Source organism: Quercus suber, unplaced genomic scaffold (genome assembly GCF_002906115.3).
Source record: "Quercus suber isolate HL8 unplaced genomic scaffold, Cork oak 2.0 scaffold_39, whole genome shotgun sequence".
NCBI lineage: Eukaryota > Viridiplantae > Streptophyta > Magnoliopsida > Fagales > Fagaceae > Quercus > Quercus suber.
The window spans coordinates 1,446,173-1,518,261 of NW_027069504.1; the positions used below are offsets into that span (position 1 = coordinate 1,446,173).

At 33.6% G+C, this 72,089-nt stretch overlaps 6 protein-coding genes and 1 pseudogene across 7 annotated transcripts in view; 2 read left to right on the plus strand and 5 right to left on the minus strand.

Annotated features, from left to right (window-relative positions):
- Positions 1 to 4,261: 4,261 nt before the first annotated feature.
- On the minus strand, positions 4,262 to 5,326 carry LOC112024689 (germin-like protein subfamily 1 member 14). The gene is made up of 2 exons (XM_024057309.2): positions 5,129 to 5,326; positions 4,262 to 4,966 (listed from the first exon to the last, which is right to left on the minus strand). Exons 1-2 carry the CDS (start codon positions 5,256 to 5,258, stop codon positions 4,416 to 4,418), a joined length of 681 nt encoding a protein of 226 aa, XP_023913077.1. The 5' UTR covers positions 5,259 to 5,326; the 3' UTR covers positions 4,262 to 4,415.
- Positions 5,327 to 13,336: 8,010 nt separating this feature from the next.
- Positions 13,337 to 23,162, minus strand: LOC112024687 (germin-like protein subfamily 1 member 14). 2 transcript variants are annotated; one of them, XM_065771099.1, is made up of 2 exons: positions 22,982 to 23,162; positions 13,337 to 14,025 (listed from the first exon to the last, which is right to left on the minus strand). In XM_065771099.1, the coding sequence occupies exons 1-2, from the start codon at positions 23,109 to 23,111 to the stop codon at positions 13,475 to 13,477; spliced, it is 681 nt and encodes a 226-aa protein (XP_065627171.1). In that variant the 5' UTR covers positions 23,112 to 23,162; the 3' UTR covers positions 13,337 to 13,474. The 2 variants fall into 2 exon arrangements, with proteins under 2 accessions (XP_065627171.1, XP_023913075.1); XM_024057307.2 differs by lacking the exon at positions 22,982 to 23,162 and adding an exon at positions 14,204 to 14,405.
- A 10,912-nt stretch (positions 23,163 to 34,074) lies between these two features.
- LOC112024690 (germin-like protein subfamily 1 member 14) lies at positions 34,075 to 35,239 on the minus strand. The gene is made up of 2 exons (XM_024057311.2): positions 35,054 to 35,239; positions 34,075 to 34,874 (listed from the first exon to the last, which is right to left on the minus strand). The coding sequence occupies exons 1-2, from the start codon at positions 35,184 to 35,186 to the stop codon at positions 34,327 to 34,329; spliced, it is 681 nt and encodes a 226-aa protein (XP_023913079.1). The 5' UTR covers positions 35,187 to 35,239; the 3' UTR covers positions 34,075 to 34,326.
- Positions 35,240 to 43,358: 8,119 nt separating this feature from the next.
- On the minus strand, positions 43,359 to 44,450 carry LOC112024693 (germin-like protein subfamily 1 member 14). The gene is made up of 2 exons (XM_024057317.2): positions 44,245 to 44,450; positions 43,359 to 44,060 (listed from the first exon to the last, which is right to left on the minus strand). The coding sequence occupies exons 1-2, from the start codon at positions 44,372 to 44,374 to the stop codon at positions 43,513 to 43,515; spliced, it is 678 nt and encodes a 225-aa protein (XP_023913085.1). The 5' UTR covers positions 44,375 to 44,450; the 3' UTR covers positions 43,359 to 43,512.
- A 5,666-nt stretch (positions 44,451 to 50,116) lies between these two features.
- LOC112024680 (large ribosomal subunit protein uL6) lies at positions 50,117 to 52,367 on the minus strand. Its single transcript, XM_024057300.2, has 3 exons — positions 51,913 to 52,367; positions 50,438 to 50,560; positions 50,117 to 50,329 (listed from the first exon to the last, which is right to left on the minus strand). The coding sequence occupies exons 1-3, from the start codon at positions 52,285 to 52,287 to the stop codon at positions 50,243 to 50,245; spliced, it is 585 nt and encodes a 194-aa protein (XP_023913068.1). The 5' UTR covers positions 52,288 to 52,367; the 3' UTR covers positions 50,117 to 50,242.
- A 7,110-nt stretch (positions 52,368 to 59,477) lies between these two features.
- On the plus strand, positions 59,478 to 60,838 carry LOC112024684 (WAT1-related protein At5g64700-like; annotated as a pseudogene).
- Positions 60,839 to 70,313: 9,475 nt separating this feature from the next.
- The window catches only part of LOC112024697 (WAT1-related protein At1g44800), a 3,991-nt gene continuing 2,215 nt past the window's right edge, over positions 70,314 to 72,089 (plus strand). Inside the window, exons 1-2 of the mRNA XM_024057320.2 lie at positions 70,314 to 70,523; positions 70,629 to 70,691. Coding sequence (XP_023913088.1) covers positions 70,324 to 70,523; positions 70,629 to 70,691 — 263 coding nt within the window. The 5' untranslated portion in view covers positions 70,314 to 70,323. The remainder of the gene's footprint in view (positions 70,524 to 70,628; positions 70,692 to 72,089) is intronic.

Here is a 72,089-nt window from a genome sequence, read left to right on the forward strand (position 1 = left end):
AAAATAAATTGGAATGACTGAAACTCTGTATCTTTTTGAATCAGACTCAATGAATACGGGTAAAATCTATGATTAACAAAAAGGCTCTTTTCATTTTAAAAAAATAAAAATAAATGAATTATTTGTTTATTTATCAAGTCTGTTTAAGTAAACCGTAAGGGACCATTGCTAGGATGGACCACACAATACTATATCACAGATGGCAACTCTGGAAAATGATTTTACAAAAGGTGAAAAACTCACCAATGATAAGGGTTTTTTTTTTGGCTTGCAAGAACTAAACTATTCCAAGCGATTAACGGTTTAAATAATTAAAAACACCAAATTTGAGCACATCAGCCTTTTGACTCATTGCTGATTCGAATTGTTTTGAATCAATACCCAGACAGCACAGAACCAAAATCCCCCAACACTGAACTAACACCAAGAAAGACACTACGCCAAGCAATGGCCATTTTACACAATTTGGTGATTTATCATTTTTGATTGTAACAACAAACATACCTCTATGTGTGCGTGAGTATCACTAATGCCACCATTATGAAAACTTTGTAAATGACTTGTCTAGCAAGCAACCAGATTGTTTCGGAACGAGTTACAGTTTTTGAGCTGGCGAGTTAATGGGGTTGGCCTCACCACAGACAAATTTCAGTCACATTACAGAAACAGGGGAAGCAGAAAACCAATTTACCAATGGCACAATGAGATCAACTTAAGAAAAGTGAGTCATATATATCACACCAAAAACAGTGTCAGACATTCAAAAAAAAGAATTTGGCTTATAAAAAAAAAAAAAAAAACGCACTTTGATGTAGTGATATAACATGTCAGACATTCAATTCTGGTTTTCTTTTTTCAAAGAAAAAAAAAGGTGGTGGTTAAGCTTGGTACGAATGTGATTATTGTGACTACGTTTCAAAAATATGCCTGGATTTCAATTTTCAAAAGTTTATCCTAACTTTAGAGTGTAATCCATTGAGTTTTGGTTTTGGATAACATGAAGTTGACAACATACTACATACCAACGTAAAGGAGCCGCAAGCTCTCCAGTCTTCACCTGCATCATGGAAAATAGACTTCAGTTCAGCTTGAGCTTATGGTCAGCTTTGTTTAATGCTTTAATTCATTTTATGCCAAAAAGGATAGAAGAAAAAAAAAAAAAAAAAAGATAAAGAAAGTGATAGATTTGGTTGGTTTTCCTAGCTTATTATTCATGGAAAAAACTTAAGTACAGTTTTTCAACGTGCTTAAATTGAAACACATGTCAGTAATCTATATTGACCATTACAGTATAAAATGTACTTTTTTTTAAGAAAAATTAAATTAAATTCACTTATATATTTGAATTTAATTAAGAAAATGTATTGCATCTAACTAAGAAATTATATCTAAGTTTTATTGATTATTTATTTTTTAAAGGCTTTTTTTTTTCTTTTTCTTAATATTCTTTAACCACTTCTATCTTTACTACTTTTCAACTCACATGATGACCAAGACAAATGTGGATTAGGCGACCTCATCACCGAAACTCAAACAAGGCACCTGTACTATACATAAGCTATCCTTAATGTAAAAGCCACGCTAAATTTTATTACAACAAGTTAACAAATTGACATAACAAGTTAACAAATTGACATAACAATCAATGTAATTGACGGATTTCAATAACATAATAAACAATAACATTTTTTTTTTTGTTGTTTTGTGAGACAAGAATTTATAAAGGTTATATAGTAAAATTTGTATTATCCTTACTCTCTCTAGCATTACTTGCTTTGAAAAAATTCATAGATTTCTTTTTTTAACAATAAAGAAACAGTTAAAACTTTCAAGTTCAAAACTTCTATATTCTAAAACGGGCTACACACTCCAATTTATGCCAATAATTAAATCTCTTGAACTTGATTTAATTAATAATTTTAAAAAAATATGTGCAGTAAGAACCATGTCATTTTCAGGATCAAATATTTAGTTTACAATTTGGTATTCAAGACGGAAATCAGGTTATATATAAAGATATTTAATGCTGCTCTATGTGTTGTACGACAGCATGGAAAATTGAAGCACATGACAAAGATTAGGCTAATTACTTGTTATGGTGTACAAGAGAGTTCCAACCCCTTGGGCGCGCAGACAATTTTATTCTTCTTCTCACGATGAAAACACATAGGATCCGTTTGGATTGAACTTATTGTTGCTGAAACTGAAAACTGAAAACTGAAAATACTGTAGCAAAATAATTTTTAAATGTGTAAATAGTACCGTGGGACCCATTTTTAATATTTTTTTAGTGCGTGAACAGTGCTAAACAGTGCTAAACAGTGTTTTTTGTCTTCTCTACAGTAAAATCATGTGATTTTACTGTTCATTTTCCGGGAAAAAAAAAAAAAGAAAAACTCAAAACGCAAAACGTGGACTCAGCTTTCAGCTTTCAGCTGAGTCCAAACGCCCTCATAATATCTCATAATAAATTTCTTGAGCACAATTTCCACGTATTTCTTCTAATCCAGGAACAACAAATTCTAATCTCATTTTCTATAAGTATCGTACGATACACGACACGTATCATATCATGTGTAAAAAGTTTTGTATCGTATCAACGTATCGTAAGTGTTCATGAATCGTACAATACAATGTGTATATCGTATGAATTGTATCGTATCATAAAATTATATGTATCGTACGATACATAGACAAATGCTTTAAAATGAGATTTTTTTTTTGTTAAATTTGTACTTTTATTTAAATCTAACAAGTTGTTAGACTTGTTTAAATATAAAATTATTAGGTTATTTAATTTAATCTAATAAAATAACATATTTGTAAGTTTTTTTTTCCCTCTCTTTCTTCTACAAAATTTGGACTACACAATACATGTACACTTACAATTTACTTTAATATTTACAAATTTATTTTCTATACTATGAATAAGATATTAATTGAATTTTTTTTTTCATTATTGTTGTAAGTCCAAGAAACTAGAATGCCAAGAATTTTTTTTCTTTTAAGTTATTAAAATAAAAAGAACAAGAAGAGATAGTAAATGTTCATGAAGACAAAGAAAATTTCAATGAAGAAATAAATTTGCAAAATGATAAACATGATGATAGCATTGACTTAAATGGGGTTGATTAGCCAATATGATGAAAATAAATTAATTTTTGGGTCATTTGTAATACATTATCACTTTTGAATTTAAGCAATTTGAATGTGCATGTTATAAACACGTGCTAGTTTGATTTATTTAGTTTACTTGTTAAATATTATTACATAAGTGATGAATAAATTGGTTATTAGCAGAATATATTCAAAATTTATAATGAATAAACCCTTTATATATGTATATCTATAATTTTTTTTTATGAATTTTATTAAGTGTTTGTATTTCTTATGATACACGATACGATACGATACGATATGATACATGATGCAAAAAAATCAAAAATCAATTCATGATTTGATGCACATTTTGACAACTATAATAGAGACTTTTATCACCAAGAAAAAAATTGTTAAACTCGTGTCTTTATCTTCAAACTTGAATTCCAAGAAATTATGACTTAGTCTTCTTGATATGTTTTTATCCATGTATAATCTTTCTATTCACGTAAACAAGACCCAGTAAAAATTGTTGATTAACAAGGCATTACAAGCCAAGGGCCAACACAACACATGTAACAGATTTTAAAGTAAGTTTTGTCACAGAGAGGGTCGATATTAGTTCCGTCAAAATGTGAACATGCAAACGGATGGGAAAAGGTTTTGGTGCATACATATATGCAGCAATTAGGTGCTGCTGCTGTAAAGGAATTATCTGTTAATTTGTTTTATGTGTTTGAGTGTATGATAGCCTGTAGATTTTATGTCTTACTTTGAATGGATGAAGTTTTCAGTTTTAAATTTGTAGATTTATTTTGTTAACTTCTGTAACTACTGTGGCTGTCGATCCAAGCTAGACCAGGTTCATGCTCATCTACAATTTAATTATAATAGCGTTGCTCACAAATTACGTGAGTCAGCTAGGGATGACCAAAGCTAGCTTGGGATACAGCATGTTAGCTGAAAATGGATATATTCAATTTATGTAACTGTGCCTATTTTTTTTGGTAGGTTTTTTTCATTTAACTGTAGTTGAGCTTCAGCCTACCTTAAATAAACTGTAACTTAATACATTAAGCAAAATTTCCCCCTTTTTTAAATTTAGCAAATAGTGGTTTTACTGCATAAATTAATAGACAAATTGACAAATGAGGAAGAGGTATTAAAGCCAACATTATTTTTATATCCCAAATCCTCCAAATTAAAAAAGAGTTACATATATAAGAAATCGTTTTATTTTATTCTAGTTATGATTGCAAGGGGATAAACATAGCAAAATGACTAGTGCTTCAAGGCACTTACAAACATTTTTTTTTCTAATAATTGTGATCTCCAAATTCTTTCTGAAGCTCTTCAACCACATTTTTGTCAAGTTGGAAGGCCTTGGTGAGAACATCAGGATTAATGGGAGGATTGGATCCAAAGACAGCATCTGCTATTGTGATTACGCCTGCATTTTGGCTGCTTAAACCAGAAATGGCAATTGCATTAGTTTTTCCCACGTTTAATTGGAAGTGAATGAGACCAACTGGAAAGACAAACACATCCCCCTTATTTAGAGTTTTGGTGAAGAGGCGATTCTCCGGGTTGGATGTTACAAAACCAACGAAGAGAGTACCCTCCACAACTACTAGAATTTCAGTGCCACGAGGGTGAGTATGGGGAGGATTTTCTCCATATGGTGCAAAGTCAATTCGAACCAAGGATATGCCAAGAGTATTGAGGCCTGGTAATGTGTCTACGTTCACGGTAGTGACGTTTGACCCAACTTTATTATCTGTATTTCCAGCAATGTTCAATCCCTCGAAGAAGAAATCTTCAGGTGTGACAAGCTTTGGATCCTTGCAAAACTTTCCATTAACGAATACTGCATAAAGGAATTTCTGTTATGGACGCTTTATAAAGAATGCTGAAGAATTCAATGCAGAAAATAGTAAGGCCAGGTAGCTAACAATATTCCGGTTAGTGTAGATTCTTCACATGACAAAAATAATGCAAAAACTTGAAAAAGAAAAAGAAAGGTATGTACCGGCTGATTTGGAGTCCGAGTAGTCCTTAAGTGCAACACAAAAGTCCTGCAGGGGATCGGGGTCAGAGGCAGAGACAAGAGAGAATGCCAAAGCGAAGAGGGCAACAGTTACAATGTAAGCTTTCCTCATATTTCAGGCTTACTCTATCTTCTGTTCTATATATTTTTGCTTCGGGTGAGGGATGAGAAATGTTGCATGGAAAGCATGTCTATTTATAGATAAGACACACTGAATAGGTCTATGGTTTTCCATAAGTGAATGATGTATAGACTTGTTCAGTCTTCCATTATTACCAATTTTCTTTTTGATTGCCAAATTATTCTTTAACTACTTCCCCATGCCTTAAATTTTCAACAAATAAGACCAGTTCAATGAGATAATATTACAATTCTATGTTACTACGGCACAACCAATCTTAACAACTGTGTACTAAACCCCTGTTTTTTGTTCTTACAATGTACTTCATCGCTCATCTTTTTCCACAATTGATCTAGCTCTGAACTAATTGAACACACCATGTCTCGTATTCGATGTGTCTGTATTTCAAGGGGTTGTTAATAACTTAATACTTTGGTGGAAGTTTCTGTGTGACTTTTGTTTGCCTAAATTAAATAGAATGGTTGATAATTACAATTGTAGGACCAATAATTAGATGGATTCAAAGCTTCTAGTGTATTAGCCTATTAGGTAACTGCTATCAACGTCCATATGCAAATAGACTTTGTCAATGGGAAGCACCTTAACCTTTCAAATGTGTTAGGTCCATATTTTTATGTTGGAAAAACATGAACAACAGTAACAACTTAGAACCCAGTTTTTCTAGTTTAGTGTATAAAGATTGGTATTGCAACAAAAAGACAACTAAACTTTTTATGTTGTTGCAACTATACCTCTTCTTTGCAAATCATTAATGATTGGAGCAAAAAGAGGTACATTGCAGATGGAGTTATGGGGGTCATGCTAGTACAGTGTCAAAGTCTATTTACAAAATTGGCAAAGAAAAAAAATAAGGGGTACTATTTGCTACATTAGCAGAGTTTATGTTCTAAAATAAAAACACAAGGGAATAAGGGCATTTAACAAAAAATGTTGCTACATTAGCAGAGTTTATGTTCTAAAATAAAAGCGCAAGGGCATAAGGGCATTTAACAAAAAATGTTTAGTGATTTATCATTACTGATCGTTAAGACAAACATATATATATATATATAAATGTTATTCTTTTATAAATCTAAATATGCATATATAAAAACTTATAAAGGTTCAAAATCCAAGTTCTCTGCGGAACTTGTTTCACTAGTGGCGCCATTATGAAAATTTTGTAAATGACTTAACAGCACTTGCTTGCGACCAGATTGTTTAGGAACGAGTTACAGTGGTTGAGCTGAGAAGTCAAAGCTTTAATGGGCTAGGCCTCACCACAGAAAAATTAATCATCAATCAATCAATCCATATCAATCATCAATCAATCAATCAATATATATATATATATAAAAGTAGAGACGTTATGTGAGAAAACATTAGGTTCTGTCAAGTGGTGTATTCTATGCAAAAAAAAAAATTGAAACATTTTCAAGTGTCACATCAGAGATAAGAACAAATTAAATATTGATTTTTTTTATTTCATTTGGTTCATAAGTGTCACATTAGAGATAAGAACAAATTAAATATTGATTTTTTTTTTTATTTCATTTGGTTCATTGTTTTAAGACTTTTCTAATTAAAAATTAAATATTTTTTGTATCATTTGGTTCAATGTTTCAAAACTTTTCATTTCTCACACATACAAACAAAACTCTTTGCATTTTAATGCATCATTTTCACCTCTTGCACTTCTACCCCTTTATATATATCTACTCATATCTCTTCATGCATGCCATATCATGTCAAATACACACAGACAAAAAACGATGTCATTTACCTTCAATATTTCGACGACACCTACCTAATTTTAACATTGTTGTTTCATCTAATCCTAACCCGTATGAATTGGCAACAACCAAGGAAGGGGGGCTTGCATTTTATATTAAGTGACAACACTGAGTATGATTTTGATGTTAAGGTCAAAAGTTGTGGATTTGCGGGCTTTGTAAATGATGTAGATGTGATTGATTGTGGATGTTTGAAATGTGTATTTTGTTTTAAAATTAAGGAGAAAGAGAAAGACACCTTCTATATCAACTTTTATTTTATAATATTCCTCCAAAGTTTTTTTTCCCCCCTCCTTACTTCAATTGAATAATTATAATGGATATGTGTGTGCAATTTACAATTGTTGCTTTTTATGATGAACTCATTACTAATAAAGTTCTATAACAATTATGCTATAATACATATGCAACAGTTTTTAAAATCATCTTACATAAAATATTACAACATTATTCGTGCATTGCAGAGGTAACTTACTAGTTATAGTCAAATAAAAGAACCAGGGGGAACAAAAAACAATTTACCAATTGCACAATCAAATTCTCCCTAAGGCACATTGAAATCAACTTAAGAAAAGTGAGTCATTTCACCCCAAAAATGGAGCCACTCCCTGCTAGGGAGAATCCAATTGAGAGGGCAAAAAAAAAAAAAAAAAAAAAAAAGCCAAATATCTACAAACATAAAAGAATACAAACATAAGCCAAGTATCTTGGGTATGTTTGCGGAATTCCATCCACTGAATGCCCTTCATGCATCACACATGGGCCTTGCTTAGGCTAAGATTCATACATTACTGTACCATTGCTCGTGTAAATCGACAAAAGTCTTGAGCAGAAAACCTTTGTCCACTGAAGCACAGCATAACCATTCAAAACAAAAAATATTGTCCAACTATCAGGCTCAAAAAATACTAAGGACAAGTTAACAACAAAACCTACATAATTCAAACCTAGGGTTTTAAAGATAACTTTGACAACAACAGTTCTTTTATGAATATAATGGAAGAAGCAAAACGGTGGGGGGCAGGGCAGTGGGAGAGATGTTAGATGTAGATGTAGTTATTGAATTTGGATAGAAATAGGAAATAGTAGAGAGACATGCATGTTGTAGTTATTGACACTAGTCACAGACCCACATTATGCGTGGGAATAAATAATTATTTTGTATTGTAATATAATTTATAGTTTTTTCTCTAAAATTTTTGAAGATAATTTGTTCTTCCTAAAAATGAAACAATTTTTATTCGATCTGATTAGATCCACTTTGGTCCAATTTGCTCCACTTGGTCAATTTCGGTCCCCCTTCAGTCCATTTTAGACTAATTGGGCCTTAAATTGATTCTTTTTGTAGGTTTTCTTTACAATTTTAGCTCGAAATTTCTTTTTTTTTTTTTTCTTGCCTTTTGGGTTGAAAAGTATGAATCTTTATTATATTTGGGCTAATTTTTTTAGTTTTGAGTTAAAAAATACAATAAAATACTAAAATAGACATTAGAAATTAGAAATATGAGCCCTAAAAATGCAATAAAAATGATAAATATTCAAAAGTCTTATACGGTCCACATTGTTTCTATTTGGTCCAATCAGTACTCTTCGGTCCAATTTAGTCCTATTGGGTCCTATTTAGTCCATTCTGTCCACTATTGTTATATTCGGTCCAATTCGGTCTATTCGGTCTTATTCAGTCCATGTCAGTTAGTTCAGTCCACATTGGCTCTATTCGGTCCACTCTATTCTGTCCACTTTGGTCCTATACGCTCCATGCTGTTCACTTTAGTTCTGTTTGGTCCATTCTGCCTTCTTTGGTTCTATTTGGTCCTATTAAGTCCACATTGGTCCTATTCGGTCTATTCTATCCACTTTGATCCACTTCAGTCCTATTTAGGCTATTCGGTCCACTTTGGTCATATTCAGTTCATTTTGTCCACTTTGGTTCTATTCTGTCCATCATGTCCACTTCGGTCCTTTCAGACTACATTAGTCCTATATAGTCCACTTTCGTCTGATTTAGTCTAGTTCAGTCCATTATGTCCACTTTAGTCCTATTTGGTCCATCTTGTTCCTATTCGGTCCATTTGATTCTATTAAGTCCATTTGGTCCACTTTGTTCCATTTGCTCAAATTTGGTCTATTTTGTTCATTTTGGTTCACTTCGATCTATTTTTGTGCACTTACATAATGGGAAAAGACATATTTAGGTTGAAAGCATTTAATCTAAATCCAAATTTATTAAAAATATATATAATCTCAAACTCGTATTATCTAAAATCTTAAACATAGCATTTAATATTGTTGCTACACTTTTGTTGATCCACTTTAATGTATCATTTCCGTCCACTTCGGTATGGCTAAATTTAAGTGAAAGTCTTTCTAAACATAAAGGTTATGAATATACAAATATAATCTTTAGAGCAATTATTCATTTGTTTTAAAGTCGTTACTTTTAAATGAAATGCATAAGGTTGATTATATATTTAAGCAATATATATAATTTTTATTTAAATAAATTATTTAAATTATATATTCATTCTCTTAAAAGAGATTATCATGATAATCAAAACTCATATCAAGCTTATACTAAATATATATAATTTATATATGCAAATATGATTGTAGAGAGGAAAGATTACTTGTGATTGGGAACTAAAAAATACAACACCAAAACGTATGAACCCAAAATAGAGTTTCAAAAATCACAATGATTTATCAATATAAAATAGAGTTGCAAGAAAGAATAAAAAATCAAGAGAAATAAAATAACCACTTTTCAAGAGAGAATGTGAAAGAGAATAATAAGAAATTTATAGAAAATAATATGAGAATAAAAATAGTAAAAATAAAAAAATATAGTAATAGATATCAAATTATCCAAGTCATGTTATGTAATAAAATAACATTATATTCTTATATACTGTCTTTCTAATGCAATATGATAACATCTATGAAATCAAAGAAAATAAAAAAGATAACAACTTAAAAACACAAAACTTAATCACATCAACCCAAAGTAGAGTTTCAAATAATACAAAAATTCATCCAACCTAAAGTAGAGATGCAATAAAAATATTTTAAAAAATCCGCCAAAATGGAAAAAAGAGAGAGAGAAAGATAGAGAAATAACCTTTTGTGTGTGGGAAAATTATGTATAAGATGTGAAAGCAAATTATAAATTTATAAGAAAGAAAGAGAGTTAAAAATAAGAGAGAGAATGTTGAAAATGGGTGAATGATATGGCCATTGAAATTGCTCGATAGGAATATAGTAACAATAAATACTATGTTTCAGTTTATATATATATATATATATATATAGATTGACATCATCTTATGTTATTCTAATCATATTATGTATTTGTAGGTTCTAGTTAGTTCAACTGAAAAAAACCTAGTTAAATAAGAGATATGGGGGTTTAATCCCTACCTACACAAAAAACCGATTGGTGTCTTGGTCTGATAATAAAGAGTTTTTATCAAGAGAGGACACTATAGGTTGAAACTCTCTCTCAAAAAAAAAAATTGTATTTAAGCTGATGAATTTTCCTGTGCATTACACGGGTTAACAACTAGTTGTAAAAATTTTCCTATACATCAAACGGTTTAACGACTAGTTGTAACAATATAATTGACATTAAGATTTTCTATCATAATATTTAGCTAGAAGGCTGTCCAAATAATTTATCACAATTTTAGTTTTTACCAATTATTTTCAAGGAAAGTGCCGAAGTAAAATGGATTCTAAAGTGAAAACAAACGGACGCCATTTTGAACCACAAAAAGTTATCGTCCTCCTATTCACAACTTTTTTTGCAACCATTGGGAAAAACATAATTAAAAAGAATACTTTATTTATTTATTTTGATAATACAAGAATTTGGTTTATCAAATAAAAGAATGCACTTTGTTGTAGTGATATAACATGTTAGACATTCAATTTTTGGTTTTCTATTTTTAAAGGAAAAAAAAAGGGTGGTGTTTAAGCTTGGTACGAATGTGTTGTGACTGCATTTCAACTTTCTAGAATATGCTGGGACGTATATGCCTGGGTTTCAAAATTCAAATGTTTATCTAAACTTCAGAGTGTAATCCATTGAGTTTTGGATAAGATCAATCAACATGAAGTTGACAACATCAAGCTCTCCAGTCTTCACCTGCACCATGGAAAATAGGTTTCAATAGACTTCAGTTCAGCCTGAGCTTATGGTCAGCTTTGTTTATATTGCAAATCTGATTTAATAAAATTAAATCTGATTGTTAATGCGTTGATTACTCTCAACTTACACTAGTTTTAATTCATTTTATGCCAAAAAGGATAGAAGAAAAAAAAAAGATAATGAAAGTGATAGATTTGGTTGGTCTTCCTAGCTTATTATTTATGGACAAAACTTAAATACAGTTTTTCAATGTGCCTAAATTGAAACACATGTCAATAATCTATATTGACCATTATAGTATAAAATGTATGATATTTTTTAAGATAAATTAAATTAAATTCACTTATATAATTGAATTTAATTAAGAAAATGTATTGCATCTAACTAAGAAATTATATCTAAGTTTTATCGATTATTTTTTTTTAACGACTTTTTTTTCTTTCTTCTTCCTAATATTCTTTAACCAATTCTAACTTTACTACTTTTCAACTCACATGATGACCAAGACAAATTTGGGGTACGCGATCTCATCACTGAAACTCAAACAAGGCGCCTACCGCATGCATTATACGTAAGCTATCCTTAATGCTAAAGTCACTCTAAATTTTATTACAACAAGTTAACAAATTGACATAACAATCAATGTAATTGATGGATTTGAATAACATAATAAACAATATCTTTTTTTTTTCTTTGTGAGGCATGAATTTATAAAAGTTATATAGTAAAATTTGTATTATTCCTATTCTCTAGCATTACTCGCTTCAAAAAAATCCATTGATTTCCATTTTCTTTTTCTTTTTTCGTTTTTTTAGCAATAAAGAAATAGTTAAAACTTTCAAGTTCAAAACTCCTAAATTCTCAAAGGGGCTACACTCTCCAATTTATGCCAATAATTAAAATCACTTGAACTTGATTTATTTTATAATTAAAAAAAAAATGTGCAGTATGAACCATGTCATTTTTAGGATCGAATATTTAGTTTACAATTTGGTATTCAAAATGGAAATTAGGTCATATATAAAGAAATTTAATGCGACACTATGTGTCGTACGACAGCATGGAAAATTCAAGCACATGACAAAGATTAGGCTAATGATGAGAGTTCCAACCCCTTGGACATGCAGCCAATTTCATTCTTCTTCTCATGATGAAAACACATAATATCTCATAATAAATTTCTTGAGCACAATTTCCGCGTATTTATTCTAATCCAAGAACAACAAATTCTAATCTCATTTCTATTTTAGAGACTTTTATCACCAAGACAAAAGTTGTTAAACTCGTGTCTTTATCTTCAAACTTGAATTCCAAGAAATTATGACTTAGTCTTATTGATATGTTTTTATCCATGTATAATCTTTCTAATCACGTAAACATGACCCAGTAAAAATTGTTGATTAAAGAGGCATTATAAGCCAAGGGCCAACACAACATGTGTAACAGATTTTAAAGTAAGTTTTATCACAGAGAGGGCTGGTGTTAGTTCCATCAAAAAGTGAACAAGCAAATGAATGGAAAAGGTTTTGCTGCATACTTGTATGCAACAATTAGGTGCTGCCGCTGTAGAGTAATTATCTGTTAATTTGTTTTATGTGTCTGAGTGTATGATAGCCTGTAGATTTTATGTCTTACTTTGAATGGATTAAGTCTTCAGTTTTAAATTTGAAGATTTATTTTGTTAATTTCTGAAACTACTGTGGCTGTCGATCCAGGCTAGACCAGGTTCATGTACATGCACCTGGTCTACAATTTAATTATTATACAACATTATTATAATTAAATTGTACATGAACAGGTTCATCTACAATTTAATTATAATAGTGTTGCTCACAAATTACGTGAGTCAGCTAGGGATGGCCAAAGCTATCTTGGGATACAGCAAGTGAGTTGAAAATGGATATATTCAATTTATGTAACTATGCCTATTTTCTGGTAGACTTTTTTCATTTAACTGTATAAGTTGAGCTTTAGTCTACCTTAAATAAAATGTATCTTAAAATATTATGCATATTTTTTCTTTTTTCTTTTTTCTTTTTTCTTTTTTTAAATTTAGTAAATAATAGTTTTACTGCATATATAAATTAATAGACAAATTGACAAATGAGGAAGAGGTACTAAACCCAACATTATTTTTATATCCCAAATCCTCCAAATTAAAAAAGAATTACATATATAAGCAATCGTTTTATTTTATTCTAGTTATGATTGCAAGGGGATAAACATAGCAAAATGACTTCAAGGCACTAACAAACTTTTATTTTTTTTTAATAATTGTGATCTCCAAATTCTTTCTGAAGCTCTTCAACCACATTTTTGTCAAGTTGGAAGGCCTTGGTGAGAACATCAGGATTAATGGGAGGATTGGATCCAAAGACAGCATCTGCTATTGTGATTACGCCTGCATTTTGGCTGCTTAAACCAGAAATGGCAATTGCTTTAGTTTTTCCCACGTTTAATTGGAAGTGAATGAGACCAACTGGAAAGACAAACACATCTCCCTTATTTAGAGTTTTGGTGAAGAGGCGATTCTCTGGGTTGGATGTTACAAGACCAACAAAGAGAGTACCCTCCACAACTACTAGAATTTCAGTGCCACGAGGGTGAGTATGGGGAGGATTTTCTCCATATGGTGCAAAGTCAATTCGAGCCAGGGATATGCCAAGAGTATTGAGGCCTGGTAATGTGTCTACGTTCACGGTAGTGACGTTTGACCCAACTTTGTTATCTGTGTTCCCAGCAATGTCCAATCCCTTGAAGAAGAAATCTTCAGGTTTGACAAGCTTTGGATCCTTGCAAAACTTTCCATTAACGAATACTGCAAAAATGAATTTTTGTTATGGAAACTTTAAAAAGAATGCTGAAGACTTCGATGCAGAAAATAGTAAGGCCAGGTAGCTAATAATATTTCTTCCATTAATATTCTGGTTAGTGTAGATTCTTCACATGAGAAAAATAACGCAGAAACTTGAAAAAATAAAAAGAAAAGTTTGTACCAGCTGATTTGGAGTAGTCCGAGTAGTCCTTAAGTGCAACACAGAAGTCCTGCAGGGGATCGGGGTCAGAGGCAGAGGCAAGAGAGAATGCCAAAGCGAAGAGGGCAACAGTTACAATGTAAGCTTTCCTCATATTTCAGGCTTACTCTATCTTCTGTTCTATATATTTTTGTTTCGGATGAGGGATGAGAAATGTTGCATGGAAGGCATGTCTATTTATAGATAAGACACATTGAATAGGTCTATGGTTTTCCATAAGTGAATGACATATAGACTTGTTCAGTCTTCGATTATTACCAATTTTCTTTTTGATTGCCAAATTATTCTTTAACTTCTACCCTGTGCCTTAAAAGTTTCAACAAATAAGACCAGTTCAATGAGAAAGTATTACAATTCTATGTGACTACGGCACAACCAATAGATTGAATTAGTATGTGTACTAAACCTGTACTTTGTTCTTACAATGTACTTCATCGCTCATCTCTGTTCACAATTGACCAAGCTCTGAACTAATTGAACACACCATGTCTTGTATACAACTGATTGGATGTGTTGATATTTCAAGGAGTTGCTAATGACTTAATACTTTGGTGGAAAGTTTCTGTGTGGCTTTTGTTTGCCAAAATTAAATAGAATGGTTGATAATTACTATTGTAGAACCAATAATTAGATGGATTCAAAGCTTCTAGTATATTAGGTAACTGCTACAATCAACGTCCATATGAAGATAGTCTTTGTCCATGGGAAGAAACTTGACCTTTCAAATGTGTTAGGTCAATATTTTTAGGTTGGAAAAATATGAACAACAGTAACAAATTAGAACCCAGTTTTTCTAGTTTAGTGTATAAAGATTGGTATTGTAACAATAAGACAACTAAATTTTTTATGTTGTTGCAACCTATGTTGCACGGACACGGACACAGACACGGGAATACGACAATTTTTGAAAAATAAGGACACGACACGGCGGGGACACAGCGGTTAAATAATTAATTATATTTTATATTTAGGCATATTTTTTAATGTTTTTAGACATAAAATACGTTTATGTCTAGAATTTAAATTATGTAAGAACTACAAATAAGTAAACTAACACCTAAAATAGTACAATAATACACAATATTTCGGATACCGATTAATATTGGTGTACCGTTTCGGGTTTACTGCTATTTTTTACTATTTTATACAACATACAAAGTTATATTTCTAATAACTCAATATATCACTTTGGCAACTTTTTATATTTTTTTGGTGGAGTTAGAGCATTAGAAGCAATGAAGCTAAATAGTTATATAGCTATTTTAGTTTCATCAAAACACAAAAATGCATATTACAATAGTGGAGTCATAACTAAAATTTTAAAAGAATTTATTTTTAAAATTATAATAAATTACTAAAACAAATATTAATATTTTTTTAATCCGAACCCAGCCACCTTAACCCAGTCAACTACTAGAAGTCCTAACTCATTAGGATTTCTTTTTTATTTTTCTTTTTATTTTTCATTCTTTTTTTTACCTCAACACGTTTTACTTTGAAGTCTTGTCACTTGCTTCTTGACTGACTACGTTTTTTACTTTCAAGTGAGTGTACTTGTTCCTCCAAAAAAAAAAAAAAAGTGAGTGTACCAAAACTAAAAAGAGAGACAAACACACGTTGAGAAATAAATGAAGAAGATGAAGGGGCTATAGAAACAAAGGCCAGCGAAACAAAGGAAAAGAAGGTGCTTAGACCGGTACAGCCGGTACAGACTCAAAATTTGTGATTTTTTTTTTCTTCACTGCTGACGTATCGGACTCGTCGGCGCATGTTGGAGAAAAAAAAAAAGAGGACACTCGTCGGACACCGGAATTCGGCTAGTTGTACCTGTTCTGGTGTCTGACACTGGCACGACGCCAAAAATGGCGTGTCTGTGCAACCCACGCAACTAGACCTCTTCTTTGCAAAATTGTAATGATATGGAGCAAAAAGAGGTTGAATTGCAGATGTAGTTATGGGGGTCATGCTAGTATAGTGTCAAAGTCTATTTACCACATTGACAAAGAAAAAATAAGGGATACTATTTGGTACATTAGCAGAGTTTATGTTCTAAAATAAAAGCAACAGGGCATAAGGGCATTTAACACAAAATGTTTAGTGATTTATCATTACTGACAGTTAAGACAAACATACCTATATATATATATGTTTTTCTTTTATAAATCTATATATGCATATATAAAAACTTATAAAGGTTCAGAATGCAAGTTCTCTGCGAAACTTGTTTCACTAGTGCCACCATTATGAAAATTTTGTAAATGACTGACAGTACTAACTTGCGACCAGATTGTTTAGGAACGAGTTACAGTGGTTGAACTGAGACGTCAAAGCTTTAATGGGCTAGGCCTCACCCCAGAAAAATTACAGTCACATAACAGAAACAGGGGGAACAAAAAACGATTTACCAATGGCACAATCAAATTCTCCCTAAGGCACATTGAAATCAACTTAAAAAAATTGAGTCATATCACACCAAAAATGGAGCCACTCCCTGCAAGGGAGAATCCAATGGAGAAGGCAAAAAAAAAAAATGCCAAATATCTACAAACATGAAAGAATTGTGGAACCATCAACTGAATGCCCTTCATGCATCACAGACGGGCCTTGCTTAGGCTAAGATTCATACATTACTGTAGCATTGCTCATGTAAATCGACACAATTCTTGAGCAGAAAACCTTTGTACATAGAAGCAAAGCATAACCATTCAAAACCAAAATTATTGTCCAACTATCAAACTCAAAAAATACTTAGGACAAGTTAACAACAAAACAACAAAACCTACATAATTCAAACCTTGGCATTTTAAAGATAACTTTGACAACAACCGTTCTTTTTTGAAGATGGAAGAAGCAGAACGGTGGGGGGAAGGCCAGTGGGAGAGATGTTTGATGTAGTTATTGAACTTGGATAGAAATAGGAAATAGTGGAGAGACATGTAAGTTGTAGTTATTGACAACAGTTACATACCCACGTTATGCGTGGGAATAAATAAAGTTTTTGTATTGAATAGGTTTTTCTCTAAAAAATTTTGAAGATAATTTGTTCCCTCTAAAAATTAAACAATTTTTATTCGATACATTAGGTCTACTTCGGTCCAATTTTGTCCACTTGGTCAATTCCATTCCCCCTTCAGTCCATTTTAGACTAATTGGGCCTTAAACTAGTTCTTTTTGTAGGTTTTCTTTTTAAGTTTAGCTCAAAATTTAATTTTTTTTCCTTAATTTTGCGTTGAAAAGTATGAAATTTTATTATATTTGGAAAAAACTCTTTAGTTTTGAGTTAAAAATTCTATAAAATACTAAAATAGACATTAGAAATTAGAAATATGAGCCCTAAAAGTGCAATAAAAATTATAAATATTCAAAAGTCTTATTCAATCCACATTGTTTCTATTTGGCCCAATCAATCCTCTTCGGTCCAATTTAGTCCTATTAGGTCCTATTTAGTCCATTCTATCCACAATAGTTCTATTTGGTCCAATTCAATCCATTCATTCTTATTTAGTCCACGTTTGTCCATTCAGTCCACATTGGTCCTATTTTGTCCACATCAGTTTTATTCGGTCCATTCTGCCTACTTTAGTTCTATTTGGTCCTATTCAATCCATTCTTTACACTTTAATCCACTTCAGTCCTATTTAGGAAATTCGGTCCACTTTAGTTCTATTCTGTCCATTTCGGTCTTGTTCAGTCTACAATAGTCCTAATTGGTCCACTTTGGTCTAATTTGATCTCACTCAGTCCACTATTTCCACTTTGGTTTTATTCGGTCCATCTTGTTCCTATTTGGTCCATGCGGTTCTATTAAGTCCATTTGGTCTACTTTGTTCAATTTAATCCAATTTGGTTCATTTTGGTCTACTTCAATCTATTTTAATGCACTTACATAATGAGAAAAGACATATTTGGGTTGAAAGCACCTAATTTTAATCCAAATTTAATTAAAAAATATATAATCTCAAATTCGCAATATCTAAAATCTTAAGCATAACATTTATTGTTGCTATGCTTTTCTTGATCCATATTAATGTTGCATTTCCGTCCACATCGGTAAGGCTAAATTTAAATGAAAGTCTTTCTAAACATAAAGGTTATGAATATACAAATGTAATCTTTAGGGCAATCATTCATTTATTTTTTTAAAAAATACTTGTGATTACTTTTGATTGGAAACTAAAAAATACAACAACAAAATGTATGAACTAGAAATAGAGTTTTAAAAATCACAATGATTCATCAATATAAAATAGATTTGCAAGAAAGAATAAAAAATCAAGAGAAAGAAAATAACCACTTTTCAAGAGAGAATGTGAGTGAGAATAATAAGAAATTTATAGAAAATAATATGGGAATAAAAATAGTAATATACATATATATATATATATATAGTACTAGACTCCAAATTATCTAAGTCATGTTATGTAATAAAATAATATTATATTCTTATATACTATCTTTATAATGCAATATGATAACATCTATGAAATCAGAGGAAAAAAAAAAAGATAACAACTTAAAAACACAAAACTTAATCACATCAACCCAACGTAGAGTTTCAAATAATACAAAAATTCATCCAATCTAAAGTAGAGATGCAGTAAAAATATTTTAAAAAATCCACCAAAAATGGGGAAAAAAGAGAGAAAGAGAAAGAAAGAGAAATAACATTTTGTGTGTGGGAAAACTATGTATAAGATGTAAAGAGAATAGTAAATTTATAATAAGAGGAGAGGAATAAGAAAAGCAAAAAATAAAGGAAGATAAAGGGATATAGGAAAAGTGATATTAAGGTAGATAGTAATGAGGAGATGAAAAAGGTAAAAGGAAGAGGAGAAGTCAGAGAAAGTATAACAATAAGTTAGGAAATTAATAAGAAAGAAAGAGAGTTCAAAATAAGAGAGAGAATGTTGAAAATGGGTGAATAATGTGGCTGTTGAAGTGACTTGATAGGAGCGTAGTAACAATAAATACTACGATTCAGCTTTTAAATATATATAGATATAGATATAGATATAAATTAACATCATCTTATGTTATTCTAATCATATTATGTATTTGTGGGTTCCAGTTAGTTAAATTGATAAAGTCTCTGATAGTTGAATAAGAGATTAGGAGGTTCAATTCCCGTCTATACCAAAAACCGATTGGTATCTTGGTCTGGTAATAAAAAACTTTTATCATGAGCGAACTCCATAGGTTAAAACTTTCTCTAAAAAAAAAAAAAAAAAAAAACTGTATTTAAGCTGATGAATTTTCTCGTGCATTACATGGGTTAACGACTAGTTGTAAAAATTTTCTTGTGCATCAAACGAGTTAACGACTAGTTGTAAAAATATAACTGGCTTTTAGTTTTTCTATCATAATATTGAGCTAGAAGGCTGTCAAAATAATTTATCCCAATTTTAGTTTTTACCAATTATTTTCAATGAAAGTACCGAAATAAAATGGATTTTAAAGTGAAAACAAACGGACGCCATTTTGAACCACAAAAAGTTATCGTCCTCCTATTCACAGCTTTTTTTTTGCAACCATTGGGAAAACATCATTATAAAGAATCCTTTATTTATTTATTTTGATATATAGTAAAAGAATTTGGCTAATTAAAAAAAAAAAGAATGCACTTTGTTGTAGTGATATAACATGTTAGCCATTCAATTTTGGTTTCCTTTTTTCAAAGAAAAAAAAATAAGGTGGTGTTTAAGCTTGGTACGTATGTGATTGTTGTGACTGCATTTCAACTTTCTAGAATATGCTGGGTCGTATATGCCTGGGTTTCAAAATTCAAATGTTTATCTTAACTCCAGAGTGTAATCCATTGAGTTTGGATAACATCAATCAACATGAAGTTGACAACGTCAAGCTCTCCCCTCTACACCTGCACCATGGAAAATAGGTTTCAAAAGACTTCAGGTCAGCTTGAACTTATGGTAAGCTTTGTTTCTTTATATCGTAAATCTGATATAATGAAATTAAATCTCATTGTTAACACTTTGATTACTATTTTTAATTCATTTTATGCCAAAAAGGATAGAAGAAAAAAAATTTAAAGAAAGTGATAGATTTGGTTGGTCTTCCTAGCTTATTATTCATGAACGAAACTTAAATACTGTTTTCAATTATCTTAAATTGAAACACATGTCAATAATCTATATTGACCATTACAGTATAAAATGTATTATCTTTTTAGAGAAAAATTAAATTAAATTCACTTGTATATTTGAATTTAATTAAGAAAATGTATTGCATCTAACTAAGAAATTATGTCTAAGTTTTATCGATTATTTATTTTTGAACAATTCTTTTTCTTCTTCCTAATATTCTTTAACCACTTCTATCTTTACTACTTTTCAATTCACATGATGACCAAGACAAATTTGGAGTAGGTCATCTCATCATCGAATCTTAATGCTGAGGTCACTCTAAATTTTATTACAACAAGTTAACAAATTGAGATAACAATCAATGTAATTGATGGATTTCAATAACATAATAAACAATAACATTTTTTTTTTTTTTGTCGTTGTTTTGTGAGACATGAATTTATAAAAGTTATATAGTAAAATTTGTGTTATCCCTACTCTCTCGCATTACTTGCTTCGAAAAAATCCATTGATTTCTTTTTTCTTTTTTTAACAATAAAGAAATAGTTAAAACTTTCAAGTTCAAAACTCTTATATTCTCAAAGGGGCTACACTCTCCAATTTATGCCAATAATTAAATCACTTGAACTTGATTTAATTAATAATAAAAAAATGTGCAGTATGAACCATGTCATTTACAGGATCAAATATTTAGTTTACAATTTGGTAGTCAAGATGGAAATTAGGTTATATATAAAGAAATTTAATGCGGCTCTATGTGTCGTACGACAGCATGGAAAATTGAAGCACAAGACAAAGATTAGGCTTGTTATGGTGTACATGAGGGTTCCAACACCTTGGACATGCAGACAATTTTAATCTTCTTCTCATGATGAAAGCACATCATATCTCATAATAAATTTCTTGAGCACAATTTCCACGTATTTATTCTAATCCAGGAACAACAAATTCTAATCTCATTATCTATAGAGACTTTTATCACCAAGAAAAAAGTTGTTAAACTTGTGTCTTTATCTTCAAACTTGAATTCCAAGAAATTATGACTTATTCTTCCCGATATGTTTTTATCCATGTTAATCTTTCTATTCACGTAAACAGGACCCAGTAAAAATTGTTGATTAACGAGGTATTACAAGCCAAGGGCCAACACAAGTGAGTCTAGTGGGGGAGTCAGAAAATTTTCTTAGGGGAGGTCGGTGAATACTCTTTTATTTAATTTTTAGATTTATTACCAAGTGTAAAAGAAAATTAATGGAAAATTTCAAAAACTAGGGGGCCATGGCACCCCTTGGCACCCCCCTAGCTCCACCTATGAACACAACACATGTAACGGATTTTAAAGTAAATTTTATCACCGAGAGGGCTGGTATAAGTTCCGTCAAAAAGCAAACATGCAAATGAATGGAAAAGGTTTTGCTGCATACTTGTGTGCAGCAATTAGGTGCTGCCGCTATAGAGTAATTATCTGTTAATTTATTTTATGTCTGAGTGTATGATAGCCCCTGTAGATTTTATGTCTTACTTTGAATGGATGAAGTTTTCAGTTTTAAATTTGAAGATTTATTTTTGTTAATTTCTGTAACTACTGTGGCTGTCGATCCAAGCTAGACCAGGTTCATGTTCATCTACAATTTAATTATAATAGTGTTGCTCACAAATTACGTGAATCAACTAGGGATGGCCAAAGCTAGCTTGGGATACAGCATGTGAGCTGAAAATGGATGTATTCAAATCAAGTAGCTGTGCCTATTTTTTTGGTAGGCTTTTTTCATTTAACTGTAGTTGAGCTTCAGTCTACCTCAAATAAACTGTATCTTAATATATTATGCAATACTTTTCCTTTTTTTTAAATTTAGTAAATAATGGTTTTACTGCATAAATTAATAGACAAATTGACAAACGAGGAAGAGGTACTAAACCCAACATTATTTTTATATCCCAGATCCTCCAAATTAAAAAAGAATTACATATATAAGCAATCGTTTTATTTTATTCTAGTTATGATTGCAAGGGGATAAACATAGCAAAATGACTAGTGCTTCAAGGCACTTACAAACATTTTTTTTCTAATAATTGTCAACTTCAAATTTTTTCTGAAGCTGTTCAACCACATTTTTGTCAAGTTGGAAGGCCTTGGTGAGAACATCAGGATTAATGGGAGGATTGGATCCAAAGACAGCATCTGCTATTGTGATTACGCCTGCATTTTGGCTACTTAAACCAGAAATGGCAATTGCATTAGTTTTTCCCACATTGAACTGGAAGTGAATGAGACCGACTGGAAAGACAAACACATCCCCCTTATTTAGAGTTTTGGTGAAGAGACGATTATCTGGGTTGGATGTTACAAAACCAACGAAGAGAGTACCCTCCAAGACTACTAGAATTTCAGTGCCACGAGGGTGAGTATGGGGAGGATTTTCTCCATACGGTGCAAAGTCGATTCGAGCCAGGGATATGCTGCATAAATGAATTTTTGTTATGGACACTTTAAAAAGAACGCTTAAGACTTCGATGCAGAAATTAGTTAAGGCCAGGTAGCTAATAATATTTCTTCCATTAATATTCTGGTTAGTGTAGATTCTTCACATGACAAAAATAATGCAAAAACTTGAAAAAGAAAAAGAAAGGTATGTACCGGCTGATTTGGAGTCCGAGTAGTCCTTAAGTGCAACACAAAAGTCCTGCAGGGGATCGGGGTCAGAGGCAGAGGCAAGAGAGAATGCCAAAGCGAAGAGGGCAACAGTTACAATGTAAGCTTTCCTCATATTTCAGGCTAACTCTATCTTCTGTTCTGTATATGTTTGCTTCGGGTGAGGGATGAGAAATGTTGCATGGAAAGCATGTCTATTTATAGATAAGACACATTGAATAGGTCTATGGTTTTCCGTACGTGAATCATACGTAGACTTGTTCAGTCTTCCATTATTACCCATTTTCTTTTTGATTGCCAAATTATTCTTTATCTACTGCCCCATGCCTTAAATTTTCAACAAATAAGACCAGTTCAATGAAAAAATATTACAATTCTATGTTACTACGGCACTACCAATCTTAACAACCGATAGATTGAATTAGTCGGTGTACTAAACCTGTATTTTGTTCTAACAAATGTACTTCATCTCTCATCTCTGTCCAGAATTGATCAAGCTCTGAACTAATTGAACACATCGTGTGTATTCAACTAATTGGATGCGTCTGTTTTTCTTCAAGGGGTTGTTAATAACTTAATATTTTGGTGGAAAGTTTGTGTGACTTTTTTTCTGCCTAAATTAAATAGATGGTTGATAATTACTATTGTAGATCCAATAATTAGATGGATTCAAAGCTAGGTACGAATGTGATAGTTGTGATTACATTTCAAGATCTTGAAATGCTGGATCGTATATGCCTGGGTTTCGAAATTCAGATGTTTATCTTAACTGTAATCCATTGAGTTTTGGATAGCGTCAAGTTGACAACATCAAGCTATCCAGTCTTCGCCTACACCATGGAAGATAGGTTTCAATAGACTTCAGTTCAGTTTAAGCTTATGGTCAGCTTTGTTATATTGCAAATCTGATTTAATGAAATTAAATCTGATTGTTAATGCGTTGATTATTCTCAACTTACACTATTTTTAATTCATTTTATGCCAAAAAGGATAAAAGAAGAAGAAAAAAATTAAGAAAGTGATAAATTTGGTTGGTCTTCCTAGCTTATTATTATTCATAGACAAAACTTAAATACTGCTTTTCAATGTGCTTAAATTGAAATATATGTCTATAATCTATATTGACTAGTACAGTATAAAATGTATTTTTTTTAAAAGAAAAATTAAATAAACTTCACTTATGTATTTGAATTTAATTAAGAAAATGTATTGCATTTAACTAAGAAATTATATCTAAGTTTTATCGATTATTTATTTTTTAGCGACTTTTTTTTTTTCTTCTTCTTCTTAATATTCTTTAACCACTTCTATCTTTACTACTTTTCAACTCACATGACCAAGACAAATTTGGAGTAGGCAATCTCATCATCGAAACTCATACAAGGTGTCTGCATTATACATAAGCTATCCTTAATGCTAAAGCCACTATATTTTATTACAATGAGTTAACAAAATTGACATAACAATGACTCTAATTGATGGATTTCAATAACATAATAAAGGATAACATTTTTTTGTTTTGTTTTGTGTGACATGAATTTATAAAGGTTATATAGTGAAATTTGAATTATCCCTACTCTCTATCACTACTCACTTCGAAAAAAAAAATCCTGTGCACATGTGCTTACCATTGATTTCCTATTACTTTTTCTTTTTTTAACAATAAAAAAAAAAAAAAGTTAACACTCTCAAGTAGGGCTGTCCATCCAATCCGACAACCCGACTCACCCGAAGTTTCTGACCGTACCCGACCGGAAAACCGGCCGACCTGATCAAGTCACCGGTCGGTCGCGGGTCATTTGTTCCAAAAACCGATTCCGGCGGATCGGTCTCGGTTTTCCTCCCCAAAACCCGAAAAAACCCGATCCGACCGATGTACTAACAATTTCTAGCAAAAGATTTCTAGATTTCGGCAGAAATTTCCAGAATCCGACGAGGTTTTCCAAAATCCGGCGACTTTTTCCAGATTCCGACGTCAAATTTCCAGATTCTGGCCTCAAATTTCCAGATTCCGACTTCAAATTTTCATATTTCAGCCACTTATCGAGTAGATCTAATGGTATTTAGTCCAAATCTAGTGAAATTTCACCGGATCTAGCGAGATCTCCCCAAATCCCGTAAGATCTCCACCGGATTTGGCCCTTTTTCGCCTGAAATCAACCATTTTGGCCAGATTTTTCACCTTGAACGGTTCCGACCGAACCGACTGTGTTTCCGGCGCAAAACCGACCACACCGATCCAACTCCCTCACCAGTCGGCGGCGGGTCAGGATTTCCTCAACCCGATTCTATCGGGTCGGTCTCAGGTTGGGCACAAACCCGACCCGAACCGACCCGTGGACACCCCTAATCTCAAGTTCAAAGCTACAATATTCTCAAAGGGGCTACACTCTCCAATTAATGGCAGTAATTAAATCACTTGAACTTGTTTTAATTAATAAATTTTTTAGAAAAAATTGTGCCGTATGAACCATGTCATTTTCAGGATCAAATATTTAGGTTACAATTTGGTATTCAAGTTAAAGTAATTTTTATGAACATGCAAACGTATTATATAAAGTGTCTTAAAATTTTCATCCTTTGAATAGAATTAGTTGCTGCTGTTGTAGTCTAAATGATGGTAACTTATGGTCTGAGTGTATGATAGCTTGTAGATTTTATGTCATACTTTGAATGGATTAAGTTTTCGGTTTTAAATTTGAAGATTTATTTTGTTAAGTTTTGTAATTGTGGCCGTCAGATCGAAGCTATAACAGGTTCATGTCAAGGAAGTCAATACCATACAGGTACCAGGTAAACATATTGTACCAGCCACTAAACTGATACTGATACTCCTCCAAAGCGTAGCAGAAAAAAATTTGGGTTGTACCGGCTTATTTTGGCTATTCCAGCTTGTATCTAATATATATATTGAAAAAAAATTATTCAGAAACATTTTATTTAATCTAATATATTGATTAATGTACTTAAGCTAATATGTAGGCTTATAAAATATGTTGATTTTAAAATTTATGTTGATAAACATAAAAATTCATAAATTTATAATTACATAAATAATACAAATATATATTTGGTATAGAAATATATAAATAGCAGTAATCCCAAAACGGTACACCGGTATCAATCAGAATTGAAATAATTCATTCCTTTGGCCAAACTGAAACAGCTAGCCTTCGATACGAAATTAACTCCCTTGGTTCATCTTCATGTACAATTTAATTATAATAGTGTTGCTCACAAATTACGTGAGTCAGCTAGGGATGGCCAAAGCTATAGAGGCGGCGCATGAGGGTGGTCATAGGACCACCCTTAACTTGGAAAAAAAAAAATTTATACTTAAAAAATTGAAATTCTAAATTAATATGGGTTGTGGAAAAAAAACTTGACCACCCTAAAAAAAACTTGAGCATCCTAAATAAAAATTTGCCCATTATAAATAATATAGGGTTAGGATTTGTGGCCCAAGCCCAAAACAATGAATTTGTGAAGAATGGGTGAAAGAGCTAGGTTGATTATGGAATCGACAACAACTAATCACAACCCTCAAGCATAAACCAACATGAATTTGCATGTAAAGAATTGGTGTCCGAAGAGGACATATTATTGATTATGTGGTAAATACAGATCTTAGGGTTACAATAAAGTTTTTTTTGTTTTTTTTTTTTCTCCCTCGTTCTCTCCATCCCCCTTTTCTCAGGAGCTTCTTTCCTTTATATAACCTCCCTTCTCCTAATCTCCATCGTCCACTTGTACCTCATCCGTGAGCCTACTTGAGTATATGTCATGTCAAGCATCTCCTTTAGCTCTGTGTGAGTTTCTGCTGGTAATGTGCCAGTCGTACCATTGCATTTTCTCTCCTTTCTTCGATCAAATCTAAGCTTGCTTCTAGAAGTTTATCATTGCTGGTCGGACTGAACGAGCTAGTTTTTAGAGTTGGGAACCCCGTCTCCAAAGAAATGACAGCTTCAGCGCCATAAGTCATCGAAAAAGGGGTTTCTCCAGTAGATCTGCGAGGCGTAGTTCTGTAAGCCCAAAGCACGTGTGGCAACTCTTCAACCCACTTGCCCTTCGCATTGTCCAATCTCTTCTTCAATCCATTAACTATGACTTTGTTAACTACTTCAGCTTACCCATTCCCCTGAGGGTAGGCAGGGGTAGAGTATCTATTCGTGATTCCCAGTTCGCTACAATGACTTCAAAACGCATTACTGTCGAACTGTAAGCCGTTGTCAGAGATGAGAGTATGAGGAATTCCAAAACGAGTAATGATATTCTTCCATACAAATCTTTGCACATTTACGTCTCGAATATTGGCCAAAGGTTCAGCTTCAACCCATTTGGTGAAATAGTCTGTACCGACTAGAAGATACTTCCTGTTTCCTGCGGCCTTTGGGAATGGATCCACTATATCCAAACCCCACTGTGCAAACGGCCACGGACTAGATAGTGGGTTGAGGACTCCACTTGGTTGGTGTATGTTCGGTGCAAATCGTTGACATTGATCGCACTTCTTTACATAATCATGGGCTTCTTTTTGCATGTTCGGCCACCAATACCCTTGAGTAATGGCTCGGTGAGCCAAAGATCTACCTCCAGTGTGACTCCCACAAATTCCTTCATGCAACTCTTCTAGTAGCGACTCAGTCGTCTCTGGATGAATAAATAACAGGTATGGTCCTAAATAGGATCGTTTGTATAATTTTCGGTCCTCGGACAGCCAAAATCTAGTTGCCTTCCTTCGAATTTTGTCAGCCTCCCCTTGTTCTTCCTGCAAAATGTCATCTTTCAAGAATTTGGTTATAGGGTTCATCCGTCAGAGACTATCTCTGATCTGGAGGACTCGAACTGCATCCCCACCTGTCTCGGTGGGCTCATGGAAATCCTCGACGAGGAAAACTCTCGGTAAATTTTGCTCCGAAGAGGTGGCTAGTGTGGCCAAAGAATTTGCATGTGCGTTATTACTTCTAGGAACATGTAGCAAGCTGAAAAATTCGAATTCCGACTGCAGACGTTTGACTCGATTCAAGTATCCTTGCATTCTTTCATCCTTCGCTTCAAACTCCCCCTGTACTTGGCCTACAACTAATCTTGAGTCCGAGAACAACTCCACTGTCTTGCCTCCCATTCTTTGGACCATAGACATTCCCATCAATAGGGCTTCATACTCTGCCTCGTTATTGGTTGCACTGAAATCCAGCCTTAATGACTTTTCAATGATGATTCTCTCTAGAGATATCAAGACTAGCCCTACTCCAGAACCTTTCTGGTTCGCAGCGCCGTCCACATATACTTCCCAGGGCAGGATCTTATTGAGAAATCATACCAACCGATTTTCCATCCATGTCTCTCTCTGTCGTTATTTCTTCTAAGCTGGGTTCCATGAACTCGGCCACTAAATCCGCAAGGATCTGCCCTTTGACTGAAGTGCGAGGCATATATTTGATATCAAAAGCTCCTAAGATAGTGCCCCACTTGGCTATCCTCCCCGTGTAGTCAGCACTTCGAAGTACAGTCTTAAGCGGGAGTTGCGTGAGCACAACGACAGTATGTGCTTGGAAGTAGTGGGGCAATTTTCGTGTTCCAAGTACTATTGCCAAAATAGCTTTTTCCAGTGGCAAGTATCTGATCTCGGCCTCATATAGAGAATTACTCACATAGTAAACTGGCCTTTGTATACCTTGATCCACTCTTACTAACACTAGACTTACAGCATGGGGAACCACTACGATATAGGCAAATAAGACCTCATCTGGCTCAGGGCTAGACATAATCGGTGGCCGAGCCAAGTAGTCTTTAAGTTGTTGGAAAGCTGAGGCACATTCTTCAGTCCATTCAAATCCCTTCCACTTGTTGATCAGCGAGAAGAAAGGTTTACACCTATCCGCGGACCTGGAGATGAATCGGTTCAAAACAGCTGCCATCCCTGTTAACTTTTGAACCTCTTTCGGATTCCGGGGAGGCTGCAGATTTTGAATAGCCTTTATCTGATCGGGATTGACCTCAATTCCCCTGTACGTTACCATGTAACCCAAAAATTTGCCTGATCCCACACCAAATGAGCACTTCGAGGCGTTCAAGCGCAACTTGTGTCTCCTCAGGGTTTCAAAAACGTTATAAAGGTCCTTCACATGCTCAGAAATAACTTTGCTTTTTACCACCATATCATCTATATAGACCTCAACGCTTTTGCCTAATTGTGATTCAAACATCTTGGTCATCATCCGCTGATAAGTAGAACCTGCATTTTTCAGACCGAATGACATCACTTTATAATGGTAATTACCAATGGGGGTAATAAAAGCGATTTTCTCTTGGTCATCTGGGACTAACGGTATTTGATGGTAACCTTGGAAAGCATCCAAGAAACTCATCCGAGGGTGGCCGACAGTAGCATCTACTAATTGATCGATTTTCAGCATAGGGAAAGGATCCTTAGGACAAGCCTTATTTAAGTCCATGAAGTCCATACAAACTCGCCACTTTCCGCTCTTCTTCTTTACCACCACAGTATTTGCCAACCATTCGGGATAAAAAAAACTTCTTTAATAGCCCTAGCTTATTTGAGCTTCATCACTTCTTCTTTGACTGCATCCGCATGCTCTTTGGACGGCCACCGAGGAGGCTGCTTCTTGGGTACACTCAGTGGGTTGACCCTCAAATGATGGCAAATGAACTCTGGATCCACTCTTGGGGCTTCGTAAGTACTCCAGGCGAATACGTCAATATTTCTTTTAAGGAAATCAATTAGCTCTTCCTTTTTTGGTTAAGGTATCTAAGACCCGATTTGAAAGTATCTTTCAGGATTGCCCCCAATTAAAACTTGCACTAAGTCCTCGTATTTAGCGCCTTCATCAAGATCTTCGACGGGTGACAACCGACCTCTTAACTGCTATAAGTCTCCCTCCGCCCTGACTGAGGATTCAGTCTCAGGCTCGTGTCGTATGGCAGCCACCAAACATTGCCTAGCCGAGGATTGATCTCTGCGGATTTCACAAACGCGCCCTTCGGATGGATATTTAACTTATGCAGAGTGGAGGAAACAGCCCCTAGCGTGTGTAACCAAGGTCTGGCTACAATTGCCGTATAAGGGGAATAAACATCTACAACAATGAAGTCCACTTCCACTACTTCTGAGCTAGTCTGTACGGGCAGTTGTATCTATCCTTTCGGGGTGACCATCCTTCCCTCGAAGCTAACCAGGGGAGAACAATATGGAGTTAAGTCATCAAGCTTGAGGTTCAGCCCCTTGTAGAGGTCAGGATACATAATCTCTACCGCGCTACCCTAATCCACCATTACCCTCTTCACATCATATCCCCCGATTCTGAGGGTGACTACCAAAGCATCGTCGTGAGGTTGAATGGTTCCAGCTTTATCTTCGTCCGAAAAGCCTAAAACAGGCAGGACAGTCGGTCTAGAGCTCTTCGAATCTCGACCAATATCCCCTACTGGTAGCCGAGCCACTAACATAACTTTGGATGGCCAAGACCCTGTTCTTCCTGGCGCTGCGAAAATGAAGTTAATAGTACCTAATGGAGGTTTCATAGAATCTCTCTTCTCGGACTCAAAATGCACTTGGCCTCCTCAGCCACTAGAGTGGTGCAAAAGATGCCTCAACCTGCCTTCACGGACCAGCTGGTCCAAATGATCCCACAAACTTCTGCAGTCTTCAATGGCATGCCCATGGTCTTAGTGGTATTGACAATAGAGATTGTAATTGCGTCTCTCAAGGTTCCCTACCATTTTACTCGGCCACCTAAAGAATGATTCATTTTTGATCTTTTCCAGAACTTGATGAACTGGCTCCTTGAACACTGTATTGACTGCTTGAGCATTTGTTGACCCTGACTGCCCAACGAAATCTCTCTGCGGCTGATTGTTGTTGTAACGATCCGACCTGAAGTCCTTCCTGTCTTGGGGGATAACCTTATCCTTACCCTTCCCTTGCTGCTGATCTTCTTCAACCCTTTTATATTTTTCAATACGGTCCATAAGTTGACGCATGTTAGTGACAGGTTTGCCGGACAAGGATGTCCTTAAACCATGATCAGTGGGGAGACCCAGCTTAAACGTGTCTAGGGCCATTGCATCAAAGTTGCCCTCCATATCATTAAACATCTCCCAATATCTATCTGAATACGCCTTAAGGGTTTCACATTCACGCATGCTCAAGGATAACAGAGAAGACAAAGGCCTGGCCACCCTTCGGCATGTGACGAAATGTGAACCAAAAGCTTGAGTAAGCTCTTGGTAGGAATTGATTGAGTCTGCTTTCAGGTTGTCGAACCACCTTATTGCCACAGGTCCAAGACTAGAAGGGAATACCTTGCACATCAGAGCTTCATCTCTGGAGTAGACAGCCATCCTTTGGTTAAAATGGCTCACATGTTCCACAGGGTCCGTTTTACCGTTGTAAATAGTGAAGGTTGGCTGGTTAAAGCGCCGAGGAAGCTTTTCTCCTTCAATCCTGCGCGTGAAAGGCGGCCTAGAGATTTGATTCAAAGCCTTGCTCATGGCATCATTTCCCACCCCTCCATGTGATGGCCTTTGAGGTTGCTTCTTGCGAGGGTGTTCATCTTCATATGAAAAAGATTCACTGATTGGAGTTCGAGACCTTTGTTCATAAGTGATGTCTTGTTCGTCACCCGAGTCTTCATCAGAATGCGAGGCAGTACGTTTTCTTTTCGCATGGCATAACTCCGTTCTTAACCTTTCAATCTCTATTTGCATGCTATTCTTCTTTGCATGAGACACATGACTTCCGCCATGAGGTTGAGTTTGCTCAGTGTGTGTAGTATGCACACAGCCTTCACGATCTTATCTCCACTCCAAATTGAGAAAAGGGTCTATATGCTACGACGCCCCAAATTTTGCCGGTTGTTGCCCTAGTTCGGCCATAACCAACTGCTGTTGCTTCCCCTTACACTCAAGCTCTTCCCACAAACGGCGCCAATTGTAGGGTTAGGATTTGTGGCCCAAGCCCGAAACAATGAATTTGTAGAGAATGGGTGAAAGAGCTAGGTTGATTATGGAATCGACAACAACTAATCACAACCCTCAAGCATAAACCAACATGAATTTACACGTAAAGAATTGGTGTCCGAAGAGGACATATTATTGATTATGTGGTGAATACAGATCTTAGGGTTACAATAAAGCTTTTTTTTTTTCTCCCTCGTTCTCTCCATCCCCCTTTTCTCAGGAGCTTCTTTCCTTTATATAACCTCCCTTCTCCTCATCTCCATTGTCCACTTGTACCTCATTCGTGAACCTACTTAAGTATATGTCATGTCAAGCATCTCCTTTAGCTCTGTGTGAGTGGCGGTAGGTGAGGATACACTGTTCAGAGGTCTTCTCCACATAAATGCGGCCAGAGAAGTTGCTGCAGTACCTTAAATGCAGTGGTAGTAGCTTTTCCTTTAGATATTTCCTCATTCTTATCTTCTCCAGATATACCCAGAGCTTATCTTGATCAGGAGGAGTCCTCGGAAGATCATTTTGACCTTTTATTCGTTCAATTGATCCGTACTATTCGCGTTAGAGGAGTATAATCTCTTCGGACAGAAGGCGACCTCTTCGGATTGTAATCACTTTTCTTTCTGGGGGTCCCTCTTCCAGATGGGCCTTGCCCTTACCTCTCCTTCTCTTCGGATGCACAGTATTCCTCACATGGGGCTCTAGGCCCACTACTTTAGACTGGGCCTTTTCCCCCCACAAATAAAATTTTACTTCTCCAAAATTTTGTTCCATTGAAGATTGAACCAAAAAATTGCAAGAAATGTTATGTTCACAGCATGTCCTCAATGCTTTCATAACAAATTCTAAGTGGCAAGTTGTTACTAGTGGACAAAAAAAAAAAAATTAATGATATGTAAATTTAAACTAGTAACAATTGCCAACTAAGATTTGTTGTGAAATATTGTGGACGTAGCGATTTTCAAAAATTGTCTAAACAAACAAATTAGCCTGAAAGCCCAAATCAAATGTTTGATTGTGATATTTTAAATTGTGTTTTCAAAAGCCATATTTTAAAATTGCTATTTTTTTTAATAAATAAATGCATATTTTCCAATAACTAGTCAGTTAGTGCTTGTTTTAGTCTTTAGCTGAATTTATTGGATTTATGTGATACATCTTGTACATACACATATGCACTAAAATTATACCTCAATACTTTATTGAACATGATTAATGTAATGGTTTAATGCCTAAATTGAATATGATGAATGAACTTGTAGCTTACTCTTTATTTTTTTGTTGGCACTATGGACACATTTCTTATAAGGAAATCACTTTTATTGTAAAATTTATCTTCTAAGCAAATTCGTATTCACTTGAATAATCTTCTTTAGATCCTAGGCTATGAGAAAAAGTCTCATCTTTTCATCCTAATGAATGAGAGAATATAAAAAGAGCATATTTATGAAGATGTTCTTGTCAAACTCTTAGCCATGATTTCCCTAAAAAAGAAATTAGTAGAGCATTGCATTGATTTAATCATAATTAGTTTAAAGAATAAAAAATATTGCTTGGAACATATCATAAAAAAGGATGATGCATTTTGTTTATATTGATACTTATTTAGGCAAGATGTTGTTAATTGAAAGGTAAATCAATAGTTTAATGATTACTTGGTTGTTTATGTTGAAAATGATGTGGCTGATAGCATTAATAATGAAACTATCATACAACAATTTCAAAATATGAAAAACATGTAAAAGGAAATTTTAAAACTTTATGTATATACAACAGTTTTTTTATGTCAATATATTCAAGTTTTATTTTATTTATATTTTGTTTAATTTAAATTTTTTAATGACCACCCTAAACAAAATTTTTGGAGCCGCCACTGCAAAGCTAGCTTGGGATACAACATATGAGCTGAAAATGGATGTATTCAATTTATGTAACTATGCCTGTTTTTCTGGAAGCCTTTTTTCATTTAACTGTAGTTGAGCTTCAGTCTAACATAAATAAACTATAGCTTAATACATTATGCAATTTTTTTTCCTTTTTTTGAATTTAGTAAATAATGGTTTTACTGCATAAATTAAAAGAAAAATAGACAAATGAGGAAGAGTTACTAAACCCAACATTCTTTTATTATATCCCAAACCCTCTAAATTTAAAATGAGTTACATAAGCAATCGTTAAAAATAGACAAATGAGGAAGAGTTACTAAACCCAACATTCTTTTATTATATCCCAAACCCTCTAAATTTAAAATGAGTTACATAAGCAATCGTTTTATTTTATTCTAGTAATGACTGCACGGAGATAGACATAGCAAAATGACTAGTGCTTCAAGGCACTTGCAAACAATTTTTTTTCTACTTTTCAATTCCAAATTCTTTCTGAAGCTCTTCAACCACATTTTTGTCGAGTTGGAAGGCCTTAGTGAGAACATTAGGATTAATGGGAGGATTGGATCCAAAGACAGCATCTGCTATTGTGATTACGCCTGCATTTTGGCTACTTAAACCAGAAATGGCAATTGCATTAGTTTTTCCCACATTGAACTGGAAGTGAATGAGACCGACTGGAAAGACAAACACATCCCCCTTATTTAGAGTTTTGGTGAAGAGACGATTATCTGGGTTGGATGTTACAAAACCAACGAAGAGAGTACCCTCCAAGACTACTAGAATTTCAGTGCCACGAGGGTGAGTATGGGGAGGATTTTCTCCATACGGTGCAAAGTCGATTCGAGCCAGGGATATGCCAAGAGTATTGAGGCCTGGTAATGTGTCTACATTCACGGTAGTGACATTTGACCCAACTTTATTATCAGTGTTCCCAGCAACGTTCAATCCCTCGAAGAAGAAATCTTCAGGTTTGACAAGCTTTGGATCCTTGCAGAACTTTCCATTAACGAATACTGCATAAATGAATTTTTGTTATGGACACTTTAAAAAGAACGCTTAAGACTTCGATGCAGAAATTAGTTTAGGCCAGTTAGCTAATAATATTTCTTCCATTAATATTCTGGTTAGTGTAGATTCTTCACATGACAAAAATAATGCAAAAACTTGAAAAAGGAAAAAGAAAAGTTTGTACCAGCTGATTTGGAGTAGTCCGAGTAGTCCTTAAGTGCAACACAGAAGTCCTGCAGGGGATCGGGGTCAGAAGCAGAGGCAAGAGAGAATGCCAAAGCGAAGAGGGCAACAGTTACAATGTAAGCTTTCCTCATATTTCAGGCTTACTCTATCTTCTGTTCTATATATTTTTGTTTCGGATGAGGGATGAGAAATGTTGCACGGAAGGCATGTCTATTTATAGATAAGACACATTGAATAGGTCTATGGTTTTCCATACGTGAATGACATATAGACTTGTTCAGTCTTCGATTATTACCAATTTTCTTTTTGATTGCCTAATTATTCTTTAACTACTACCCTGTCCCTTAAAGTTTCAACAAATGAGACCAGTTCAATGAGAAAATATTACAATTCTATGTTACTGCAGCACAACCAATAGATTGAATTAGTGTGTGTACTAAACCTGTACTTTGTTCTTACAATGTACTTCATCGCTCATCTCTGTTCACAATTGATCAAGCTCTGAACTAATTGAACACACCATGTATTGTATACAACTGATTGGATGTGTTGGTATTTCAAGGAGTTGTTAATAACTTAATACGTTGGTGGAAAGTTTCTGTGTGGCTTTTGTTTGCCAAAATTAAATAGAATGGTTGATAATTACTATTGTAGAAGCAATAATTAGATGGATTCAAAGCTTCTAGGGTATTAGGTAACTGATACAATCAACGTCCATATGAAGATAGTCTTTGTCCATAGGAAGAAACTTAACCTTTCAAATGTGTTAGGTCCATATTTTTAGGTTGGAAAGATATGAACAACAGTAACAAGTTAGAACCCAGTTTTTCTAGTTTAGTGTATAAAGATTGGTATTGTAACAAAAAGACGACTAAACTTTTTATGTTTTTGCAACTAGACCTCTTCTTTGCAAATTTTTGATGATTAGGAGCAAAAAGAGGCTACATTGCATATGGAGTTATTGGGGTCATGCTAGTACAGTGCCAAAGTCTATTTACAACATTAGCAATGAAAAAAAATATAGGGTAATATTTGCTACATTAGCAGAGTTTATGACTTTATGTTCTAAAATAAAAGCACGAGCGCATATGTGCATTTAACCAAAATTTAATTTTAGTGATTTATCATTACTGATAATTAACACAAACATAGCTATATATATATATATATATATAAATGTTTGTCTTTTGAAAATCTATATATACACCATTGCACACCCTTGGTGCGATAATCACTCTACAAGTATGAGTGCTTGTGGGGTGTGGAGGGTAAGGGCCGGGATTCAAGTCTCCAAGAGGAAGTTTTACACATATATATACTTAGATTAGACTAAAGTAGAAATTCTATCTTGTATTAAAAAAAAAAAAAAAAAACTATGTATGCAAATATAAAAACTTATAAAGATTCAAAATGCGCGTTCTCTGCTAAACTTGTTTCACTAGTGCAACCATTATGAATATTTTGTAATTGACTAACAGCACTAGTTTGTGACCAGATTGTTTAGGAACGAGTTACAGTGGTTGAACTGGAAATCAAAGCTTTAATGAGCTAGGCCTCACCACAGAAAAATTACAGTCACATAACAGAAACAGGGGAACAAAAAACAATTTACCAATGGCACAATGAAATCAACTTAAGAAAAGTGAGTCATATCACCCCAAAAATGGAGTCACTCCCTGCAAGGGAAAATCCAATGTAGAGGGCAGAAAAAAATGCCAAATATCTACAAACATAAAAGAATTCAAACATAAGCCAAGTATCTTGGGTATGTTTGTGGAACCATCCCCTGAACGCCCTTCGTGCATCACACATGGGCCTTGCTGTAGTTATTAACACTAGTAGCAAACCCACATTATGCGTGGGAATAAATAATTATTTTGTATTGTAATATAATGTTTAGTTTTTTCTCTAAAAAATTTTGAAGATAATTTGTTCTCCCTAAAAATTAAACAATTTCTATTCGGTCCGATTAGGTCCACTTGGTCAATTTGGTCCCCTTCAATCCCTTTTAGACTAATTGGACCTTAAACTGATTCTTATTTTTCTTTTCTTTTTTCCTTTTCAAGTTTAGCTCAAAAATTCTTTTTTTTTCTTAATATTTGGGTTGAAAAGTATGAAATCTTATTATATTTGGTCTAAATTCTTTAGTTTTGAGTTAAAAATACAATAAAATAATAAAACAGACATTAGAAATAGAAATATGAGCCCGAAAAATGCAATAAAAATGATAAATATTCAAAAGTCTTATTCGGTCCACATTGTATCTATTTGGTCCAATCAGTCCTCTTCGGTCCAATTTGGTCCTATTGGATCCTATTTAGTCCATTTTGTCTACTACAGTTGTATTCGGTCCAATTCGATCCATTCGGTCTTATTCAGTCCACGTTGATCCATTTAGTCCATATTGGCTGTATTCGGTCCACATTCGTTCTATTATTTCCACTTCGGTCCTATTCAGTACATTCTATCTACTTTGGTCCTATTCGGTCCGTTCTACCTACCTTGGCTCTGTTTGTTCCAATTTGGTCCACATTGGTCCTATTCGGTCCATTCTGTACACTTTGATCCAGTTCAGTCCTATTCAGGCCATTCGGTCCACTTAGTCCACTTCAGTCCTATTCAGTCTACCCTAGTTCTATTCAGTCCACTTCGGTCTGATTTGGTCCGGCTCAGTCCATTATGTCTACTTCAGTCCTATTTAGTCCATCTTGTTCCTATTCGGTCCATTTGGTTCTATTAAGTCCATTTGATCCACTTTGTTTTGTTCTATTTGGTCCAATTCGGTCAATTTGGTTCATTTTGGTCTATTTTGATCTATTGTTTTGCACTTACATAATGGTAAAAGGCATATTTGGGTTGAAAACACCTAATCTAAATCAAAATTTATTAAAAATATATACAATCTCAAACTCAAAATATTTAAAATCTTAAGCATAGCATATGTTGTTGCTACGCTTTTATTGATCCACATTAATGTAGCATTTCCATCCACTTTAGTACGGCTAAATTTAAGTGAAAGTCTATCTAAACACAAGGGCTATGAATATACAAATGTAATCTATAGTGTAATTATTCTCTTTTTTTTTTTAACGTCATTACTTTTAAATGAATTGCATGAGGTTGATTATACATTTAAGCAATATATATATATATATATATGTATGTATGTATGTATGTATGTATGTATAATTTTTATTTAAATAAATTATTCAAATTACATATTCATTCTATTAAAAGAGATTATCATGATAATCAAAATTCATATCAAGCTTATACTGAATATGTATAATTTATTTTCTAAATTTTATTGTAGAGAGAGAAAGATAAATTGTGATTGGGAACTAAAAAATACAACACCAAAACATATGAACCCAAAAGATAGTTTTAAAAATCACAATAATTCATCAATATAAAATAGAGTTGCAAGAAAGAATAAAAAATCAAGAGAAAGAAAAAAAAAACATTTTTCAAGAGAGAATGTGAGAGAAAATAATAAGAAATTTATAGAAAATAATATGAGAATAAAAATAGTATATATATATATATATAGTAGTAAACACAAAATTATCCAAGCCATGTTATGTAATAAAATAATATTATATTCTTATATACTATCTTTAACGCATTATGATAACATCTATAAAATCAAAGAAAATAAAAAAGATAACAACTTAAAAACACAAAACTTAATCACATCAACTCAATGTAGAGTTTCAAATAATACAAAAATTCATCCAACCTAAAGTAGAGATGCTATAAAAATATTTTTAAAAATCTACCAAAAATGAGAAAGAGAAAGATAGAGAAATGAAGTTTTGTGTGTGGGAAAACTATGTATAAGATGTGAAAGAATTGTAAATTTATAATAAGAGGAGGGGAATAAGAAAAGCAAAAAATAAAGGAAGATACAGGGATATGGGAAAAGTGATATTAAGGTAGATAGTAATGAGGATATGAAAAAGGTAAAAGGGAGAGGAAAAGTTAGAGAAAATATATAAAACAATAAGTTGGGAAATTAATAAGAAAGAAAGAGAGTTAAAAATAAGAGGAAGCTTCATCACATCCTAGGTTTGAGTTCTCACGAGGACTGTAATTGTAATTTCTGGAAGTCCCAGAAATCAATAGAGCCTGGGGTGTGTATGGGTTCGAACTTTCCGAGCTCCAGTTCGAGCTGGTGGTACCTATGGGCTTACCCAACTGTACTATGGGGTGTGGGACAATGACTGCTACATGCGAGTCCCCTTTTTTAGGATTCAAAAAAAAAAAAAAAAAAAAAAAAAAAAAAAAAAAAAATCTGAACAGTGCTCCATGACCTACCGCCACTCACCCAAAGATGAAAAGCAGCTGCCTGACGCAACAGGCACTTAAGCAAGTCCATGGATGGGGAGCACGTGGACGGTAGGGATGAGAGTGAGGGTGGCTATATAACAGAGGGAAAGGGTTTGAAACAGGGCATGAAATGTATGAAAACAGATGAATAAAAAAGAAAAGGAGTGATCTTTTGCGGTGAATCCCTTGTTAACTCTAGTTCTTCAACCCTTACTCTACAAATCTATTGTTTTTGGGTTTGCTTAAAGAAACAAGACCCTACATTAAGCATTTGTCCATATAGTGTTGTAACTTGCCAATTCTACCAGTAAAGTATAAATTCGAATCCCCTCAAGTTTTACTTATCATTAAAAAAAAGTAATTAAAAAATTAAGGAGAAGAGCTAAATGCTAGAACACTTGGGTTAGCTGTAAAAAATATTCTATGGGGTTTCTTCCTTATAACTCTTGGAGGATTTTATATCCACCAAATTGATTTCTGAGACTAATTTTTTTAGCTTTTATGGACTAAAAAATTACATGACCATCTAATAATAAGTGAAGCGAATAAGTTGATGAGTCTTTTTAATGTGATCAAGTGACAGTCACATAATTTTTCTATCTATAAAAGCTAAAAAAAGTTAATCCAAGAGATCAATTTTGCGGATATAAAAACCTCAAAGAGTTACAAAAAAGAATTGAAAACTCCTGGGATGTTTTACAACTAACCCAAACCCTAAGGGTTGGTTTTGAATTTTAGCCTTAAAAAATATTTTAAGTCCCATAAAAAAATTATTGAACATGCATGTATATTACTAAATGCATTTCCATCCAGCTCCAACATAAAATCATTAGGAAACTATAGAATAAAAGTGGAGTTTTCATAATTAAGCTTTGTCTTCTCTAAGTTTTTCAAATCAACATTAGCGATTAGCCTTCTTTTTATTGATTTGGAGCCTCAGTACTGTCTAGTCCTATTTTATAACCCTTCTTTTGCATTACTTTTTGGTCGGAGTCCCCACTGCTTCACTTTATTATTTTTGCTGGTTTATTTGGCCAACACACTCTTCTGCTACAGCTCTAAACTTTTTGCTGAATTCTCTCCTACAGCATTACTAGTTACACTTTCTCTTTGCTTTACCGTCACTCTTCACTCCCCAACTTTCACTACTCTTTACTCTCCCATTAGAAAAACACCATGACGTCCTATAAAAGAATCTATGTCTTTATGTGATTTGATGCTGGATCATCTTTGTCATTTAAAAAAAAAAAAAAAAAAAAAAAAAAAAAAAAAAAAAAAAAAAAGAGGAAGCATGTTGAAAATTGGTAAATGGATGTGGCTGTTGAAGTGGCTCAATAGATATAAATATAGATTGACATTATCTTATATTATTCTAATAATATTATGTATTTATGGGTTCCAATTAGTTAAATTGATAAATTCTTTAATAGTTGAATAAGAGATCTAGGACCAAATGCCTTGTAGCTAAATTGGCACTTCCCCATGCACAAAGTACTTGGGAGTCTAGGGGGGAAATGGTTCGAGCTACGGGGTTAGCAGCATATTGTAATTATCTCTAAAAAAAAATTTTTAAAAAAAGAGAGAATAAGAGATCTGGGGGTTCAATCCCCGCCTACATCAAAAACCGATTAGTATTTTGGTCTAATGATAAAGAGCGTTCATCAGGATTGGACATCATATGTTGAAACTCTCCCTCAAAAAGATAATTTGTATTTAAGCTAATGAATTTTCCTGTGCATTATACGAATTAATGACTATTTGTAAAAAATTTCCTGTGCATCAAACAGGTTAATGACTAGTTGTAAAAATATAACTGACATTAAGTTTTTCTATCATAATGTTTAGCTAGAAGGCTGTCCAAATAATCATCCTCCTATACACAACTATTTTTGCAACCATTGGGAAAACATTATTAAAAAGAATCCTTTATTTATTTATTTTGATAATAAAACAATTTGGCTTATCAAAAAAAAGAATGCACTTTGTTGTAGTGATATAACATGTTAGACATTTTTTTAAAGAAAAAAAAGGGGGGTGTTTAAGCTTGGTACGTATGTGATTGTTGTGACTGCATTTCAACTTTCCAGAATATGGTGGGTCGTATATGCCTGGATTTCAAAATTCAAATGTTTATCTTAACTCCAAACTGTAATCCATTGAGTTTTAGATAACATCAATCAACATGAAGTTGACAACATCAAGCTATCCAGTCTTCACCTGCACCGGTACCGTGGAAAATAGGTTTCAATATACTTCAGTTCAGATTGAGCTTATGGTCAGCTTTTTTTATATATTGCAAATCTGATTTAATGAAATTAAATCTGATTGTTAATGCGTTGATAACTCTCAACTTACACTATTTTTGATTCATTTTAAGCTAAAATAGGATAAAAGAAAAGAAAAAAAATGAGAGATTTGGTTGGTCTTCCTAGCTTGCTTATTATTAAAGGACAAAACTTATATACAGCTTTTCAATGTGCTTAAATTGAAACACATGTCAGTAATCTATATTTACCAACATAGTATAAAACGTGTTGTCTTTTTTAAGGAAAAATAAATTAAATTCACTTATATATTTGAATTAAATTAAGAAAATGTATTGCATCTAACTAAGAAATTATATCCAAATTTTATCAATTATTTATTCTTTAACGACTTTTTTTTCTTCTTCGTAATATTCTTTAACCACTTCTTTTTTCTTTTCTTTTTTGATAAGGTCTTTAACCACTTCTACCTTTACTACTTTTCTTCTTCTTAATATTCTTTAACCACTTCTATCTTTACTACTTTTCAACTCTCATCACCAAGACAAATTTGGGTAGGCGATCTCATCATTTTTTTTTTAATGAAAAGGCGATCTCATCATTGAAACTCAAATAAGGTGCCTACATTATACATAAGCTATTTTTAATGCTAAAGCCACTCTGAATTTTATTACAACAAGTTAACAAATTGACATAACAATGAATGTAATTGATGGATTTCAATTACATAATAAACGATAACAATTTTTTTTTGGTTTTGTGAGACATGAATGTATAAAGGTTATATAATAAAATTTGTATTATCCCTACTCTCTAGCATTATTCGCTTCAAAAAAATCCTATGCACTTGCGCATACCATTGATTTCCTTTTCCTTTTTCTTTTTTCTTTTTTCAACAATAAAAAAATAGTTAAAACTCTCAAGTTCAAAGCTCCTATATTCTCAACGGGGCTACACTCTCCAATTTATGCCAGTAATTAAATCACTTGAACTTGATTTAATTAATAACTAAAAAAATTGTGCAGTATGAACCATGTCATTTTCAGGATCAAATATATTTAGTTTACAATTTGGTATTCAATATGGATATTTAGTTTACAGTATGAACCATGTAACGTATTATATAAAGTGTCTTAAAAAATTTTCATCCTTTTGAATAGAATTAGGTGCTGCTGCTGTAGTCTAAATGATGGTAACTTATGGTCAATTTTATATATATATATATATATATATGGACCAATTCATTAGAAATAAAATTCTAGGGTAATTATCTGTTAATTTGTTTTACGTGTCTGAGTGTATGAATGCCTGTAGATTTTATGTCTTACTCTGAATAAAAAAAAATTTCAGTTTTAAATTTGAAGATTTATTTTGTGAATTTCTGTAACTGTGGCTGTCGATCGAAGCTAGAACAGTTTCATGTTCATCTACAGTTTAATTATAATAGTGTTGCTCACAAATTACGTGAGTCAGCTAAGGATGGCCAAAGCTAGCTTGGGATACAGCATGTGAGCTGAAAATGGATGTATTCAATTTACATAACTGTGACTATTTTTATAGTTGGCTTTTTTCATTTAATTGTAGTTGAGCTTCAGTCTATCTTAAAAAAACTGAAGCTTAATCTATTATGCAATTTTTTTTTTCCTTTTTTTAAATTTAGTAAATAGTGGTTTTACTGCATAAATTAATTGACAAATGAGGAAGAGATACTAAACCCAACAATTTTTTTTACATCCCAAATTCTCCAAATTAAAAAAGAGCTACATAAGCAATCATTTTATTTTATTCTAGTTATGATTGCAAGGACATAAGCATAGCAAAATGACTAGTGCTTCAAGGCACTTACAAACATTTTTTTTTTTTTCTAATTGTGACCTCCAAATTTTTTCTGAAGCTCCTCAACCACATTTTTGTCAAGTTGGAAGGCCTTGGTGAGAACATCAGGATTAATGGGAGGATTGGATCCAAAGACAGCGTCTGCTATTGTGATTACGCCTGGATTTTGGCTACTTAAACCAGAAATAACAAGTGCATTAGTTTTTCCCACGTTTAATTGGAAGTGAATGAGACCAACTGGAAAGACAAACACATCCCCCTTATTTAGAGTTTTGGTGAAGAGGCGATTTTCTGGGTTGGATGTTACAAAACCAACGAAGAGAGTACCCTCCAAGACTACTAGAACTTCAGTGCCGCGAGGGTGAGTATGGGGAGGATTTTCTCCATATGGTGCAAAGTCGATTCGAACTAGGGATATGCCAAGAGTATTGAGGCCTGGTAATGTGTCTACATTCACGGTAGTGACATTTGACCCAACTTTATTATCTGTGTTCCCAGGAATGTTCAATCCCTCGAAGAAGAAATCTTCAGGTTTGACCAGTTTTGGATCCTTGCAGAACTTTCCATTAACGAATACTACATAAAGGAATTTTTGTTAGGGACACTTCAAAAAGAATGCTTAAGACTTCAATGCAGAAAATAGTAAGGCCAAGTAGCCAATAATATTTCTTCCATTAATATTCTGGCTAGTGTAGATTCTTCACATGCCAAAAATAATGAAAAAACTTGAAAAAAGAAAAAGAAAAAGAAAATTTTGTACCGGCTGATTTGGAGTCCGAGTAGTCCTTAAGTGCAACACAGAAGTCCTGCAGGGGATCGGGGTCAGAGGCAGAGGCAAGATAGAATGCCAAAGCGAAGAGGGCAACAGTTACAATGTAAGCTTTCATCATATTTCAGGCTTAATCTATCTTCAGTTCTATGTATATTTGCTTCGGGTGAGGGATGAGAAATGTTGCATGGAAAGCATGTCTATTTATAGATAAGACACATTGAGTAGGTCCATAGTTTTCCACAAGAGAATGATTATATAAGTTTGTTCAGTCTTCCATTATTACCAATTTTCTTTTTGATTGCCAAATTTTTCTTTAACTACTACCCCATGCCTTAAATTTTCAACAAATAAGACCAGTTCAATGAGATAATATTACAATTCTATGCTACTACGGCACAACCAATCTTAAAAACCTTGTATACTAAACCTGCTTTTTTTCTTGCAATGTACTTCATCGCTCATCTTTGTCCATAATTGATCAAGCTCTGAACTAATTGAACACACCATTTCTTATAGTCGATGTGTCTGTATTTCATGGGGTTGTTAATAAATTAATACTTTGGTGGAAAGTTTGTGTGACTTTTGTTTGCCTAAATTAAATAGAATGGTTGATAATTACTATTGGAGAACATGAATTCAAAGCTTCTAGTGTATTAGGTAACTGCTATAATCAACGTCCATATGAAGATAGTCTTTGTCAATGGGAACCACCTTAACCTTTCAAATGTGTTAGGTCCATATTTTAATGTTGGAAAAACATGAACTGTAACAGCTTAGAACCCAGTTTTGTTTAGTGTATAAAGATTGGTTTTGTAACAAAAAGACAACTACACTTTTTATGTTGTTGCAACTAGACCTCTTCTTACAAATTTTTAATGATTTGGAGCAAAAAGAGGTTACATTGCAGATGGAGTTAAGGGGTGCTATTTGCTACATCAGCAGAGTTCATGTTCTAAAATAAAAGCACAAGGGCATTTAACACAAAATGTTTAGTGATTGATCATTACTGATCATTAAGACAAACATACCTATATATATATATATATATATTGAAAACTCACATAGTGTATAAAACACTTGTGAATGTTTAGACCCCCAAATACTAATTTTCCAATACAAGCTTATATTCAAACAGTATATGTGCGGAATATGGAATATAAGCAATATCCAAATTAGCAAACTACTCTAAGCGATTAATTAATCACAACTAGCACAAATTAAAAGCTAAGAGTAAGGGAAAGAGAGATGCAAACATAAGATAACACCGACACATGTTATCAAAGAGAAAACCAAAGAACTAGGCGAAAAACCTTTCTGCCACCCTCTAAACGGTAAATGATCCACTAGAAAATCAGTTGGGATACATGAATAGCAATAGACCCTCCAAGCCTAATCTACCTAATGCACCTAAGCCCTCCAAGCTTCTTGCTCCAACAAGGTTACGCCAAACCGTGTCTTCTCTAGCTTTCCGGATCACGCAATTACCCCATTCCATCAACCAATATGAATTGGTTCTCTCTTGAATTGCTTTCCAAACACCAAGAACCTTCTCACTACTCTGAATTTTGTAAGTTAAGGATTTGGTTTATGATCCTCTCATGGGTATGACAATGGAGAGGGTGAGAGTAAAGGAATTTGAGAATCAAGTGTATAAGATTGTGGATGAATCAATCTTATTTTTCTCTAGGGTTTCTCTCTCAAAATTTTCTCTGGAAGCTTTCTACATTTCATGGGTTTAAGGGTATTTATAGTAGGATATGAGATAGAATGTGAAAAGTCACTTTTCAACAGAACAGGATATACTGGCAAGTCACTCGCAACTGGGATGAGTCGCGAGTTCCCATTGCCAATTACCAGACTAGGTCAGACTATACTTTTTGTCCTATAGTGATCTAGCTAACTTGACTTTTCATCTTCCTGCATGCTTCACACGTGTGCTTCATTTTGTCACCACTCGCGAGTTAGTCGCGAGTCACCTTCTTGTTGCACACTCTTGATCAAATCTTCACACTCTCTCACACACAGCCCTTACATTATTCCCACCTAAATACAAGGTTTCTAAATACTGAATTACAAGCAAATTTGACACGGAATAAAGCAACACAGTTGAATACATTCAACTTTACATATATATATATATATATATATAAACTATATAAATCTATAAAAACTATATAAAGCCAACATATAAATTCTTTTATAAATCTATACATACATATATAAAAACTTATAAAGCTTCAAAATGAGAGTTCTCTGCGAAACTTGTTTCACTAGTATAGTGGTAATTGAACTGAGAAGTCAATGCTTTAATGGGCTAGGCCTCACCATAGAAAAATTAAAATCACATAACAGAAACAGGAGGCCGGGAACAAAAAATAGTTTACCAATGGCACAATCAAATTCTCCCTACGGCACAACGAAATCAACTTAAGAAAAGTGAGTCATATCACACTAAAAATGGCGCCACTCCCTGCAAGGGAGAATCCAATGGAGAGGACAAAAAAAAATTATAATGCCAAACATCTACGAACATAAAAGAATTCAAACATAAGCCAAGTATGTTCGGTATGTTTGTGGAACCATCCACTAAATACCCTTCATGCGTCACACATGGGCCTTGCTTAGGCTAAGATTCATACATTACTGTACCATTTCTCGTGTAAATCGACACATGTCTTGAGCAGAAAACCTGTCCACAGAAGCACAGCATAACCATTCAAAACAAAAATTATTGTCCAACTAACAAACTCAAAAAATACTAAGGACAAGTTAACAACAAAACAAGAAAACCTGCATAATTCAAACCTAGGCATTTTAAAGATAACTTTGACAACAACAGTTTTGTTTGTTCATTTAGACCCCTTAAAAGTAGATTTTTTTAACCTAATTAACTAACTAAGTTGATTATTAGGTGTATTATTTAGATCTAGGTTAAACAAGCATATATTATATCATGCATAAAAGCGGAAAAGTAAATAATACCACAATATGATGACCCAGGAAAACCAATGAAATAAATCGTTTCAAGGTAAAAAAAAACCTGGGAAGGATTTGACCTAGCTATTCTCAAGATAAAGTAAATTCATTATAAGAGAATTGAAGTTTTTACAATCAAATTTAACTCTAAATCTATTGCTACCTCATGGTGTAACTTACTGACACGACTGCAAGCTCCGAAATCATAGACTCCTTCTCTTCTTGGATTTACACTAACACAAGACGCCTTGCTTGTAACTTTGAGATCCCACTCAAAGGTTTACCAACACAAACTCTCCAATTTGTGACTTCAAGACCACCATTGAAGTTATAGATCATCAGCAATTGTTAATCTTGTTGCAACAACTTCAAATATACCAGATCTAATGAAATGAGAATGATTTCTAGCAATGACTTTGATAAAGGAAGGTACAATACCTTTTAGATCTAATAAGAGCACCTCCAAAGTCTCCTCAAAAGTCTGAAAAATGTAGTTAGGGTTTCCCTTTTATATGTGGAGAAGTTGGAATGAAACCCTAAACATTTAAGCAGAGTTTGGGTTGAAATAGAATTCTGGAGAAATTTTATGTCTGTGATTTTCGATCGATCGGATTTCACTAAATTTGAACTCTCCATTCTGCAACTTGAATGTTCCTGTATTTTGACATGTAGTACCTTGAGTATTGTCTAATAAACTCTATAGACTCTAAGATCATACCTAGACAAGTCTGTGCTCACGGTTTTCCAATTGTTCTAAACTTTTAGAACATAACAAGTTCTTTTTTGAACATGATGGATGTTGATACCGTATTTTGTCCGCCTTCAATTTGCATGCTGGACCTCAAAAAATTCAAAGATATTATTTTCTCATTATGGGGCCGCGAGAACATCTAGAATGACGTGGTGCAACCCGTTTGGACATTGGAACGCTCAAAGTGCTTTTTTCAGCCAAAATGACCAAAATGCCCCTAATCAACCATGGGTTGACCAAAGGTCAAACAATGTCAAAATCCTCACAAAACAATAGTTTTCATAGCTTTACATCAAACCCAAGTTTCTCAAAAACTTTGGCAAATTTGACTAAATTTGACTTGGAGTTGACTTTTAGCAGGCCTCAAAAATCCTAATTTTGATCCAGCCTTCAAAATGAGTTGATACCAATGCCATTGCAAAGATAATCAAATTCTAATTCCAACGACTATTCATGGGTCGAAATCGGAGTTAAAACGGTTAAGATATTGAGAATACCGTGAAAAGCACATCAGCACGCTTCCCAAGGTCATAACTTTTGATCCAATCGTTGGAATTTTAATTTCTTTATCTTTATAAAAACTAGACATCCATATATTTCGAAGGACACCAAGATCTTCTCAATCTGGTTTGGCAAGACCTCCAAATGTGCGTTCGAAATTAGAACTAAAAAGTGTAACAAGACAAATTTGTCGATGTCACGATGACATCAACCCGGTGCACCTTGTTGGGCTGCCGGGTCAACCCGGCACACCCTAAAGGTGCGCCGTGCCTCGAAAAGCATTCCAAGGGCTATAAATTGCTACTGGCACCCTAGATTGGACCATAATCGAAAAAGTGGGTTTTTAGGAGCTATTTGGGCTTTTTTTTTTTTCTCTCTTTTCTCACCATATTTCTCTCCCAAAAAACACAAAAACACATCCAAACTTATTGATTCTTCTCTCTTCTCCAAAAAAATACAAGGTAGTGTTCATACCCTCCATTTTCCTCTCTTTGGTTCCATACCTTGGATTTGAGGTTTAAGGGGTATGGATGTAGCTTTTTAGCTACTATCCATACCCCTTTTTCTTTAAAGCTTCATCAAGCTTCTTATTCTCTTTTTTTTTTCTTTTTTTCTTTTTTTTTTGGCTTGAATAACATGATTTATTACTTTCTTTAGCACGTTTCTTGCTTTGTTTGTGCTTCTAGCTTAAATCTCCTTGCTTTTTATGCCTAATGCCATGTTTTATGCTTAGATCTACATCCTTACATGCTTATATGTTTAGATCTACATGTTTTCATGCTTTATGCCATGCTTTCTATGCTTAGATCTTCTCTTTCCTTTGTTTTTGATGTTAGATCCACATGCTTCCATGTCTCATACCATGTGTTTGTGTCTAGATCTATCTTTCCCATGTGTTGTTTGGCTAGATCCACATGTTTCTATGCTCGTTTACATGTTTATTTATCTTATTCGGTCCACATTGTTTCTCTTTGATCCAATTTGTCATCTTCTGTCCAATTTAGTCCTATTCAGTCCTATTTAGTCCATTCTGTCCATCATAGTTCTATTCGGTCCAATTCGATCTATACAATCTTATTCAGTCCATTCAATCTTATACAATCTTACTGTTTACGGACCCATAATTTCACTTTTCAATAATTTTTTCATTAAAAATAAGTCTCACAATACTATTCACATATTTAAAAATTATTTGGTTACAGTGTTTTTCAGTTTTCAGTTTTCAACTGTATCCAAACAAACCCTTAGTCACTTTCAGTTTTCAGTTTTCAACTGTATCCAAACGAACCCTTGGTCACGTAACAGAAACAGGGAGAACAAAAAAATATTTAACAATGGCAGAATCAAATTCTCCCTATGGCACAATGAAATCAACTTAAGAAAAGTGAGTCATACCACCCCCAAAAAGGAGTCACTCCCTGCAAGGGAAATCCACCGAAGAGGGCAAAAAAGAATGCCAAATATCTACAAACAAAAAAGAATTCAAAAATAAGCCAAGAATATAGGGTATTTTTGTGGAACCATCCACTGAATGCCCTTCATGCATCACACAAGGGCCTTGCTTAGGTTAAGATTCATACATTACAACACCATCGTTTGACTAAAATTGACACATCTTGAGCAGAAAACCTTTGTCCACAAAAGCTGGGCATAACCATTCAAAACAAAAATTATGGTCCAACTATCAAAAGCTACATAATTCAAACCTAGGCATTTTAAAGATAACTTTTCAAAATTGTTGATCAATTACAAATACAACTACTCCTCCGCTAAGATGGTCCCCCTCTCACTGACATATATGCCATCAAGGAATTTCCGGATATCCTTGTTCTTCACATGGCACTTCTGCAAAACCAACAAGGGACTAGGTCAGCAAGTGCAGATAACATATAACTGAAATGATTGTACTTTTTTTTTTTTTTTTTGTATTTGTGTTTGGACAAAGATATGGACCTGGTTTATCAAGGCAGCAGAACGAGAGACCAGTTCGATGTCGTTCCCATCCAGTACAAGCTCATCCTTGACCTTTTCAGATCGGAGAATTGTGACCCCATCAAGCATATCCACCTTCCTTACCTAAAACCCAACAAACACAAAAATCAACCAAGTCAATTAACTTGTCAAAGTTTAGTAACAATGAATCCAACCTTAGCCTTTAGCAACATTGCAAAAAATTAACAAGTAGAACCATAAAACACACAAGGGGCTGCACTATTACAAAGGCTAGTCACATTTGGAAATTGAACAAACAATAGGAAATGTAATTATAGCCCATAACAGAGTACTCTGTATCCTAATATTTCGGTTTTGCATATTAGATATAAAATTACTACATGAGAGTGACTATTATTGACACCACCAAATGATAAGCATTAACAAGTAGAACCAAAAAACGCATAAGGAGCTGCACTATTACAAAGGCTAGTCACATTCGGGAATTGAACAAACAATAGAAACTTTAATTATAACCCATAACAGAGTACTTTGTAGCATCCTAGCATTTTCAGATTTGCATAGTAGATATAAAATTACTACATAAGTGTGATTACTATTGACACTACCAAACGATAAGCATTAACAAGTAGAACCACAAAACGCTTAAGGGGCTGCACTATTACTAAGGATAGTCACATTTGGAAGGTGAAAAACAAAAACAATAATAACTTTAATTATAGCCCATAACATAGTACTTTGCAGCATCCTAAAATTTTGGATTTGCATATTAGATATAAAATTACTACATAAGAGTGACTACTATAAGCATTAACGAGTAGAACTATAAATAGCGTAAACTGCAATATTACAAAGGCTAGTCAAATTCCGAGAGCGAACAAACAATAGGAATTAGGAACTGTAATTATAGCCCATAACAAAGCACTTTGCAGTATCCTAAAGTTTCTGTTTTGCAGATTAGATATAAAAAGTACCGCAGGAGAGTGACTACTATTGACACCACCAAATGCATTAACAAGATTTAAACTTTCCCAAACACTTTAGCATTCAAACCAAAATCGATTACTACAACAAATATACATGATCCACAGTAAAAGAAAACTACCCAGATGCAAAAAATGAAAAACAAGTAGAACCCAATTGAGAAAACAGCGAAAAGAGAAGTGGGTCACCTTTTTTTCTCCAAGAAAATTCCTGATCTCGATGGACTTGCTGGTGTTGGTGATACTGGCATTGATGGGGAAATGAGCATAAACGAACCTCATCTTGTAACGGTAACCCTTGGTGACACCGGTGATGAGATTCTCGACGTGGCTGAGCGCGGTGCGGATGGCGGCGGAGGTCTTCCTGGAGCCGAACCAAGCGTCGATCTTCAGCTTTCGCTTCCCAGTTTCCTCGTCGGTGATGAGGTCGAAATCCAAGTTCAGGTGCTTGAAGTTTCGGACGAGCTTGCCACGTGGTGAGAAGTGGGTCACCTTTTTTTCTCCAAGAAAATTCCTGATCTCGATGGACTTGCTGGTGTTGGTGATACTGGCATTGATGGGGAAATGAGCATAAACGAACCTCATCTTGTAACGGTAACCCTTGGTGACACCGGTGATGAGATTCTCGACGTGGCTGAGCGCGGTGCGGATGGCGGCGGAGGTCTTCCTGGAGCCGAACCAAGCGTCGATCTTCAGCTTTCGCTTCCCAGTTTCCTCGTCGGTGATGAGGTCGAAATCCAAGTTCAGGTGCTTGAAGTTTCGGACGAGCTTGCCACGTGGGCCTTCCACCTCAATGACCTTAGCGTTCACCTTGATCTTGACCCCATCTGGGATGTCCATGGTCTCAGATGACAAGATGGTCTTCATGGTGTCTCTCTCTCAAAATCTAGCTGCGCCTCTCTGAGAATGAAAAACAATGAGGCGGTGGCAGCCAAAAACCCTAAACTATGTGTCTGTATATGTTCAAGGTACAGTAAAAACCTAAACCCTTTTGGGCCTTTGTGGCCCAACTTTTTTGAGATGATTTTTATTTATGGATAATGGGTAAGATTAAATTTGGGATTTTTTTTTAAACCCAATTTAAGCTATTTGGGTTGGTAGTTCTAAAAATCAGCTTATCTCTATGAATTGGGCTTGGTTTGGTTAATGGGCCGCAATCATTTTATCAAACTAAAGAAAGAAATTTGGACGTTCAATTTTTGTAATCACGATTCATGGTGTTGTGACATTGACCGATAATCTATTAGATTATGAGCATATTTCTAGTAGTTTGATGACTATGTATTTTATAATTTGTTATCTTCTCAAAAAAAAAATTATAATTTGCTAAATTATATAAATTATATTCTCTAATTTTTACTTGTTTTCATTTTTTACTTTATGGTTTAATTTTTTTTTTTTTTTTTTTTGGGTTTTCAATCATTTAATTTGCATATGGTTTCAATGTACCCTTGCAGTCCATCTTTGTCCCAAGTCATTAAACTCTACACAATAACATAAAGTTTTAGTATCCAAACTTAACAAAACCAAGAAAATTATATCTATTTATTTATAAAATATGTGAAATCATTTTTTAATTAACCATGACTCTGAAAAAAAATAAATAAAATAAAATAAAAATAAAACAGTATCACATTATTGAGACCAACCAGTGATTCTACCTCCAAATAGCTGCCCATACCATTGGCCAACCCTTGCATAACCTAAAAATCATCTACACAAAACATATCAAAACCCAAAACCTATTCATTGCCACAACACTATCAAGACACCCGCTCAAGTTGTGAACCCGCTCAAGCATGCTTCGTGGACTCAAATGACAATCCTTAAACCCAATATTGAGCCAACCCACATGCATGCATAAACCATATTAGAGCCGAGTGCAATTGGGTATCTGCCGAGTCATACAATGTTTTATGCATAATTAGTATAAGGCTTCAAAAAAAAAAAAAATCCTTCATCTTATGATTCTATTGAGCTTAAGGTGTATGAACTATGAATTTCTTATTTGCTTCTTTAAGTAGAATTTTTTTTTTTTTTTAGAAAGTTCCTTAAGTATAGAAGTTAATTGATAAAAACTTCAATTAAAGAGTTGATTTTATTAAGAAATCAATGTTAACTCCAAAATAAACAAGAGAACTACATGCTATCAAAAAGGTTTGGTCCTATTCGGTGCCTAATTAGGTTAGGTACCAAATAAATAGAACCCATCATCTCATTGGTTTGAGATATCGATAATGTGAATATCTCATATGTCAAAAAGGTTTGGTCCTATTCAATGCCTAATTAGATTAGGTACCAATAAATAGAACCCACCACCACATTGGTTTGAGATATCATAATGTGAATATCTCAAATAATCAATGTTAGGCATGATGAGTATCAAGACCTTAAAAAAAAATTGATATTTTCATTCTATCTTATGAAATGTAATTTGCGTGAAGTTTCATATTTGCTTCTTTAAGCAAAGCAGGTAGATAGACTCAATTTAAAAAATGATTTTATTAAGAAATTGATGTCTTTATATGTTTTCGGAAATGAATCAAGAGAACAACAGTCTAACAAAATGTTCGGTTAAAAATGTGTGCCTATTTAGGTAGTTGCCAAATAAATTGAACCCACCATTGCATTGATTTGAGATATTGATAAGATGAATATCTCATCTAATCAAATGGAGCATAATGAGTATCAAGACCTCAAAAAGGGGAAAATGATATTTGCATCCTATCTTATGAGATATAATTGTGTGAAGTTTCATATTTGTTTTCTTTAAGCTAAAAATGTAGATAGAGATAGAGTCTCCATTTAAAGAGTTGATTTATTGAGAGATTGATATCTTACTATATGTTTATGGGAATGAAACAAGAGAACATCAGCCTAACAAAAGGTTTGGTTCAACATGTGTGCCTCTTTATTTAGGTTAGGTGCCAAANCGAGTGCAATTGGGTATCTGCCGAGATAAGGATAAGGTGATCGTCTCATGGCTATCAAGGGTGAGTTTGACATTAGCTTTAAAATTTTTAGCTTTTAGTTTTTATGGACAATTTTTTAAAACAATAAAACCTCTTTTTTTTTCCACATTTTCTCACTTTTTCAACTTTTTTTCAAGTTAAAAGTATACTTTAGAATAAATAGAACCCATCATTGCATTGGTTTGTGATATTTGATAAGGTGAATATCCCATCTAAATATCTAATCAATTTTAGACATAATGAGTATTAGGACCGCAAAAAAAGGGACAAAAATTGTTTGCACTATCTTATGAACTTTAAGATGTATGAAGTTTTATATTTCCTTCTTATATCTTAAGCATAAGCAAGTCAATAGATACTCCATTTAACGTAAATTGATCTAGGCCAAAAGCATATATACCTATGTGAAGAGCCAAGACGGCACCATTAACCGACAAAGAGAGAGGAGCCATGAAGTAGTATAGAGCGGACGAACGAAAGATGAAAGAGAATAAATAACAAAAATGTAAATGTTTTTTGTTGTTGATAATTTAATAATTATGGTGGGAGATTTGATTAATCCTGAATATCTTCATTAGAACACTAAGATGTGATAGTTAAGCAACAAGGCTTTTGACAGGGGAAAAATGTTAATGTTAATTCTCTTTCAAAAGTAGTTCTTTATACTAAAAAAATGTATTTTCATCATTTTGTGAGCATTAACGGCTTAAACTAAATGAAAGAGGATGAAAGGGCTATATTAAAAACAACTGTTAGTTAAAGAATTGAAATGAAAATTTGAAATTACAAGGACTAAATTAAAATATGTCAAATTAGAGTTTATAATTTGTAATTTAATATTTTTAATTTTATAAACAAGTTTTGGCCAAATGGTCTTCTTCAATAACATAGTCTTAGCAGCCTCAAGATTATATATTTTTAAAAATTGTACAAGTATCACCAACAACCTTGTAACTCAAATAATACTTCATGATATTTTTAATAGAAACATCTATAATTCAAATTCCCCTTTACCAACTATTGAATTATAAATTTTTCATTTAAAAAATACTAGTATCTTCTATGTAACATAATTAATATAGATATATTGAATCAAAATTAATGGATATGAATATAGAATTATAAATAGGGAAAATTACATAAATTATATATTTCCTTTACACTTACGTCTTAAACTATGACTCCTATAACACTTTGCACATCATCTCATAGGTAGTAGTTTATAGAAGGTAAGTGTAAATGGATAATTGGATATGACACGGAAAAAATTGCCAAATGCCCTTTTCAGGCAAAAATAGCAGCTCTTTGCCCAATTTTCCAAACTAATTAAAGAAATGCCCCTCTTTTAAAACTCGATTTGTGATAAATCGAGTTAGGCCCTATAGCGGCGTTTTTAAGAAGCCTATAGTGACGTTTTCAGGACCTATAGTGGTGTTTTGTAACTCGACCTCTATGAAATCGAGTTATAGGTAAACAAAATAAAAAAAATTTAAAAAATTGTCTATAACTCGATTTCATGGAGGTCGAGTTACAAAACGCCACTATAGGTCCTTAAAACGTCACTATAGGTCCTTAAAAACGCCGCTATAGGGCTCCAGAAATTTTTTTTTTTTTAAACTCGATTTATCACAAATTGAGTTACAAAAGAGGGGTATTTTCCTGATTAGTTTGAAAAATGAGGCAAAGAGCTGCTATTTTTTCCCGAAAAGGGTATTTGGCAATTTTGTCCATATGAACAACTATATTTGTAAAGTTGTGATTTACAACTATATTTTATGTTAGTTTTATTTCATGACAAAAAGTGTTGTAATTGCTTTAATTTATTTCCTTGTATTTTGTAGGATTTTATGGTATTGGGTTTAGTGTCAAGTTGGTGAAGACTCAAGCTTAATTGAAGAATCAATGCATTTCGCGACTAGTTCGCAAGAAGGGTTCTCGCGAAAAAGGCGTGTGAGGAGCACATGACTGGAAGCTGAAGAGTCGTGCTAGGCTGTTAGTTTCGCGAGTATCTCGCGGGTAAGGCTTTCTCACAAGGTAATCGCGAAACATTCTGCCTAGAGGATTTTTAAGAATAACTTTTTTACCCTTCACTCATACTATATATATATATATCCTTATTACCCACAAATGTAAAGGAGGCAATTCAGAAAGAAAAATCCTAGATAGATTTTCTACAACACACACACCTATTTTTTAGAAAAAGAGCTACTCATCCTTAGTGAGAAATCATTATAATCTCTTCTCCTTCCCTCTTCCATTGTCATACCTTGAAAGGAGATTTATACCCAAACACAACTCACACCTATTCAGAGTGTAGAAAGTGTTTTAGAACTTAGGAAGCTTTGGGGATTTGCCAAAAAAAGCTGGTAAGGCTTGGTGGATGCAATCGAGTGTATTGCGGGATCCGGAAAGCTAGACAAAACACGATTCCAAGAAGCCTTGTTGGAGTAGGAGTTTGGAGGGCTTAGGTACATCAGGTAGATCAGGCTTGGAAGGTCTCTTGCTAACCCATGTATCCCAACTGATTGTCTAGTGAATCGATTACCGCTTGAAGGGTGGCGAAGAGGTTTTTCGCCGAATTCTTCGGTTTCTTCTTCGATAACACATCGGCGTGTTATCTTGTATTTGCATCTCTCTTCCCTATTCTTTTACATTCCATTTTACTTTTGTGTTGTCATGATTATGGATTAGAGTAGCTTGTTGTTTATCCACTCATATATACACTATTCCGCACTTAGTATTAAGTTAGTGTAAAATCTATCGAGCCGTAACTTTAATTTAGGAGTCTAAACAGCTCTAGTATTTTCAACACATTTTCAAGCTTTCCATATTGAATCAAAATAAATGGATATGAATATAGAATTATAAATATGAAAAATTATACATTATCTCCCTAAACTATATTTCCTTTTACCCTTACCCCTTAAACTATAACTCTCGTAACACTTTGCACACTATCTCATAGGTAATAGTTTATGGAAGTAAGTATGCATGCTCATAATTTATAGAGGTAACTGTAAAAGTAATATATTTTAAAGGGGTAAAATGTGTATTCTTATAATTTAGAAGGATAAATGTAAACTAGAGTATAATTTAGGGGTTAAAATTCATTTGTAGTATTTGTTTCCATCTTTTCAATGAACCCTAGTAAAAAGTGGGTTTAAATAGGATAAAATTTAGTTACAAAATTTGTTGTAGATTTAAACTACAACCTTATTTAATATTTTTTTATTGGGGGTAAATTTTGACAAACCAACCATTGGATTACATCTTTTTCTTATATCCTCCATGCTTGCAAAATTTCTAGAAAATTAAACATCAATAGCAATGTTATTAATAAATTGTTTAAATTGGAAGTTTTTGTAGTTTAAAATAATGCATAAAATATAAGCTTATAAATCATATAGTAAATAATATCGAATTGACACAAAATTTGACGTGTATGTTAAGAGCGTAAAGAATGTGCAAAATAATGATTAGATTTTTATTTTATTGAATAAGATTATAGTTTAAGATTACAACTAATTTTGTAACTAAACTTTACTTGTCGAAATAAATAAATGATATTTCATTTTAGTGAATGTGACTGTTGATTTCAAATTTTCAAGCAAATTCCAAAGTGGACAAGTGTAGATTCTGTGGAAAGATCATGTAAGAATATAAAAAAGGATGCCTGAAAGAATTGGAAAAAAAAAAGTTGCATGAAAAGATGTAAAACCTGAAATTATGAAAATATTCACTCATCACAAGTGCATTGCCTTGCCTGCAGGCTGCATTTATGCCGTAATATTACTTGGCAGTTCAAACTATTCCTCCCATCCCCCTGTATCGATCGTCAAATCATAAGAAAAACTATCCCATCAAATTGAAAATCTCTTCAAAAAGGCTTTACCCAAAGAAGAAAATCCTTACGTGGCCCAATAATATCTCATAGTTCGATCCCATTCATGAACTTCTTAAACAATGACTATGATGCTTTTCTCTCCCAAATACAAAAGTAATGACTCTGAGGTAATAAATTAAGTAAAAAAAAAAGTTGCATGAAAAGATGTAAAACCTGAAATTATGAAAATATTCACTCATCACAAGTGCATTGCCTTGCCTGCAGGCTGCATTTATGCCGTAATATTACTTGGCAGTTCAAACTATTCCTCCCATCCCCCTGTATCGATCGTCAAATCATAAGAAAAACTATCCCATCAAATTGAAAATCTCTTCAAAAAGGCTTTACCCAAAGAAGAAAATCCTTACGTGGCCCAATAATATCTCATAGTTCGATCCCATTCATGAACTTCTTAAACAATGACTATGATGCTTTTCTCTCCCAAATACAAAAGTAATGACTCTGAGGTAATAAATTAAGGGCTGAAATCAATTGCAAACTTTTAATAATGCAAATCACAAATCAGTGTAAAGGGCCAAAGTGGGTTAAACTTGATGATGTAGCAAAGACATATATGGCCAATGATTCTCTCACTCAATTTGTTTCATATCTACTTTTCATATTTAAAATCTAGATACTAGATATCACATTATTTCGCCTTAGAAAACATGGTGGAGGAGTAGGTTTAGTGTCCAAACTGAAAGAGAGACTCTCCTAAACTCGAGCATATATAGCAAGTGCCAAGTAGTAACTCAAAAAAAAAAAAAAACCTTCTGTTACTAGCAACTCTAACAATCCTTGACCCTTTGGATTGTTTTCAAAGCTCACAAGCATTAATTAATTTCTTTTCTTTCTCTCTCTGACCCCATTGCATTTCTTTTCTCATTTTTGCTGTAACTTTTTTTTTTTGTTGAGGGAGAGAGAAAAGAGAGATGGGTATGGGAAAGGTGAAGAAATTGTTTGCATCTTCAGAGGTAGCTATGGCTATGTTGCTGGTTCAAATTTTCACGACCGGTCTGCGATTACTGTCAATGATCATGCAGTCAAGTTAACACGTTTTACTTACTCGAATATCTTGGTTTAGACCCAGCATAGAATCATTTGGTACAGACCATTGTTAAAGTGAGTCAAGTTTTGCCAATTCTAATTGATAAACCAATGCTGACTTCTTGAGTCTCTTTTTTATTATTTATAAATACAGAATGTCAATGACTGTGGGACTGTATTATTATGGTCTTCGAGACACCAACGCTACATATGTGATGAGCTTCTTCAACTTTATTCCAATGGTTACCTTTGTCTTCTCCACAATCGTAGGGTATAGTATACTAATCATCAATTGAACTTATCGTAGTAGATGTGAAATTTCAACGTCTATAATCACCAAAGCAACATGTCAATATTTTGTTTTTTAATGGTTGTAGTATAGAGGAACTAGGACTGACTACAAAGGCAGGCAAGATGAAGATTCTGGGGGCAATTTTTTCTGTCAGCAGGAGCTCTAATTGCTTGTCTTTATGAAGGAAAAGCTTTCCATATTGGTCATCAAGGTCTTCACTATAGTGTTGCTCTGAAAACATCTATGGTTCATTGGGTCCGTGGCACTTTCATGTTGATTGGCTTTTGCCTCTCCTATAGTGTGTGGTACATAGTTCAAGTACGTATCACATTATAATCTACAATCAATTTCTTTTCAGGTCTCATTCTTGTAACTTTACCATATCTTTTCTTTTTCCACAAACAGGCTAAGTTGCTCAAAATTTTCCCATCAAAATACTGGGCAACAATGTTAGCATGCATCATATCATCAATGCAATCAGCTGTAATAGGCCTCTGCTTAAATAGACAGAAGGCTGCATGGAGCTTAGGGTGGAATCTGCAACTACTTACAATAATTTACTCAGTAAGTTTCCAGGCATAACCATTTCAAATGCAAATTTGCAATGGGATGTCTAGTTATTTTCCTTTGTTAGACATCATTTTTATTTGAATATTGCTCTACATTTAATTATTATTTTGTACCCAGTTATGTTAGACAATGACAAATGCATTTTATTCATCTAGGGAGCGCTAGCCACGGCTGGAACATTCTGCTTAGTTACATGGGCAATTGCAATTCGGGGACCCGTTTATGCCCCAATGTTCTCTCCCCTGTCACTAATTTTTGTGTCCATATTGGAAGCTCTCATACTCGGTGCAGAAATCAGACTCGGAATGTATGACATGTTTTCTTTCAATTGAGCCAGAGATGTTACCTTTTGACAAGTTATTATGACAGTACATTTTCTTTGTATACCACTCTACATATATCAAATCAATCTCACTTTTATTGAATTATCAATGCAGGTTGCTAGGCTCAGTTTTGATCATTGTTGGGTTGTATTCCTTCTTGTGGGGTAAAAGGAAGGAGATGAAAAGCTTGCTTCAGACAAACAATGATACTGGTAGTGTAATCAACAGTGTGCGTGTGGGGAGGAGAAATGTTAACAGTATTGTGTCTTGTGAGTGCTTTTTCAATCCAAAAATTAAATTTGAGGCGGATTGCGCAAAACATACACATTAATCAAGGGAAATAAGTGCAGCTTGTGCACACACATTCTATGATCCATCAGTATCTGTGCAGGTGCAGCTACAGGAAAAGCTTCTCATCCTCCTAATATAAACTTCTATTTCATACTCATATGTGCACCTAAGAGGCTGCTACTGAGTTGCATCTATATCATATGCTTGTTTAACCTGGCTTCTACTCCTAATTTTCAAGCACACACTAAGAATTTTCTTATTTTCTAGAGAGAGAGTTGATTAAAGTAAATACAGTGTGATTACAATGAATAGTTCATTAATAATGTACAAGACACCCAAAATCCATTTCTTTCAAAAGTTAGATTGTGTTTGTTTTTCAGGAAAACGAATGTCTTGTAGAAATGGAAAGCTATGTGCCCAAATGTAATACTATAATAGTAATTGCCAAGTACAATTATTTTAAGGGAACATTATTTCATGCATTACATTTTAGTTTAAAAGGTACAAGTTTTCAAAACTATCCCTATTAATTAAAACTCTAGTGAAAGAATGATATTGACTTTATTAATAAAGTAGTGGATTATTCTTGTGAGATACCTCTGACGCTTGTAACAATTTAGAGGTGCTGCCAAGATTCTCTTTTTCAATAGAAAGACCACTTTGTTTTGTGGATATTTGGCTAAACTAGAACATTGAGCAATGGGATTTCATACGAAGTTTGGTGTTTTAGTTTGAAGCCGTTTGAGGCAATGTGGCTGACCCAACTTGTTCCTGTTTCTTCTTTTAAGAGAAATGCAAGTGAGATTGTGAAAAATCAATATTGGATGGTGATAGGTCTAGAATTAATGGGGATTTTGCGGTTGTCTGGTATGCAAAAATATTTAGCAGATAAAAAGGATTTATGCACAGTGAACTACACATGGGCTGATGGGTTTTGCAAATACCTCAGGCCCATTTACAAGGTTTTCCCATTTAAGCCCAAAATAGATATGATAAATTCTCTTTTGCCTTCCAATCCACAACTTTTAAATTTTCCTTTAAAAAAAAGTACACATGGGCTTTGTCTATTTTTTTTCAAAATAAATATTTTGATAGACCCATAATTGTAAAAAAGTGACATCAACAGTTTTTAATTCCAAAATTAAGATTGAAAATATTACTATTTTCTCAAAAAAATTTCCACTTAATTGGTCTAAAGTTTCAATTTTTTAACTAAACTATTCATAGTGTATGTGAGAAATCCGAGAGACCTATTTTTCCTAACCAAACAAGATTGAAGTCATAACAATTTCTCTGTCTTCTCTACCTATATTGTATGTTGTGTCACACCCATGATGTTGTAAAATCAATTTTTTTTTCTTCTCTACCTATATTGTATGTTGTGTCACACCCTTGATGTTGTACAATCAATTTTTAAGCTTTTTTTTTTTTTTTTTTGGAGAGAGTTTCAACCTATTACAAGGGCTAGTCACATTTAAAAATTGAACAAACAATAGGAAATGTAATTGTTGCCCATAACAGAGTACTTTGTATCCTAACATTTCAGTTTTGCATATTAGATAAAAAAAAATTAAAAAATTTTTACTACATGAGAGTGACTATTATTGACACCACCAAACGATACGCATTAACAAGAAGAACTATAAAACACGTAAGTGGCTGCACTATTACAAAGGCTAGTCACATTCGAAAAGTGAACATAAACAATAGGAACTTTAATTATAACCCATAACAAAATTTTGTATAACTTATATTCTCTAATTTTTACTTGTTTTCAATTTTAACCTTATGGTTTCAATTTTTTATTTTTTAAATTTTCATTCATTTAATTTACATATGGTTTCAATGTACCCTTTATGTCAATCTTTGTCCATTGTCATTAAACTGTACACAATAACATAGTTTTTCTAGTTTTAGTATCCAAACATAACGGTGCTGTAATTACTCCACAAGTATAAATACTTGTGAATACTTGTGAGATGTAAGAGGTAAGAGCTGGGATTCAAATCTCCAAGAAGGAGTTTCACACACATATACACTTAAATTAAATTAGAGTAGAATTTCTATTGTGTATAAAAAAAAAAAAAAAAAAAAATTCCAAGCATAACAAAACCAAGAAAATTATTTCCATTTATTTCTAAAATATATGAAATCATTTTTTAATTAGCCATTGGGGAAAAAACCATTATTAAAATAAAAAAAAAAATAATATCACATTATTGACCTCACTGACCAACCAAAGATTGTACCTCCAAATAGCTGCCCATATCATTGGCCAACACTTGCATAACCTAAAAATAATCTACACAAAACAAATCAAAACCCAAGACCTTTTTTTTTTTTTTTTTTTTAAAGACCTATTCGTTGCCACAATACTATTACCCAAAGACACCCGCTCAAGTATCCCCATCTATAAAAAATAAAATAAAAATGCATAATCCGACCAAAATCCATTAAATCACTACCGCCACTAGTTCCATCCACAAACCAAAATTTTCATTTTTCAATTAAACTATATCGAAACGTTTTGTTTTTAATAAAAGGGAGTAAAAGCCTAGAAGACAAAATCAGGGTCACCGTGGACCTCCTAATGTGCTTCTTTTCACCACAGCCAGAATCAAGTCCTTTGCATCCATTAATGTCCAAAAAGACATTCTAGCCTATCACCTCTACACCCAAATCGAAGACATTGTTGTGAGGCTGCAAAGAAGTCTTGTGGACTCACATGAGTGACACGACTCAATTCCTCAAACCCAATATTGAGCCAACCCACATGCATGTACAAATGTACAAACCACGTTAGAGCCGAGTGTAATAAGGTATCGGTCGATAAATGGATATCTCTAAGATGATCATCTCAAATCAAATGGTTCTGTTTCTCAATCTTTCGAACCTTAGTTTACCATCATGAAATTAAACGAGTTGGCTTTATTGAGAAATCAATGCCTTACAAAAGGTTCAGTCCAATCCGAATGTCTATTTAGGTTAAGTTCCAAATAAATAAAACCCACCATCAATGCATTGGTTTGAGATATTGATAAAGTGAATATCTCATCTAAGATATTATGCATAATTAGTATAAGGGCCTCAAAAAATAAAAAATTATTAAATTATTAAAAAAAAAAAAAATTAAAATAAAATAAAAAAACTTCATCTTATGATTCTAGATATTATGCATAATTAGTATAAGGGCCTCAAAAAATAAAAATTATTAAATTATTAAAAAAATAACTAAATTAAAATTAAAAAAAAAAATTCTTATTATTCTATCTTATGAGCTTTAAGGTGTATGAAGTTTCTTATTTGCTTCTTTAAGTAGAAGTGGGTTGATTAAAACTCTATTAAAAAAGTTGATTTTATTAAGAAATCAATGTATACTCAAAAATGAAATAAGATAAATATAGGATGTCAAAAAGCTATTGGTCCTATTCGGGTGCCTATACCCACCACCACATTGGTTCGAGATATTGATAATGTGAATATCTCATATAATTAATGTTAGGCATGATGAGTATTAGGACCTTAAAAAAAATGATATTTTCATTCTATCTTATGAGATGTAATTGCGCTTCTAAACTATATTTCTTTTTACACTTATCCCTTAAACTAGGACACTATAACACTTTGCACACCATCTCATAGGTAATAGTTTATGGAAGAAGAGCATCTACACCAGCTCATGTAACCTTTGCAAAATACAAAAAACAACCACTTTTACACATTTTACCCCAAAAATCTTCCACATCAGTCCTTCTAAAGTTGTGTAAATTTACACATTTGCTATAGTAACTATACATATATGCACGGCTACTATAGCTCGTGTATACCATATTTTATTAATTTCACGTTTTGCACCTTTTTTTCTCTCTCTTCTTTGTGCAAAAGAAACTGACTTCTCTTCTAAGAATGGCAACGGGTCGGGTTCGGGCCGAGTTTTTTATACCCGGACCCGACCTGTGGGTTTGTCCCAAAAACCCAAACCCGGCCTGTTTATTAAACAGGTTTTTTCCTTAACCCCAAACCCAGTCCACCGGGTACCCGCAGGCCCCACCCGCCCTGTCACGATTTGGGCTTAAACCGTGGCCCAATCCCCAAATTTTTCTTTTTTTGCCTAAAGCCTATACCGTGGCCCAATAATTAAAAAAAAAAAAAATATTGTTTGGCCAGAATCATAATCATTATTTTTGAAAATGTGTTTGCCCAGATTCAAGGCATCTGGGCAAACATTTTTTTTTTTTAATACTAGCAGGAGTATACTTAGGTAGAGAAAATCAAAGAATGAAAATTGAAATACCCACATACAAAAATTGTTGAAAAATAATAAAGATCTGAGGATCAGCAGAGAAAATCAAAGAATGAAAATTGAAAATTTGAAAAATAAAAAGACCCATCAGAAAATCATGGATGAACAATGACCAAAGATTTATGATTTTCCCTATCAAAATCACAAAAAGAAACACAAATCCTAACACAAACACAAACACAAAAATTTCAAATTTATAATTTTCTCATTCAAAATCACAAACACAAACACAAATTCAGATTTATGATTTTCTCATTCAAAATCACAAACACAAACACAAACATAAAATTTCAGATTTATGATTTTCCCTTTCAAAATCACAAAACACAAACACAAATCCTAACACAAACACAAACAACTCACATAATAGAGACAAAATGAACCCAGGAAAAAAAAAAGATGAAATGAACCCAAAAAAAAAAAAAGAAGAAGAAGATAGAGAACGTGGTGGCCCGGTGGAGAAACATGGAGGAAGCGAAGCGGCTGGACGTGCAAGTGATGGCCGGCGGTGACAGATCGGCGGTTGGGGGTGCATGAGAGGGAGTGACCAAGTGAAGAGTGGGAGAGGAGAAAGAGAGCAAGGAGGTGGCTGAGGATTGTGTGAAATGGGTATGGGATTAGGGCTTTTTTTTTTTTTTTTTAACTTATATAGATATGGGGGGTATTTTAGTATTTTCACTTATATACATAAATGGGTCGGGTCCGAGTCCGGGTTCAGGCCGGGTTTTTGCAAAAACCCGAACCCGACCCAGACTTGCTTCAGGTTTTTTTTTTTTTAAAACCCATACCCGACCCTATAATTTATCGGGCCGAGTAAAATTCGGCCCATTAGGGTCGGACCGGGCCAGGTATCCGCGGGTCGGATATAAATTGCCATCCCTATTCTCTCCTCAATCCTCATCATCTTTTTCCTCAAATACACACAAACACAAACACACCCACACACAAACAAAAACACAAAGACAAATCATCATAAAGGGTGCCATGGATTTTGGGCCAGGGCTCCGTGTATTCAAAGGGTGCTATGGATTTTGGGTCCAAGTCCAAAGAGACACAAAGGAGGAGAGGTGTCCCGTGGACTGAAGAAGAGCACAAGTATAAGATTCTCATTGCTTTTTTTTTTTTTTTTGGGTGATATGGGTTTTGATCGGTGATGTGGGTTTAATCGGTGATTTGAGTTTTGATGGTTGATCAGTGATTTGGGTTTGATCGGTGATGTGGGTTTTGATTGGTGCTTCTAGATTAGAGAGGCATTGTGGTGCTTGTGATGGTTGTGGTGTTGATGGAGTGCTTGTGATGGTGCTTCTAGGTTTTGACTGTGAGAGAAAGAGGAAGAAAAGAAAGAGGAAACGGCAAAGACAAGGAAAAAGAAAGAAAAAGAAAGAAGAAGAAGAATAGGTTAATGGATGTGTAAAATAATATTAAAAAAAAGAATATAAAAATATTATTTATATAAAATATAGTGTATAATAGATAAACTGATGTGAGTGTCTTATAAAAATAGATGTGTAAAATAGAAAAAGTAGCATTTTCTGTGTAAAATAGATGATAAGTTTACACGAGCTAGTGTGGGTGTGGATGCTCCTAGAGCATCCACATCTGCTCTTGTATACTCTTGCATAATAGAAAAAGAAAGAAATTTTACACATTTAAACCACAAAACTGCCCACATCAATCCTTCTAAAATTGTGCATATTTACACATTTACTACAGTAACCGTGTATATATACACGGTTACTGTAGATGTGCATACTATTATTTTATTAATTTCACAATTTCGCACCTTTTTTTTCTCTCTCTTCTCCGTGTGCAAAATGAACTCAGTCTCAAACTTCTCCCCTCCTCATCTGCTTTTTCCTCAGATACACACAAACACACCTATACAAACACACCCACACAAACACATACACAAAGACAAATCGACATAGAGATACACAAACAAACTCACATGGACAAACCAATACACAGAGAGAGAGAGAGAGAGAGAGATTGGTGTTGGTGTTGGTGTTGGCCGCTTATGGATCGATGGGTCGATGCTGGTGGCGGAGATCGGAGTTTGTGGGTTGATGGAAATGGGTCTGCATGCTTATGAATCGGTGTTGGCAGTGGAGATCGGTGCTTGTGGGTCTACGGAGTTAATGTTTGTGGGTCGGCAAAGATCGGTGCTTGTGGGTCTACGGAGTTAATGTTTGTGGGTCGGCAAAGATCGGTGCTTGTGGGTTTTGATTTTTGTGGTGCTTATGGTGGAGAGCTCATCGGACTGTGAGAGAAAGGATAAGAAGAAGAAGAAGAAGAAGAAGAAGAATCTGCTTGTGGAGGGGAGGTGATCTGAAAAAGAATGAGATAAGTACAAAGAAAAGATAAAGAGATAAGAACAAAAGAATAATAATAATAAATTAAAAAGATATTATTATTTAAATAGAGTAAAGTGTAAAATAGATAAACTGATGTAGGTATTTTGGAAAAATTATAGTGTAAAATAGAAAAAGTAAAGACAGAAAAATTTGGCCGGACTGATGCAATTACTCAAGTGTGCATTCTCATAATTTAAAGAGATAAGTGTGAAAGTAATATATTTTAAAGGTATAAAATGTGTATTCTCATCATTTAAAAGGATATAATGTAAATAGGAGTATAATTTAGGGGATAAAATTCATTATTAGTGTCTGTTTCTATCTTTTCAGTGAACCCTAGCAGAAAGTGATTTGAAAAAAATAAATAAATAAATAAATAAATTTAGTGAGTGTGACTGTTGATTTCAAATCCTCAAGCAAATTCCAAAGAAGACAGGTGTGGATTCTGTGGAAAGATCATGTAAGAATATAAAAAAGGACGCCTGAAAGATTTCAAATAAAAAAAAAAAGGTGCATGAAAAGATGTAAAACTGAATTATGAAAATATTCACTCGTCACAAGTGCATTGCCTTGCCTGCATTTATGCCGTAATATTTCTCGGCAATTCAAACTCGTCAAATCATAAGAAAAACCATCTCATTCGGGTCTATTTGAATACTGCTTATTATTGAAATCTGAAAATACTATAACAAAATAATTTTTAAATATGTTAATAATGCTGTGGGACCCAATTTTTAAAAATAAATTTACTAAAATCTATATTTGTGAGTTTCGTGAACAACGCACAGGACAAAAAATAAAAAATGTAGACGCACGTCGGTTTCCTTTTCAGTGCAATCTAAACCCATCCCAGATTGAATTCCTCTTTTAAAAAGGTTTTGCCCAAAGAAGAAAATCCTTAGGGCCCAATAATATCTCAATGTTCAATCCCATTCATGAACTTCTAAAACAATGACTATGGTGCTTTTCTCTCCTTACACCAAAAGTAATGACTTTGAGGTAACAAATTAAGGGCTGAAATTAAATGCAAACTTCTAATAATGCAAATCACAAATCAATGTAAAGGGCCAAAGTGGGTTAAAGTTGATGATGTGGCAAAGACATGTATTGAAATTTGAAAATACTATAACAAAATAATTTTTAAATATGTCAATAATGCCGTGTGACCCAATTTTTTTNGTGCTTTTCTCTCCCTACACCAAAAGTAATGACTTTGAGGTAACAAATTAAGGGCTGAAATTAAATGCAAACTTCTAATAATGCAAATCACAAATCAGTGTAAAGGGCCAAAGTGGGTTAAAGTTGATGATGTGGCATAGACATGTATTGAAATCTAAAAATGCTATAACAAAATAATTTTTAAATATATTAATAATGCTGTGAGACCCAATATTTTTAAAAAAATTACTAAAATCTGTATTTGTAAGTCCCGTGAACAATGCACAGGACAAAAAAAAAAAAAAAAAACATAGACGCATGTCGGTTTCCTTTTCAATGCAATCTAAACCCATCCCAGGTTGAATTCCTCTTTTAAAAAGGTTTTACCCAAAGAAGAAAATCCTTACGTGGCCCAATAATATCTCAATGTTCGATCTCATTCATGAACTTCTAAAACAATGACTATGGTGCTTTTCTCTCCCTACACCAAAAGTAATGACTTTGAGGTAACAAATTAAGGGCTGAAATTAAATGCAAACTTCTAATAATGCAAATCACAAATCAGTGTAAAGGGCCAAAGTGGGTTAAAGTTGATGATGTGGCAAAGACATGTATGGCCAATTATTTTTCCACTCAATTCATTTCATATCTACTTTTCGTATTTTAAACGTAAATATTACATTTTTTTTTTCTTGCCTTGAAAAGTGTATGCATCAATTCATGTAAATGTAATATGTAGATATAGTTTTAACTCTATATAAATGTGTATGAATTTATTTTTAAAAAAACAACAAAAATCTTTTGCTAAAGAGATTTACTTATATATTTTTATTAACTTAGACTTTAATTAAATGCTCCTACAATTAATGACTTATTTATGACAAAAAAGTCGATATTAAATAAAAAAATAAATGGAACAACAATAAATTAAAGAGTATTTTACTCTTTTTTTAATGAATGGGGGCCCCCTAAAAATTACCCAATATTTTAAAATTTTAACATTAAATAGAAGGGAGGGGGCATTTTTGGAAAATCCAGGGGGTGTCATGGCCACTCTTAGCCTCTCCTTCCGGCTCGAATTTAGATCCTCTAGATTTCTTAGGATACTCTACCAATAGATTTCTTTAAATTTTAACCATTCATTTATAATTTAAGAGTCTAGATTTTATCATATTAGCATTCCACTAACAATAGTTTTAAAATAATAAAATAATGTTACAAACAAAATAATTAAAAGTATTGTTTGTGGAATGCTGACATAACAGAATCTAGACACTTAAATCATAAACAATGGTTAAGATTTAAATGCATACCTCTCCTCCCTCCGCCTATGGATATACAGACTATAGTGTAAAAGAGCGTGTAAAATGATGGTTAGAGAATGTTTAGTTATTCACAAGATATATACGGAGGACAACACAAAGGCTTAAGCTAAAAACATTGTGGAGGAGTAGGTTGCGTCCAAACTGAAAGAGAGACTCTCCTAAACTCGAGCATATATAGCAAGTGCCAAGTAGTGACTCAAAAAACCAAAACAAGAAAGCCTTCTGTTACCTGCAACTCTAACAATCCTTGACCCTTTGGATTGTTTTCAATGCCCACAAGCATTAATTAACGTCTTTTCTTTCTCTTTCTGACCCCATTGCATTTCTTTTCTCATTTTTGTTATAACTTTTTTTTTGGAGAGAGAGAGAGAGAGAGAAAAGAGAGATGGGTATGGGAAAGGTGAAGAAATTGTTTGCATCTTCAGAGGTAGCTATGGCTATGTTGCTGGTTCAAATTTTCACGACCGGTCTGCAAATACTGTCAAGGGTCATACTTAGCCAGGGAACGTTTATTTTTGCACTCATGACTTACCGTAATGTTGTTGCTGCTATTTGTGTTGCCCCTTTTGCGTTCTATTTCGAAAGGTTAGCTAGTCCTTGTTTAATATTCCTTTGATAAATTTTGTGTGACATTCATTTTCACCATGTTTTGGTTGATAATACTGTGAATATGGTTCGGCATGGTTGCAGGGAAATCACAAAGAAGTTGAGCTGGTCAGTTTGGTTCTGGCTTTTTCTTAGCGCCTTAACTGGGTTAGTATTACCATTTGAGACTAAAGTGGGTGCCTTTTGATGCTTATAGAATTGCATGAAACTCTATGTTCAACAATCACTCATTTTGTTTCTCAAAAATAAAAAAAATAAAAAATCACTCATTTTGTATCTCTTATCTCAAAAAACAATTGACTCTTACTCTGATGCAAAACCGTCAAAGCAATTCCCAATATACATCTAATGTGTCATCTTCATTAAATTTATGAGCTATCTATAAGGTGACTATAGTATTGTCCACTAGAGCTTGGCAACCTTGTATATTGGTAAGGGAGGTGACGGTAAATCATTTTCTTGCAAATCAGATGGTTGTGAATAACGCTTACTGAGATAGGGTGCTTTGTCACTGCTGTCTTAATGCTAGTGTGGTGAGATGGTGAGGAGACGAATTCAATGCTTGGAGGTTGAATATGAGAGCTAATGCTAGGATGGTAATTATTCTTAGACAGTTCCGGCGCTTCTGACTCTCACAAAAGGGAGTGGACTCCACTTGTGGGTCCCACCATGGAGCCCACTCCCTTTGTGAGCTCTCACTACCTAAGTTTTTTCCTATGTGAAATTCAAGAGAAGCATGGTCTGTATGTTCATATATGTAATATTTTAAATTTTTTACAAAAAATAAAATAAAATAAAATTATTTGCTGCCATCTAACAAATTTATAAACAAGAAATGTTCTTTTAATTCATTCTTGCAGTGGTCCATCCCAAAAAAAAATAAAAAAATAAAACCCCACTTTACATAACAAATTCATAGATTTCATGGCCATCAATTTATTTGACTTGAGAAAATTTAAAGACACAATAAAATCTCACAATATTTTTACAACACTCTTGTTATGAGTTGTGGTGGATCTCTGTGTAATTTTTTTTTTTTTTTTTGACTTATGAAGAAGTAATTCCTCGTTTGCAGGAAAAATGTTATGAGATTATTGCAGTGGCAGAAGAACTCATTTGACTTTCTTTTTAATATCAAATAATTGGTTTGGATTTTTATATATTTAGTTTTGGATTTTATGAAATTTCTTGTTCTTTAAATGCGGAAATTTTTTTTTGTCCAAATGTTTGTGATAATGAATAAGATCAAAATCTATATTCTATCGTATGGGGTGTCACTGTCCAAAAAACCAATAAAAAAATAGATAAAAATTTTTAATTCACATTTTTCCCCTTCGCTTTGAAGTGACATTTTTCCTTATAAAAAAGGGTGGCCTTTTTATATTGGTGGGTTTGGTTCTGGCTCTTAGCCATTCATTTCCATTCTGTTGATGGTAAGAAGTGTTGGTGAAGCTTTTATGATTTATATTCCCAAAGGAGAAAAAGATAAACAGCATGATTGTAATGGAGTTGGAACTCATTAATTATTTGGGGGAAATATTCTTC

Excerpts from the sequence above, each read along its gene's own strand:
- LOC112024689 (XM_024057309.2), bottom strand. The coding sequence starts at position 5,258 with ATGAGGAAAGCTTACATTGTAACTGTTGCCCTCTTCGCTTTGGCATTC. Across the intron at positions 4,967-5,128 it reads CTCGGACTCCAAATCAGCCG|TATTCGTTAATGGAAAGTTT; the intron begins GTACATACCTTT and ends TCCTTTATGCAG.
- LOC112024687 (XM_024057307.2), bottom strand. The coding sequence starts at position 14,336 with ATGAGGAAAGCTTACATTGTAACTGTTGCCCTCTTCGCTTTGGCATTC. Across the intron at positions 14,026-14,203 it reads GGACTACTCCAAATCAGCTG|TATTCGTTAATGGAAAGTTT; the intron begins GTACAAACTTTT and ends TCATTTTTGCAG.
- LOC112024690 (XM_024057311.2), bottom strand. The coding sequence starts at position 35,186 with ATGAGGAAAGCTTACATTGTAACTGTTGCCCTCTTCGCTTTGGCATTC. Across the intron at positions 34,875-35,053 it reads GGACTACTCCAAATCAGCTG|TATTCGTTAATGGAAAGTTC; the intron begins GTACAAACTTTT and ends TCATTTATGCAG.
- LOC112024693 (XM_024057317.2), bottom strand. The coding sequence starts at position 44,374 with ATGATGAAAGCTTACATTGTAACTGTTGCCCTCTTCGCTTTGGCATTC. Across the intron at positions 44,061-44,244 it reads CTCGGACTCCAAATCAGCCG|TATTCGTTAATGGAAAGTTC; the intron begins GTACAAAATTTT and ends TCCTTTATGTAG.
- LOC112024680 (XM_024057300.2), bottom strand. The coding sequence starts at position 52,287 with ATGAAGACCATCTTGTCATCTGAGACCATGGACATCCCAGATGGGGTC. Across the intron at positions 50,561-51,912 it reads ATTTTCTTGGAGAAAAAAAG|GTAAGGAAGGTGGATATGCT; the intron begins GTGACCCACTTC and ends GTTGGGTTTTAG. Across the intron at positions 50,330-50,437 it reads CTGCTGCCTTGATAAACCAG|AAGTGCCATGTGAAGAACAA; the intron begins GTCCATATCTTT and ends TTGGTTTTGCAG.